Source organism: Danio aesculapii, chromosome 16 (genome assembly GCF_903798145.1).
Source record: "Danio aesculapii chromosome 16, fDanAes4.1, whole genome shotgun sequence".
Taxonomy (NCBI): Eukaryota; Metazoa; Chordata; class Actinopteri; order Cypriniformes; family Danionidae; genus Danio; species Danio aesculapii.
Window position 1 is genome coordinate 11,569,076 of NC_079450.1, and position 72,089 is coordinate 11,641,164.

The 72,089-nt window shown below is 35.2% G+C and overlaps 4 protein-coding genes across 4 annotated transcripts; all 4 read left to right on the forward strand.

Annotated features, from left to right (window-relative positions):
• Positions 1-22,442: 22,442 nt before the first annotated feature.
• Positions 22,443-29,112, forward strand: LOC130243189 (synapse differentiation-inducing gene protein 1-like). The gene is made up of 2 exons (XM_056475273.1): positions 22,443-22,867; positions 28,577-29,112. The coding sequence occupies exons 1-2, from the start codon at positions 22,547-22,549 to the stop codon at positions 28,742-28,744; spliced, it is 489 nt and encodes a 162-aa protein (XP_056331248.1). The 5' UTR covers positions 22,443-22,546; the 3' UTR covers positions 28,745-29,112.
• A 5,863-nt stretch (positions 29,113-34,975) lies between these two features.
• LOC130243181 (uncharacterized) lies at positions 34,976-39,785 on the forward strand. The gene is made up of 7 exons (XM_056475261.1): positions 34,976-35,130; positions 36,055-36,106; positions 36,317-36,384; positions 36,590-37,596; positions 37,740-37,898; positions 38,051-38,143; positions 39,387-39,785. Exons 3-7 carry the CDS (start codon positions 36,369-36,371, stop codon positions 39,711-39,713), a joined length of 1,602 nt encoding a protein of 533 aa, XP_056331236.1. The 5' UTR covers positions 34,976-35,130; positions 36,055-36,106; positions 36,317-36,368; the 3' UTR covers positions 39,714-39,785.
• Positions 39,786-42,826: 3,041 nt separating this feature from the next.
• LOC130243049 (uncharacterized) lies at positions 42,827-47,994 on the forward strand. The gene is made up of 3 exons (XM_056475085.1): positions 42,827-43,085; positions 43,558-43,618; positions 47,846-47,994. Exons 1-3 carry the CDS (start codon positions 42,855-42,857, stop codon positions 47,992-47,994), a joined length of 441 nt encoding a protein of 146 aa, XP_056331060.1. The 5' UTR covers positions 42,827-42,854.
• Positions 47,995-53,340: 5,346 nt separating this feature from the next.
• Positions 53,341-55,856, forward strand: si:ch73-343g19.4 (dispanin subfamily A member 2b-like). The gene is made up of 2 exons (XM_056475274.1): positions 53,341-53,693; positions 55,443-55,856. The coding sequence occupies exons 1-2, from the start codon at positions 53,397-53,399 to the stop codon at positions 55,632-55,634; spliced, it is 489 nt and encodes a 162-aa protein (XP_056331249.1). The 5' UTR covers positions 53,341-53,396; the 3' UTR covers positions 55,635-55,856.
• The last annotated feature ends 16,233 nt before the right edge of the window (positions 55,857-72,089 follow it).

Sequence of the window (72,089 nt, forward strand, 5' to 3'; positions counted from 1 at the left end):
TGCATGTTCTCCCCATATTGGCGTGGGGTTCCGGCTTCCCCCACAAGTCCAAAGACATGCGCTATAGGAGAATTGGGTAGGCTAAATTGTCCATAGTGTATGAGTGTGTATGTATATATGTATATATAATAAATTATTTAATAAATTGACATGCATATAAAAACAATAGTGCAAAATGGATATTTCTTACTGCAATGCTTCATTTTTGTTTGATGTAAACCATAAATGTATTTTTCATAAAGTAACAGTAGGACTTTTTGTAGTACATAACTCACATTCAAGCACATTCGAGGCAGCATATTAATGACCAATGTAATTAATTGTTAGTATTATTGTCATCATTAATATTTTATAATTATTAGACATTCAGTTTGGAATTATTGCACAAATATCAATAAGTCATCACAGCATTAGTTAGATGGTGGTGTTTGTTAGTCCTCCTGATCGATGTTGTTTTCAAATACAATAAGTCCCTTGATATACTATTTGCAGTGGTGCTCATTCATTTTTGGTGGGTGCTCCTAAATTTTTTCTGGTGCCCCTAAAATTTTTCTGGTGCTCCTAAATATTTGAAGTTGTGAGCACCGATGCTACCAAGTAAAAAAAGTTAATTTCGAGCCCTGACACACAGAATCGATCGGCACAGCTTAGCACGATTGTCTAACCGGGCTGAGAACAGTTTGTAATTGTGCCGCGCCATTTCAGGCTCAGTGGAGAAACAACTGTAACCCTACCGAACTGTTCTTAGAAGAGCAGCTGTTGACATTGATGGCATATACGACATTGATTAAAAACTATGGACCAAGGCCTATTGTGACACCTTCATTAATTCTTCTGCTTTACTTAAATATATGTTATCTGTAATATGTTATTCCGTTTGGAAAGATATTTACGCCACTACAGTTGCAGCTTTAAGTCGTGCTGGTATTAAATTTTTTCTCAAAGGTATTAAAAAAGGTAGTAAAAGGTATTAAATTCAACTTAAGAAGTTCTGTATATACCCTGTAAGTGTACTTTGGTTGTTCTGCAGTATAATATAGCTCCCCAGCAGAAGGGAAACTTCAGTGCTATGTGGAAAACTTCCACATACAGTAGCATTTCCATTCCCTCCCTCATAGAATGAGGGTTAAGTACAGCAACCATTACGTTTAGTTCAAAATGAGATCAGTCGTTCAGAAAACAGTAAGGGCAGTAAATGGAACTGGAAATACTGAATTTGTTCAGTTTCAAAAGGAATATAGAAAACCACATTATTTTACACTTATATAAATGTGTATATATACACAGTATACAATTTATACATAAGTTTATATATACAGTATATACAGTTAAAGTCATAAATATTAGCCCCCGTGAATTATTCACCTCCGTTTAGTTTTTTCACCAATTTCTGTTTAACGGAGAGAAGATTTGTTCAACACATTTCTAAACATAATGATTTTAATATCTCATCTCTAATAACTGATTTATTTTATCTTTGCCATGATGACAGTAAATAATATTTGACTAGATATTTTTCAAGACACTTCTATACAGCTTAAAGTGACATTTAAAGGCTTAACTAGGTTAATTAGGTTAACTAGGCAGGTTAGGGTAATTAGGCAAGTTATTGTTTGACGATGGTTTGTTCTGTAGACTATTGAAAAAAAAACTTAAAGGGGCTAATAATTTTGACCTTAAAATGGATTAAATTTTTTAACTGCTTTCCTTCTAGCCGAAATAAATAAAATAAGACTTTCTCCAGAAGAAAAAATATTATCAGACATACTGTGAAAATCCTTGGTCTGTTAAACATCATTTGTGAAATATTTAAAAAAGAAAGAAAAAATTTTTTTATGTTATTATTTTTATTTTAATTTTTAACTGTATGTACTGTACCTTTAATTTTACCTGCTTAAAGAAAACACTCTTTTTGAATGTTTTAAAACTCAAATACATGCGCAGAAGAAAACTTGTATATTTTTTCTAACTTTTGTTCTGTAGACTATCGGGAAAAAAAATGCTTAAAAAGGGGCTAATAATATTGACCTTAAAATGGTTTTTAAAAAATTAAAAGCTGCTTTTATTCTAGCTGAAATAAAACAAATAAGATTTTCTCCAGAAGAAAAAATATTATCAGACATACTGTGAAAAAAAAATCAAATGGGGGCTAATAATTCTGACTTCAACTGTATATAAGCACCTAACCTCAAAAAGTTATTTTACTAAGATATTATTTTATCACTAATTCCTTGTGTGTGCTGGCACAATAAATAAAGCTTTCTGATTCTGATTCTACTAATAAAACAAGTTTTGCGTCTGTAAACGTGGGAGCTAATGTAGATCAAAAGGGTGCAGGTGTTTCACCCCAAATTAACCTCAGAGCATTGTTTTTTTTCCCCCATGTTTCTTGTAAATGCGTCAACATTCTTTGGAAAGTCTTCAGTGCATCATGAAAAACCACAATACTGGACATTTTCACAACACTGAGACTCTCACAAGATTTATGTATTGAATTCATCATATATGACCATAGATTGCTGGTTCTGATTTAAAAGTGTGGTTTCTGCTTTCTGATTTATTCAGTGCACTGTAAAGTAGATAACACGAGAGACTGAAAGATTGGTTTTGATCATCAAACCTGATTATCAAACCTGATTTCGTTATTTTGAACGATTGTATTGATACGAAAATACAAGAAAATGAATTAGTGAATGTACAGTGCTCAGCATATACGAGTACACCCTTTATAAATTTCTTTTAGATTAATATGGAAGTTATACAATATTATATTTGTGCATATTAGTCAGCACTGAAGCCAAATCTGGAGCTTATCTAACAAAATAACTTACGATAACGGTCCAGATATTTGTACACCTAAATATATATGTTAGAGAAAAATATTAAATACAAGTTTAAAAGACACATGAAAATAACAAAAAATATAGAAAATTTTGTTCATATTTTGTAGGTTGTAAAAAAAAAAACCTGCCAATTTCTTTTTATTTAAATGTATTATCTTTTTAATAATAAGCTAAATATATTACCTATATTTACTGGGAAATGTATAAAATATTAATTTTCAATATGGGGTGTACCTGTATATGATGAGCACTGGACAATTTAGCCTACCCAATTCACCTGTACCCTATGTCTTTGGACTGTGGGGGAAACCAGAGCACCTGGAGGAAACCCACACAAACACAGGGAGAACATGCAAACTCCACACAGAAACGCCAACTGACCCAGCCGAGGCTCGAACCAGCAGCCTTCTTGCTTTGAGGCGACAGCACTACCTGCGTCACCACACAAAGAATTTATTGCACCATTTTGATTATAAATATAAATATTATGAGAATATTTGCAAAATAAATGTTGTGAAAATCAATTAAAAAAGAAATTAAATAAATAAACAAACAAACGAATAAACAAACAAACAAACAAATAAACGAACAAACAAACAAACAAACAAACAAACAAACAAACAAACACACACACACACACACACACACACACACATATATATATATACACATACATACATATACACATTTGAAGTCAGAATTATTAGCCCCATGAATTATTTGACCCCATTTATTTTTTTTTCCCCAATTTCTGTTTAACGGAGAGAAGATTTTTTTAACACATTTCTAAACATAATAGTTTTAATAACTCATTTCTAATAACTGATTTATTTTATCTTTGCCATGATAGAGTGCACAATATTTGACTAGATATTTATGAAGACACTTCTATACAACTTATAGAAACATTTAAAGGCTAAGCTAGGTTAATTAGGTTAACTAGGCAGGTTAGGGTAATTAGGAAAGTTATTGTATAACGATGGTTTGTTCTGTAGACTATTGGGGAAAAAAATTGCTTAAAAAGGGGCTAATAATATTGACCTTAAAATGTTTTTTAAAAAATTAAAAAAATGCTTTTATTCTAGCCGAAATAAAACAAATAAGACTTTCTCCAGAAGAAAAAATATTATCAGACATACTGTGAAAATTTCCTTGCTCTGTTAAGCATCATTTGGGATATATTTTTAAAAAAAAAGAGAAAAAAAAATCAAATGGGGGCTAATAATTCTGACTTCAACTGTATATAAGCACCTAACCTCAAAAAGTTATTTTACTAAGATATTATTTTATCACTAATTCCTTGTGTGTGCTGGCACAATAAATAAAGCTTTCTGATTCTGATTCTACTAATAAAACCAGTGTTGTGTCTGTAAACGTGGGAGCTAATTTAGATCAAAAGGGTGCAGGTGTTTCACCCCAAATTAACCTCAGAGCATTGGTTTTTTTTCCCCCATGTTTCTTGTAAATGCATCAACATTCTTTGGAAAGTCTTCAGTGCATCATGAAAAACCACAATACTGGACATTTTCACAACACTGAGACTCTCACAAGATTTATGTATTGAATTCATCATATATGACCATAGATTGCTGGTTCTGATTTAAAAGTGTGGTTTCTGCTTTCTGATTTATTCAGTGCACTGTACAGTAGATAATGCGAGAGACTGAAAGATTGGTTTTGATCATCAAACCTGATTTCGTTATTTTGAACGATTGTATTGATACGAAAATACAAAAAGAAAATGCATTAGTGAATGTACAGTGCTCAGCATATACGAGTACACCCTTCATAAATCTCTTTTAGATTAATATGGAAGTTATACAATATTATATTTGTGCATATTAGACAGCACTGAAGCCAAATCTGGAGCTTATCTAACAAAATAACTTACGATAACGGTCCAAATATTTGTACACCTAAATGTATATGTTAGAGAAAAATATTAAATACAATTTTAAAAGACACATGAAAATAACAAAAAATATAGACATTTTTGTTGATTTTTTGTAATTTGTAAAAAAAAAAAAACTGGCAATTTCTTTTTATTTAAATGTATTATCTTTCTACTTCTAAAGATGTTTGAAGATTAAACAATTATTGATCATAATATTTTAATAATAAGCTAAAAATATTACCTATATTTACTGGGAAATGTATAAAATATTAATTTTCAATATAGGGTGTACTTGTATATGATGAGCACTGAACAATTTAGCCTACCCAATTCACCTGAACTGCATGTCTTTGGACTGTGGGGGAAATCGGAGCACCTGGAGGAAACCCACACGAACACAGGGAGAACATGCAAACTCCACACAGCAACTTTCTTGCTTTGAGGTGACAGCACTACCTACTGCGTCACCACACAAAGAATTTATTGCACCATTTTGATTATAAACATAAATATTATGAGAATATATGCAAAATAAATGTTGTGAAAATCAATTTAAAAAGAAATTAATGAAATTAATGAAATAAATAAATAAATAAATATATATATATATATATATATATATATATATATATATATATATATATATATATATATATATATATATATATATATATATATATATATATATATATATATACACACACACACACAGTTGAAGTCAGAATTATTAGCCCCCTGAATTATTAGACCCCCTGTTTATTTTTTTCCCCAATTTCTGTTTAACGGAGAGAAGATTTTTTCAACACATTTCTAAACATAATAGTTTTAAAAACTCATTTCTAATATTTGATTTATTTAATCTTTGCCATGATGACAGTACACAATATTTTACTAGATATTTATGAAGACACTTCTATACAGCTTACAGAAACATTTAAAGGCTTAAATAGGTTAATCAGGTTAACTAGGCAGGTTAAGGTAATTAGGCAAGTTATTGTATAACGATGGTTTGTTCTGTAGACTATCGGGAAAAAAAATGCTTAAAGGGGCTAATAATATTGACCTTAAAATGGCTCTTAAAAAATTAAAAACTTCTTTTATTCTAGCCGAAATAAAACAGATAAGACTTTCTCCAAAAGAAAAAAATATTGTCAGACATACTGTGAAAATTCCTTTGCTCTGTTAAACATCATTTGGATCCATATATCCATTAAGGAAATTTTATATATTACGGAAAATGTTGATTTATACTTTTAGCATATTTTTACTTTTACATTTAGGAAAATATGAATGAAATAGTGTACTAAATATTAAATTAAGATTTAAGATTTAAAGATTATACCTAATCTGATGTATTATGAGTAGGGCCATACAGAATCTGTGGATATTTTTTGCCATTTCTGCTGAGAATTTTGTAAAAAAAAATGCAGAATGATTTTACAAGTATCATAACTAAAACCTTATATGAAATAAAAACACCACCTTTTTAACTTGTATTTAATGTTTACAATGCAAATCTAATTAGATCCACCACTTATTAAGCAAGTCTCTCATTTAGATCTACTAAAAGGCAGTTTAACTGAAAATATTACTTTACAAACTGTATTGTAAATAAATCATATGAACTTTGAATATTACTATTATTAAATCACAATAATATTAATGAAATTAATGTAAAAACTGAATAAATATAAATTTACACAAGTAAATACATAGACTTAATGATTGGCTAAAAAACTGTGGAAATCTGCAGATTTCTGTAGGTGCAGATTCCATGTGGGCCTAATTATGAGCAAAGTATGTTTTACAGTTTTTGTGTGTTTACATTTTTTACTTATTTACCTGTGAACACTTAAAAATATCCATAAGTGAACAGTTTTCCATATTTTGCTATTCATGTTTTATTAGGTATGTATGCTTTTGAATTGCATTACGGGACCTTGATTTCTCCTTCTACACTTGAAATTGATGTTTGCAAAAGTGACTTTTATAAACAGTTTTAATAGTTTGAAATCATACTTATTGCCTATGTTAGAATTGTAAATTTTAGTCCAGAAACAGTACTTTTTCTGTTATTTTAATTCTGTCTTTTTTTATATACAATATATTGCCTCCATCTACTAAAATATAAATGTCACTTTGATGAATTGCAGAATTGTATTCTCAACATTATAAGTCAACAAGGCAGAGATAAAGGTCCCATATAGCAATTCATAACTGTGAATAATCGAAAATAAATCTGTGAATCACTAAATATGGAACAGATTTTGGTAACACTTTAAAATAATGATCTATTAGTTAATGTTAGTTAATGCAATAACTAACATGAACAAACAATTAGTAATACATTTATTATATCTTTGTGAACGTTAGTTAATATTTTTTAAGTTAAATATGTTAACTGCATGCATTAACTAATGTTAACAAGCACAACTTTGTATTTTAATAATGCATTAGTAATGTTGAACTTAGTAAATGTTTAGTAAATGATTAGTAAATGCTTTCCAAAATCATTTATACTTAGTTAATGTTAGTAAATACATTAACATTTACTACTGGACCATTATTCTATAATGTTAGCTGTATTTTCTTATATATAGTATTATTATAAATAGTGTTCGGTCTAAAATACATCTAAAAAAAAAAAAAGCGAGAGACCCTGATTAAAAGTCAGGAAAATGTAAACAGCTCATAAATACATCAGATATGATCAAACTTTAGTCTCTGCACTTTTCACCTCAGAACCGAAAACGCAGACCTATTTCTATTTTCTCCATCCTTCTGAAATGACAGTATTTGGTGAAGCGAGTGATGCCGTTTCCATTTAAAACCCAACCCAAAACCAGTTCCTCCTTGACCTACATTACATTTCTCAATCCTAAGTGCGCAGCTAAGACATCAATACTCTTTTTTTTTTGGTGCATGCAGTAGATTGTGGTTTGTGGTTAAAGATCTCATTGTCTCACACCATGTTTTTTCCCCATTGTGGTTTGACTTGCCATTTTACCTTTCCTTTCACAGACTCGCAGAGCTAACGCCGCAGGACAGAGAGCAGAAGCAGTGAAAAACTCTCGCACAGCACTCATGTTAAATCACGTGGGTTTCGCTGTGGGCTTCGTCTTGACTGGACTCTATATACTCTACCGACTGTACCTAAAAAATGAGATGTAGCTCTATAGTGTCACTCCAAATGTTAAGACTTGTATTTTGTTCTGTGTCAATAAATTTCAGCATTGCCTAAACCCTTTGATATGCAAAATATTTTAAAATATTTTGGTAACACTTTAGAATGGTGGTAAATTAGTTCATGTTAATTATTTATTAACATTAACCAAGTATGATGTTGGGCAGCACGGTGGGTCAGTGATTAGCACTGTCGCCTCGCAGCAAGATGGTCGCTGGTTTGAGTCCTGACTGGGTCAGTTGGAATTTCTGTGTGGAGTTTGCATGTTCTCCCCGAGTTCACGAGAGTTTCCTCCGGGTGCTCCGGTTTCCCCTACAGTCCAAAGGCATGCGCTATAGGTGAATTGAATTAAGTAAATTGACCAGTAGTAAATGAATGTGTGTGAATGTGAGAGTGTATAGGTGTTTTCCAGTACTGTGTTGTGGCTGGAAGGGTATCCGCTACGTAAAACATATGCTGGAATAGTTGGTGGTTCATTCCACTGTGGCAACCCCTGATAAATAAGGGACTAAGTTGAAGGAAAATGAATGAATCATTTTGTAAAGCATTTCCTATAATTCAACATTTACTAATGTCTTTTCAAAATCCAAAGTTGTGCTTGGTAACATTAGTTCATGCACTGTGTAACCATGACCTAACATAAACTAATGTTATTTAACTTAAATAGCTTTAACCGACATTAACAAAGATGAATAAATACTGTAATATTTGCATTACTAATTATTTTCATGTTAGTATATGCATTAAGTAACATTAATTAATTATTATCATTATTTTAAAGTGTTACCGATACTTATTTATTTGCTTTATTTGTTTTAAATTGAAGGAAGCAATAAAAGTTTAAACTGGAAAAAATTTAATATTGCATTACTTTTTGCATATTTTTATTTAGCTTTTTTATTTAGCATATTGTAAAGGATTAAATAAATTGTAAAATAAACATACAAAAGTTGATTGAGACTTTATGATGGTTCATTAAAAATGACATTTTTCAATCAAATGTTTGTCTCATTTTCAGATTTTTCCCTCCAGATGACCAATAAAATACATCAAGCATACTATTCACATTACCATTATCACAATTTGCAGTTTACTTGTTAAAGACAATTCGTCACCTGGGATTATAAGGTTTGCGTATATCATATTTGCGTTCTGAATGATTTTGAGATATTGAGCTTCAAAGTTTTTGCATTCTATAGTAAACAGTATGTGTGTAACATTCTTAAATAAAAAGTCTTGAAATGTAAACTAAAAAAAAAAACATCCAATAATGTAAAACATTTGTAAATTAATAAAAATATGTCAATAACTCCATTTTGACAAAAATGTCAGATAGAACCTTATACAGTAATTCTAATGTGATGAATTGTTATGAATGCCATTTTCTAAAGTTTGCACTTTTAGACTTTCAATATGCAAATATAACCATTTGTGGGGCACTTATTGAAATACTTACTGGTACTGTATTAGTAAAACTGAGTTTTATAGGGGGTTAGTATAAAAATTTAGTAAATACAGCGGATCATACTATGGTGTAAACCAGAAGTCTCAACTCAAATTGTCAGGGGGCCATTTCAGTGACTGACAGTTCATATGAGGGCCGTTTTAACATTCAAGCACAATAAAAAAAGTGGAAACTTTGTTGATGCATCTTAGGACAACAGACATGATGCTTATATTTCAAGCATTACCTGTCACCAGTGATAATGCAAATCAGCAGGTGTATCCATATCTGTGGCTGTTGTGTGTGTGTGTATTGCCAAGCATTAGACACATACTCAGTCATTCTTGCACAAGAGTATGCAGTTAAAACTCCAGCTTTTTGTTTCTTGTTGGGGTAGTTTCAGTTGCTATGAATATACTACAAATAATAGGCATAATAATAATAATTATTATTATTAATATTATACTGTCCCAGCCAGTTGTATTGACCCAATAGCGTAAGAACAGCAGAAAGCAGTTTGGGTAACTTTAATGACTTTACCAGCAATTGTTCTTCTCAATATCGTTCTTTTTTTTTTGTTAAACAACAACAAAGAGGGAAAAATTATATGTACATTTTCACATTTACTTCAATTTTACTAATGTACATAGTTTTTATGCAAATCTTAATAAGCATATGAGGAAAATATATTAATTAGACCATTTGAATCGAATATTAGCAAAATGATCATATTTGTTAGACCACCAGCATAACGTGTAAGCAATGAAGAAGGGTTTGTACAACCAAATACAAGTGGTATAAAACTGATAATATTCAAACAACCCTTGACTATTTACGAATATAGAGCTTTAGTAAAAATATAGCACTTGCAGACATATATTTTAATGTTTAAATTAGCCACAGAAATAAAACGCATGTGTGATACTCTCAACCGTACACTGAGAGAAAATGAAAGTAAAACTAACCTGAATGCAGTACTATAAATCTCGACTAGGTAAGTGTCAAAACCACAAGCGGCTAGACGCGACTGCACAACAATGATAGTGGTTCAAAAAAATGTTTTAGCGGGCTGAATCGCGTCATATTTTTTATGTCAGTTGCGGGCCGACGAGTGGAGAAGGGCGGGCTGTAAATGGCCTGGGGGCGGGCAGTTTGAGACCGCTGGTGTAAAAATACATTTGAAGTCAGAATTATTAGCCCTCCTGAATTGTTGCAACACAGGCACATTGTGAATACCTCTGTATACATTTCTGGAGTGCACAAATTACATAGCCAGAGATATGTATGGCTGCATTTAATCTTTCAAACGGATGCTTGGGGGCAGTATGACACCACCAACAGCTTTTGTTTCTTGCAATACCGATTATCTCTGTGTGGACGGCTTTTCTGCTGTTACCAGTTTGCCCAGTGGCTCACCGCATACGTCCGCGGAGTTGAGAGAGAGAGCAGAGTTGACCACAATGACAAGGTTCGAGTCTGGCGAAGAACGACTCCAGAAAGCAGGTAAAACAAAAACAAAAAGTCAAAAAATAAAATAAACAAGTAAATAGCAGGGTGAGAACGTGGTAAAATCTGAAAATGTGGTAAAAATCAGGCGACTTTTCTTTTCCTGGATTGCTTTTGAAAACACTATCATTGGGTTTAGGAAGGAGGTGGGTGAGGGACTTTGTCAGTCAGTCAGTCAGTCAACAGCGGCCACTGGTGGATATACGCAAGAACAGCAGGTGCGAATGGCACTTGTGAGAGAAATTTGAGATCTGAAAAGCGTAAAAAGCGGCCTCTAGTGGATTCGCATAAACAAAAACTGCAAAAAAAATGTACCTCCTGGGATGAATTGTGTGCTCTCCAGAAATGTATACATGGGTACGTATCGATAATGAGCCTGGGTTGGATTTATTGTATATTTTTTCCACAATTTGTGTTCAACGGAGAGCAGATTTGTTCAACACATTTCTAAACATAATTGTTTAATAACTCATTTATAATAACTGATTTATTTGATCTTTTCTATGATGACAGTCAATAATATTTGACTAGATATTTTTCAAGATACTAGTAGTCAGCTTAAAAGACAATGTAAAGGCTAATAATTTTGTAAAAACTGTAGAATTGTTGAATTTAGAAAATTTTAATATAAAGTTGTACAAGGTTGTCCATTTGCATAAAACACAGATAACATCACCATATAAGGGCTTCCAATACTTCCAGCCTTTGAGAATTTTTAGCAAACAAATGCAGCTCTGTAGTGGGATGAACAACTAGATTATGATGATTTACCAAACTTTAATACAAACCCGGTTTACTGATCTCTCAGTAGCCTAATGTGCACCCAAACAGTGTTTTTAACCTGTATAACAAGCAGAGACAAATAGTTTATTAGTGAAATAAACAGAAGGCACAGGACAGAAGATTTCAGGGTCAGCCATTGATAGTTAACTTTTGCAGTTTTGCTGTATTCACATGATTGTTTTGGAAAATCCCATTTGAAGATGAGCTTCTTCTATTTAAAAAAATTACCTCATTCTTGCATCTGACTTGCACAATACGCCTCGTTGGATGATTCACAGCAATCCTGCCGTCAAACACACCAATAAATTCCACAATGACAACACATTTGATTCATACAGAGCAAATTATACAAAGACAGATAATTTACAAACATCTTATTGCACTGTAAAAAGTAATTAGCTGACTTCACTGAAATTATTAACCTGTTGCCTTAAATTTATTAAGTTAATGGACTGTGCATAATTATAGGAATTAAGTCAACATAACAGTTCAGTTCAATTCATCTTTATTTCTATAGCACTTTTATGAAGTAGATTGTGTCAAAGCAGCTTAACATAGTAGTTCTAGTAAATTAAAACAGTGTCAGTTCAGTTTTCAGAGATGAAGTTCAGTTTAGTTAAATTCAGTGTGGTTCAATTTTCACAGCTGAAAGTCCAAACACTGAAGAGCAAATCCATTGTGGCGCAGCTCAAGGAAAAAACTTTGAGAGAAACCAGGCCCAGTTTGGTATGACCATTTCTCCTCTGGCCAAACTTCATGTCCAGAGCTGCAGTCTAGGCGCTGGAGGCAAGAGAACACTGGACGTCCAATGTGGAAAAGCTGCATCTGTCACTGGGGTCTTTCAGGAATCAGTCTCACACTCTCCACTCCTCCATGACAGCCACAGCATCTGTTCAGGATACTGCCTGATCCAGGGTTATGGATACCACTAGAAGTCCGGGTTACAATAGGTTTGCTCACTTTTATTCATTCATTCATTTTCATCCGCTTTTCCGAGGCTGGGTAGCAGGGTTCCCCAGGGTTCCCTTTCCCCAAACAATTCCTCCAGCACCTTTGGTGGGATCCCGATGCGTGCCCTGGGTCTACTCCGAGGCCTCCTACCGGCAGGACATGCAGTGGCTCTACTCCCTGCTCCTCCCCGGTGACATAAGGGTGTGCTCTGCCAACCTTTGAAGAAAACTCATTTCAGCTGCTTGTATCCAAGATCTTGTCCTTTCGGTCATGACCCAAAGCTCATGACTGTAGGTGAGAGTAGGAACGTAGTTTGACCGGTAAATTGAGAGTTTTTGTTTTCGTGAATCCACCAGAGGCCGCTGTGTAAACTTTTGAGATCACAAACTTCTCTCGCGAGTGCCATTCGTGCCTGCTGTTCTCGCGTAAATCCACCAGAGGCTGCTGTTTGACTGACTGACTGACTGACTGACTGACTGAACGATCAACTGACCCACCCTCCTCCTTCCCTAAACCCAACCAATACTGTTTTAAAAAGCAGAGATTGACCCGCCCACCCACTTGCCTAAACCCAACCGACAGTTTTAAAAAGCAATCCAGAATAAGAAAAGCCCTTGCCTGATTTTTTACCATGTTTTTACCACATTCTCACCCTGTTATTTACTTGTTTATTTTAAACCCGTTCAAACCCTGTCATCGTGGTCAGCTCCTCTCTGCACCTCAAGTCCACCAACGTACATGGTGAGCTAACTGGACAAACTGGTAACAGCGGGAAAGCTGTTTATAAGGAGGTAAGTGGTCAGCTGGTAAGCACGAAAAGGAACGGCGTCATACCGCCCCGTAGCGTTCGTTTTAAAACTGAAATGCAGCCATTCATACTTGTGGCTATACAATTCATGATCTCCAGAAACGTATATAGGGCTACATTTTCAGAATAAACATCTGTTGGAAAAGTGGCTAATTTATAAAAACAAATGATTTCAAAAAGAAGATGTATCCCCAAACCCCACCCCTAAACCTACCCCTTACCCCTTCTTGGGGAATAAATGTACAAATTAATACAAAATAAATAAAAAAAAGTTACGAACTGCCTAGAGATTGTGTTGGTTCAATCATGTTATATTTGGTTCTTGTACACAAGGCTCTTTGTGTGAAAGGGTCGTTACCCTCAACACAGTGAAAGAAATAAAGCAGATATATCATCATCAAGTATTTTATCATTTTCAAATTCCCCACGCAAAGAAAAAGCAACAGCACACATAAGAAAAAGACAATGATGGGTGATCATTAATAAACTGAATGCTACATTAAAACTGCCCGCATGCTCGGTTATAATAGATTTTCATAATAATAATAACAGAATATGATTAACAATAACGTACAGACATTGAAATCTTAAAGGACTTTCAATAGGTAAACACCTTGCCACAACACTGAATAAATATAGCTTACTTCCTCTTAAAACAGGAAATGATGGGAAAACTAAAGTACAAAGGGGAACTTGTGAAAGCTTACTGAAGTCTCTGTTCAATACAATTGTGAAAATACAAGTCCTTTATTGAACTGAAATATATCAATCATTTATAGTATATAAATTAACATGATGTGTGTATATATATACAGTTGAAGTCAGAATTATTAGCCCCTCTTTTGAATTTATTTTTCTTTTTAAAATATTTCCCAAATTATGTTTAACAGAGCAAGGACATTTTCACAGTATGTCTGATAATAATTTTGTCTTCTGGAGAAAGTCTTATTTGTTTTATTTCAGCTAGAATAAAAGCAGTTTTTAATTTTTTAAAACCAATTTTAAGGTCAAAATTATTAGCGCCTTAAAGCTATATATATTTTTTAATAGTCTACAGAACAAACCATCATTATACAATAACTTGCCTAATTACCCTAACCTGGCTAGTTAACCTAATTAACCTTGTTAAGCCTTTAAATGTCACTTTAAGCTGTATAGAAGTGTCTTGAAAAATATCTAGTCAAATATTATTTACTGTCATCATGTCAAAGATAAAATAAATCAGTTATTAGAAATGAGTTATTAAAACTATTATGTTTAGAGATGTGTTGAAAAAATCTGCTCTCCGTTAAACAGAAATTGGGGAAAAAAATAAGCAGAGCGGCTAATAATTCAGGGGGGCTAATAATTCTGACTTCAACTGTATATATATCATGAATCGTGGATCAGAATTATCATGTCACCAATGACCTATAAATAGTTATAGTTCTCACTACCTTATGAAACTTCATTATGTAAGATTATGTTTAAGTCCACAACCTTTATGAGGAAGACTGACTTAACACACTCATCACTATATGACTTTTTTTTTTTTTGTTATATTATACCAATTATTGTTTAGGGTTATTTCAGTTAGTGATGGGAGGTTTAGGTCATTTTACTGACTTGGACCATTGAGTCTCTTTCATCAAGTCATTTTGTTAAATTCGTTCAATTGGCCAAAATAATATTAAAATGTTACAAGTTGCTTCCAAACACTTCTACAACTAGCCCAAACGTTGATCACACTACAAACAAGTCATAACTAGAATGCTACTATACAATGCTACTAAGAAAGAGAAAATAATCCTTCATTGTTTACCTGGTGTTTTATTTATAATTAGCTCAGCTCACCTCTTCTGGCATGTCTTCAAATTTAAGTTGTTCGTTCACCTGACACTCCCATATAACCTTAACCAATGTGCACAGTCTGAGCCGGAAACACCCATTATTAGTTCACCTTTTTGAGTCTTCGGGTTTTTGATTTGTTCGTTCTTCTTGTGACAGCATGTAAAGAGATGACCCAAAACCGAAGACTCGGGAGATGAACAGATATAATCTTTTTCCGGCTTTAAATGCATTTGATTGGCTTCTGTCTTTCATGTAATGAACGAACGACTCAAACTGAGGACTCAAGAAATGAACGGATCAAATCTTTTTCCGGCTTTAAATGTATATGATTGGCTTCTGTCTTTCAAGTGGTGAACGAATGACTCAAACCAAGGACTCGAGGGATGAACGGATAAAAAAAAATTTCCAGCTCTAACTGCATATGATTGGCTTCTGTCTTTTATGTGATGAATGAACAACTGAAACCCGATAGAGGACTCGAAAAAATGAACTAATCTTCTCTTCCACCTGCACAAATGTGTGCATGCGCCAATGAACAAATCAACTCATCATTCTCGAGTCACATAAAAGAACGACCCATCACTAATTTCTTATGGAACTGTAGAGCCAATGCTACAAAATTTCGTTCTGCGTATACATAAATGTAAATGACAATAAAGTCCTTACTTACTACTACTACTACACAATAGGAAGCTGGAGCTCTACACTATATGAGCATGACTGTTTTTCAAGGATGTAGGTTGAAGATTATAATGTTGTAAATAATGTTTTACTCTAAAAGTGCTGGCAGCCCCAGAGAGACATTTCTGAGAACCAAGAAAACTGCTTTTGGGGTGTTTTCGATCATTCATTTTTCTTCGGCTTAGTCCCCTTATTTATCAGGGGTCGCCACAGCAGAATGAACCGCCAACTTATCCAGCATATGTTTTACACATACCCTTCCAGCTGCAACCCAGTACTGGGAAACACCCAAACACACTCGTATTCCCAAACATACACTACGTTTATTCAATTCACCTACAGCACATATCTTTGGACTGTGGGGAAAATCGGAGCTCCCGGTGGGAACCTACGCCAACTCGGGGAGAACATGCAAACTTCACACAGAAATGCCAACTTACCCAGCCAGGGCTCGAACCAGTGACATTCTTGCTATGAGGTGACAGTGCTAAACACTGAGCCACCTCACCGCCCCTTGGGGTATATAATAGCTGCATTTTGTGTGTAAAATGAAAGTAAGGGTGCAGTATTGCTGACTGCTTATCTCCATATGAACATCTTTTACAGTAAAAATAAAAAATAAAACCCAAAATAAAGAGCAGTGTGATACTGTGATAGAAGCACGAAGCCCCGGTGGCTTTTCTTTTCTAGTTTGTTTTGAAAACACAATCGGTTGGGTTTTTGTAAGGGGGACAGGTGGGTCAATCGATATCAAGCTGATATATTATACACGATAAGCCGACTATGCTTTCTCAGGGACACACGCCAGATAGATGGTGAGATACAAAGAAATGTACACTGCGGCCTCTGGTGGATTTACGAGAAATAGCACGTATGAGAAAACATGCCCCAATAACGTATTTGAGATTGTCAAAAATGTACAGGGTGCCCTCTAGTGGATTTGTGAAAACAAAAACTGCAAGACGTAGTAGCTCAGGATACATATTTCTTCGTTCTGAAAAATGAATCCCTGGGCACATACAGTTGAAACCAGAAGTTTACATACACTGTATAAAACGGCACATAACCATTTTTTAAAAAGTCAGATGTTAATGTGACTAAACTTTTTCTCTTTTAGGTAAGTCAGGATTATCAAATTTGTTTCTGTTATGCTTAATAGCAGAATAATGAGAAAGATATTTTTTCAGAAATTGTTATAACTTTATTTGAAAGTTTCTGATTGGCTAATTGACAACATTTGAGTTTACTGGAGGCACAACTGTAGATTAGTATTTAAGGAAAATCTCAAACACACTGCTTCCTTTTGTGACAACATGGGAAAATCGTCAAGTCAGAAATCAACAAAAAAAAAAAAAAAACAGATTACAATTTGCTAAATTACACTGGGAAAAAGAATAACTTTTGGAGACATGTCATGTGGTCTGATGGAACTAAGATTGAACTGTTTGGCCATAATGACCAGTGTTACATTTGGAGGACGAAGGGGAAAGCTTACAAGCCTAGAGTCACCATCCCAACTGTGAAGTATGGGGGCAGCAGCATCATGTTGTGGGGCTGTTTTGCTGCAGGAGGGACTGGTCCACTTCACAGCATAGATGGCATCATGAAAGAACATTATGTAGAAATACTGAATCTCAAGACATCAGCCAGGAAAATAAATCTTGGCCACAAATGTGTCTTCCAAACAGAAAATGACCCTAAGCATACTGCCAAATTAGTTAAAATGTGCTTTAAGGACAACAGAGTGAAAAAGCCCTGATCTCAATCCTATAGAAAATTTGTGTGCAGAGTTTAAAAAGCTTGTGCGAGCAAGACAGCCAACAAAACTTCCTCAGTTACACCAATTCTGTCAGGAGGAATGAGAAAAAATTCCTTCAAACTATTGTGAGAAACTTGTGGAAGGATACCCAAAACATTTGACCAAAGTTATAGTTTAAAAGCAAAGCTAAAAAAACACCAAACTTTTGACTGTCTAGAAATTAAGAAATTCTCAAAAAAATTCTCTCATTATACTGGCATTTAGCAAATGTAAACCATTTAGGTAATCCTAACGCACCTAAAATAGTAAACATTATCAAAAAAAATTATTATGTTCCTTTTTTTAGAGTATATGTAAACTTCTGGTTTCAACTGTATTTCCAATGAGCCTGGTCTGATAAACTATTGGTTACTTTAAAAGTGGGTAAATCTGTTGCCTTAAAAGCAACAAATTGGCTTTACTTTAAATAAGTGAGTAATTTGTAACTGTTAAGTTGACTTGTGCGGTTTATTTATAAACTAATTCGGAGAGGATTACAAGCTTATGATTGATCACAGCTGGTCCCGTATCAGCTACACATATCACGCCAATCAGATGAATCCTAACTCACTATAAATAACCAAAGTTTTCCACTTAAGTCATCTTTGTCCTAGTCCTTCCATGGGCTCGAGGATATTCTGAGCTCAGGGCTCTCTCTCGGGACAGCATGCCAAACACGATTTATTATCAATCGTCAGCTAAGTGTGAACTCTTGAAAACTTTTAGAATTATGCACATAGTTCATTATTTTAAAGTCTGGATGAACCGGAGGCTGTGGCATGGTTGTTTTTCTTCTTCGTATTGAGACTCAGTTCTTAGAGAAATGGAACATTAAATGAGAAAACAGTAGATGTGGCTTGTTTTTTTCTACTGCGAGCTAATTGGATGTACTAAAGTAGATATTTCATTCACGGGAGAGTTATTACAACCTAACACCCACCATTTTGATTTGTTGTCTTGAGAGAAAACTGACAGAGTGCTAAGTGCTGACCAAAAAGAGGGGTTTGGTTAAGTGTTAACCATGCCAAATTCCTCAGACAGATGTAATCTGAGAATTAAACTGAAAACAGGAAGTGCCTTTTTTTTAGATTTGAATCTTAGATTACAAGGGCAACATGTTTTTTTTTTCTAAATGTCATCCACAGATAAACTGTTCACCACAAAATTAGTAGTATGAGCTAACAAAATCAATATGTATAATTTTGATTTCATGTATACTTTAATAATTAAAAGGCAACAGGTGTACTCACTTTGAGCAAAATCAAAAAGTATTCACTTTTAATAAAACTGATTTAGGATGTTTTCAGACCCGCCTTATTTAGTTCAGTTGAAACGCACTCCAGTTTGTTTTCCCTCTTGGTGCAGTTTGTTTGGACAGGTGTGAATGTAGCAATCGTACTCAAGTGCGGACCAAAAAAAGTACAGAGACCTCTTTGAAGAGGTGGTCTCGGTACGACTTCAAACAAACCCTGGAGCATTTCAATTGTGGTGAGAATATGATCCAAACTAGAACAAACCCAACTGCAAAAAGTACTGCGCCTTTTTGACTGATCCAGCTGCCGTAGTCCAATTCGCTGTACATTATAGGATGGAGGAAAAATATGTGTTGACAGTGCTTTAACAACAATTTTAAACAGAGAGAGAGAGAGTGGTGGGGGGGAAGATTACCTGATGGATCATTAATAACATTTCCAAAGATGACTATGTCACAGTTTAGCTAAATTCATTCACACCTCCTCCTGAAGTGACTTGCGATGCGCCTTCGCCATTTTCAATGCAATAAAACATTGTTTTGCAGCCACAGCCGCGCTTAATTCTCGAAATGTATAGTTTAAGGTAATGTATAGTCACTTTATAGTCTAAAGTGATGTATATAAATTATATAGTATACTATGACCAGGGATACAATCAGCCAGCGCAGTCGTCCCTCCATAGTGAAAAAGCGCCATTTTGTGTCTGCCGGTTTGTTTACTTGCGGGAGATCCATTAGCATTTTCCCACACATTAATTCTGACCAATCGAAAAGCAGTTTAGGAAACGCGTTTAATAACATCTGGCCAATGAGAGATGTGTGTTTTGTCACATGAGGTTCTTTTCAACTGGTTCAGACCAAAGCAATCAGTGTGGTATGAAAAGGACCCAAAAACAGCAGAAAAATGCTCCAATGTATCATTTGTTGCCCTTGGTCGGGAACCGAACCACAAATGTGAAAGCACCCTTAGTCACTTTAAGCAAAGTCAACTAATCACTTTAAAAGCAACTTCTTAGATAAAGTCAACAAAATCTTCACGCGCAACTGATTTACTCAAGCTTTTAAGTAAAGTCAACTAATCGCTTTTTTACAGTATGTGAAGTACCACCATTTCAGCTAAAGCAAAAACTTCAATAATATCATACTGAATAATACAAACATGTCACCTACATTGTTAATGGCCTGAGGTAAGTAAATTAGCAACTCTATATATCCCGACTTGCATATACATCTCTTTAAGTGCTATAGGTTGTTTTCAATCACTTGGTTCTAGTAACGAACGGAATTCAGATGGAGGGCAGGAAGTAAAAAAACAAAATAGGAGACATAGGGAAAGTCTGTATTTTTGCAATTTATACCATATTTCAAAGGAGATATAAATAGAAATTAAGCACTTATGTTGGGCATGATCCTTGTATCATGAAGAGGGTTGAGTTTTCCACTAAACTAAAATAAACTAAAATATTTGCCTGTCATCGATGCTGTACATGCTGTATGATTACGTTACATTAAAAATATTATAGAAAATACTATAGTGTTTGGAAGCATACTATAGATAATTACTTTAATTAAACTGTCGTAGTAATTATATTGTTACTGTGGTACAACACAACTTTTGTAATAAACAAATAATTCAATAGGCTTCAGTTTTCTACGCTATAATCACAACACACCACAGTTTAACATTACAGAATTTATTACAGTTTATCAGTTTACTATGCTACAGTAATCTGTAGCATTCATTAACAAAGTTGTACACATTATAGACTTTACTATGGGGTTTAAAAACATGATTATTATAAGTTACTATAGTTTTTCCCCATACAGATATCCTCCAGACATCACGAAATAACAGATGAAAGCATTCAAAAGCGTGGACGCATAGTCTACATTATTATTTTTTTATTCTTGTAAGGGGAAAAAGTGCTCCACAATAATAACCGTCTAATTTTGTCGCAATCAAGGGTTGCATTTCATTTTTTCTGTCGATGAACTTACCATCAACAAACATTCACCGCTGCTGCGCATCTCGATGTTCATGTTATGGATATTTATTTATGTCAGTCACCAGCGATCTAGCCCATGCAGATCGCTGGAGAACTATTAATCTGCCGGTATATGAACTACAATATCTAGTCATGCAACACACACACCAAACACACCTGCACCAAGTCACCATTGATTAGACTCACACTGAAGCTTCTCATGGACTGATTACTGGACTATTTATACAGCACACAAACACACAGAAGTTGCTGAGTCTTGTTATACTGTTAGTGAACATTGCGATGCATTTTCCTTGCCTTGCCTTTCGTGTTTGAACCTAGCTTTGTTTTGTTTGTTTATTCATATCTGCTGCCTTCCTTTTTGATCATCTGCCTGTTAACTGACCACGACTCTGGTTTGCCTGTGTACATCTGACTGCCCGTGTTGAATGTTGCTTGCCTGACCATGTTAATAAACCTGTGTTTGGATCCATACTCCCTTGTCAGCGTCCACTTCACATTACAGTTTCACTGCTGCGATTACATGGCAGAGTATGTTATTTATATTCTCCTGGATTTTCTAAAAATGTGGTAGTGTTTGGATCTCATTTTTATATAACACATTAACATATTTATACACATAGCTAGGCCTGTATATAATTTTTTTTGGTGCTGTCAAACGAATTATTGCGTTCAAAAAAGTTTGTACACATGGATGTATTGAAAAAAATTTCATACAAGCCGCCTTTTCTTCCATTTTTCAGCCAGTTTCTTGAACTTTATCCCCTTTATGAGTAAAATCATTTGAAGTTCTATAAAAGCTGTTTAACATTTCTTATTTTGGCCCATTTAAACAACATAAAACAGACACATTTTGATGTTCTGATAGTGATTCCTATGTAGAAGAACCACTTCCTGCCTTCCATCTGAATTTCGAGCGTCCTCAATGATGTCAAGTAAAAACAACCTACTGTTGCTCAATAAATGGTAAACCTACATTTCACTTTAAAGTCATATGATCTCTTTATTGACATGATTGACTAATTGTATCTTGTTAAACAGCCGTAACAGGTCAAACTGGTTAAAAACAACACTCATTACTCAGATAGCTTAAGTCATAGGCACAACTAGATTCAAAATAAACTAAAATAAAAGCCTAGTTTTAACTATACTCATCCAAACACCACAAACTCTGTTGATTTACTTTTATTATTAACTTTAATTCAGTAAATACAAACTAAAACGTGTTTAATGAGTTTTGATTTCTTTTTTATGTATTTTTAAATCATAATTATATATAAATGGATTAAATGTCCTACTAAGAAGGACTTTGTTGCTCTTATTAAGCCACATTCTGCAAGAGCTGTAAATAATATACACAATATTACAAGCTGAATCCACATTCTGCAGTCAAAACTTGTGTTGCTGTGTGCAAAAGGAACCTGAATCGGTCACGCCTCCTTGTCACATAAGCATCCACGTGACAGCAAAGTGACAAAGTCCGTGACTGACTGACACAGACTCCTCCATCAGTGCGTGTCTGCCATTTCTCTAAAACCCACAGAAAACAAGTTTACCAGCACAACCATGGATCCTCAAGAAAACTGGAACACATCAGAAAAAGCCAAACTGCTTCAGCCTGGACCTCCACCGTACCCGGATCATTCAACATACCCTCCTCCGGGCAGCTTTCAGAGCACTTCTGGGTATCCAGCCCAGCAGTTTGGAGCTCCAGGACCATATCAAGGACCATATCCAGGCCATCAGGCGGTCACTGTACAGCCTGCGATTTATGTGACGACCACTCCACTGGCTTATCCTCTGCCAGATTACCTGGGCTACTCCATTTTCACCATGCTGTGCTGCTGCTTTCCTCTGGGTATTGCTGCTCTGATTTACTCCATCAATGTAAGTATTTGTAAAATAAGAGATCAGGTACTGGAAGTTTATTATCTGTGTGTCCTAATTTATATGAGGAACCAAGACAAGTGCTTCACTGCAACAAAAAAATATGAGTTTATTTCTTGTTTCTAATCCAAACGTCTAAAAATTCTTAAATCAGTAAGTATTTTCCAGACATGAAGAAAATGTTTTCAGAAATTGAGTCAAGATTAAGTGAGATTTTCCAAAAAACAAGCTGTAAGTAAAATAAATGTACTTAAAACTGGTCTTATTTTGTATATTGGCAGATCATTTAGCTTCTTTTGGGGAAAAAATTGCTTAATTTTGATTAAACATTTCTGAAAGCAATACAATATTTTACAATATTTTTGGATGTTTAGGTCAGAACAAGACAAAATCTCTAAGTAAGTACCTCTAATTAGGTAGTTTAGCAAATGTTACTGTCACTGGAGACTAATATTTTGTTTAAAAGGCTTGACTGTGGAAATTAAAAACTCTAAAAGTTGTTGGAACAGAGGTCAAGACCCATAATCTAGTTCAAATATGAAATGTATTTATGAATAAAAGGGAAAAAAGTGTCCATGAATCACAAGCTACAGGCTGTTTCTGTTATAAAATCACACAACACAACAGAAATTTCCTCATTTAGCCATCAAGATAAACAACACTCAATAGTAATGCAGGATACAGGCCCTTCTCATACACCCAGCGCAATAAGACGCAAGACGTGTTTGGCGTGATTTATTGCTATTTTCAGACCAGCACTTGCACCACATTCTTAAAATAGCAAATCCATTTGTGCCACTTTGTGGGCTCATGCGTGTGCTAGTCTAGAAAGGAGGTGTGTTAATGCGCATTTGTTGGCGTATTGCTATTTTGAAGAACTAAAATAGACCACACCCTTGACCAACTATAAAAGCAGATCTAAAGTACAGGGCAGTATTAGTTTTCCACCTATGTGGGTTCAAACCCTTACACATGGCTTAATATACACAGGATGTACAGCAATACAGAAATATCTGTACAAATGAAAAGAATTAAAGGGTTAAAATGTTACAAAAATAATTATTTTCTACATAAATATAAAAACCACTGCCTTCATGCCTTCTTCACCTCGGGGGGTCAGTTTATTCAAGACAATTTGCATTTGTATACTGTTATTATTATTAGCAGTATTATTTATTAAATGCATATTTATATTTATTTTAATAAAAGCAAGTTTAGATTTGTCCACCTGTCGGGTTTTGCATCACCATATGGGGCATAAGAACAGGACGTGTATTTGGATATATTTTTTGATCACACTTCATTATTACTGTATAGTTATTCATTGACTGGAAGCTAAAACTGAATATAAAAATTGTTTTGAAACAAATCTTTGCACTTAAACTAAACTGAATATGTAGGTTAATGGATGTCTTCAGTGGAGTGTGAAATTAAAGTAAAGAGAAAGTAAAGAGGCTGAATGGAGGCTCATTCTTTATCCTCACACTGCAGATGGTCTCTTTAACTGCTTTCTTGCTAGAGAAGCTTTCGGTTTTTCCACTTACAAAGTTCACCATGTAAATAGCAAATGCGCAATAGCGCGACACAACTGACTCTTAAAGGGAATGGGAGATGCTAATTGGTTTTAGGGTTGGGCCGAAAGACGATGCCATCGTCCATCGCCGATGGCCAATATACAACACGATGCTGAGCCGGCATCGCCGATACTCCGCCCCGCCCTCGTCGCAAACCCGTTCGTGAAAAATACACACTCAGGCCCCATTTGCACTAATACGTCTTAGTGTTAAAATGGCATTTTAGAACGAAAATGATCCACACCGTGTTTTACCTACCATTTTTGAACAGCCCTCTGTCCGCTGAAAACGCACATCACGTGACCACACACACACACACAGACACAAGTGGTGCTCACTGCAGAGCCACACACACACACAGCCATGCGCTCCTCTGAGCTCCAGAGACAGAGAGCAGGGCACGTCTTTATCAAGGTTGTACTGCTGGATTGCGTCTCACTACAGTTGTTAAACATGATATTCAGACATCCCAAGTCCGGGAGTCTGAATCCGGGTGTGTCTATGTATTTGCGGGACTCATAATGGCCGCAAACGAGTGATAATCTCCCGGAAATCGCACGCCTCCCTCCTGGTCCTCAAATAAGTCACGCACCCTTCTCACCCCCGGATCCCTCCTCACTCATCAGACACGTCGCGCGCAGTCTATCAAGCCCTGCGCGTTAAGACTTTGCGCCTAGATCGTTACAATAGAGCCCAAAATGTATTTACATATAGTATTTATTTGTTGTTATTGTTGCTTGCATTTATAATTTTTCCATATATATATATATATATATATATATATATATATATATATATATATATATATATATATATATATATATATATATATATATATATATATATATATTTTTTTTTTTTTTTTTTTTTTTTTTTTTCCCAAATATAATAATGTATTTACATATATGATTCATTTGTTGTTAATGTTGCTTGCATTTATATTGCTTCTAATTTCTGTTTCTTAAATTATATACTCAAAAAAATACATTTGTTATTTGTTCAAACAACTTATTTAAAATGAGCTAAAACAACACAATTCTTGAGGTTTTAAGGGGGGACAACTTAATTGTTTTATCTTCAATCCACTTAAATGTGTAAAAACTAATAATCTAACTTAATTCCTTCATGTTGTCTCAACCGAAATCGATTGTGTGAAACCCAGTATTTTTTACAGATCAACCAATACAAACTACTAATAAAAGTTTGTTCCACTGGAGAGTTACACTTTCCATAAAATTGCTGACCGCTGACACCAATAACACTAAAGGTTGTCGAAAGAGAGATCAAGGTCCATAATAAAATTCAAAACGAAGGAAATTCCCCTCATGTAACTTCCTCAAAGCAAATGCAAACAAATATGGTTCCAAAAATGATAAGATAGGCAACAGTTACTAAATAACGTCTTAATTGCACCATTGCTTTGTGCACATCTGTGAATTTCTGTATTATCTGACATCAATAAAGGAACTTCTGTTATTCTGTAGTATAATATAGTTCACCATAGATACAAACACAAAATGAGATTAGTGGTTCAGAAAAAAGGAAGTGCAATAAGTAATAACTGGAAACACTGAATTTAAAGAACACAGATGATCATGAAACTTTAAACTTCCTCTTCGTTTACAGTTTCACTTAAAAAGCAACAGCAATTTCACAGTAGCATGTGTGTTGTTATACAAGTACCATTAGCATGAGTTTAATGATTTCCACATCTGATCTGATTCACGAGCAATCATGTGAATCCCTGGTTTAGCGTAAACACAGGTCACATGTATTGCTACAATGTGACTATTTTGTTACAATGTGACTATTTTAAAGTCTGCGTAAAATGAAAGTTCGATCAGACTTTTATTCAGGTTTATTGTATATTATTATAAAAAGCCCTGTTAGCATCAGTTTCACTGGTTTAGCTTAAAAACAGTTCACATGTAATGTAACAATGTGACTATTTTAATGTCTGCATTAAATGGAAGTTGCTTAGACTTATTTCAGTATATTGCGTATTGTTATAAAAAGTACCGTTAGCATGAGTTTAATGATTTCCACAGCTGATCTGATTCATGAGCAATCATGTGGATCACCGGTTTAGCGTAAACACAAGTCACATATAGTGTTACAATGTGACTTTTAAAGTCCATGTTAAACAAAACTTGCTATGACTTTTATTTTCAATATATTGATGTACTTCCAACTGAGAAGGGACTTTTCACATTTCCAGGTTTCTCAGTAGCGAAGGTCATCATAGTTTGGTAAACTTAAAGTGCAGTGAATGGGAGAGTACAAAAAATTATAATTTTATGATCCTTTTTGCTGAAATAATAAAAGAAAAACACCACGATGACGTTATCAAGACTTTCAGAAAACGAAAAAAAAAAGATGTGCGAGACTGATGTCGGCAGCCAGAAGAGAGAACAACGTTAAATTTACTATCTTGCCCCCATAGACGCTAAATTACAAACACCTTGCATAGGTGGTAATTCATTTTTGTGTAATTTGATACAAATGTTCAAACAATTGTTTTTTAATCAAAATATTTAAAACTTTCAAGGAGTTAAGGTGCTGATGACCAATAAACGCGCCATAACAGTCTAGTGGAAAGAGTCCATATTCCAAGGTTATATATCCAAAGTTTGGCCGGCAGCTATCTCTCTGTAACTCTCACATGGTTGCCCATTGAAGCTAAGCAGGTCTGTACCTGGTCAGTACCAGGATGGGAGACCACATGGGAAAACTAGGTTGCTACTGGACAGGGGTGTTGCTAGACATAAAGCTCTACTGGGGCACAGCACCCCCTAAAAAAAAAAAAAAAAAAAAAAAATTATACATATATATATATATATATATATATATATATATATATATATATATATATATATATATATATATATATATATGTGTGTGTGTGTGTGTGTGTGTGTGTGTGTGTGTATAATAAAACAAATATATATAATTATAAATAAATAACGATACTATTGTAAAAATTATACATTTTTTTATTCTAAATAAATAACAGAAATTAATCGTAAATAAAACTGGAAAACAATCTAATGTCACAATTGGAGTGATGCTAAGATAATTTAAGAAATCTTTTGCATGAACATTAATTTCATTAGAATGAAATTCTATAGACAGTTCAATAGAATACGAGAATTAGGTTTATTAAGTCTTACCTCTCTGACTTCATACCTCCTTTCTGCTTCATACCAAAAAAAAATCTATCAGGAGCTATGCGGTAAATAAAATCACCATCATATTACTTAAAGCTTGCTTTGTCGACTTGCAAAACTCACTGCATGCCAACACCTCCTCATAAAAGACACGTCAGCGTCAAGCAGGATCGGTGCGTGATTTTTACTGGGGCACGTGTAAAAGCGACGCCCCTGCTGCCGGAAGTGTTGTTAGTGAGACCAGCAGGGGGAGCTCAATCTTTGGTCTGTGTGGGTCCTAACGTATAGTGATAGGGACTCTATACTGCTCAGTGAGCGCTATCTTTCGGATGAGACATTAAACCGAGGTCCTGACACTCTGGGGTCATTAAAAATCCTTCAAAAAAAGTAGGGGTTTAACCACCAGTAGCCAAATTTGCCCACTGGCCTGTCCATAATGGCCTCCTAACCATCTCAATATCATAATTGGCTTCATCACTCCATCATCTCCTCTCCACCAATTAGCTGTTGTGCGGTCTGGCGCAATATGGCTCCCTTTGCGTCATCCAGATGGATGCTGCCCACTGGTGGTGGATGAAGAGATTCCCAATGTGTAAAATCACTTTGAGTGTCCAGAAAAGTGCTATATAAAATGTAAGGACTTATTATTATATTAAGTAGGGGGCGGGTCTTTCTTTGTGTGCAACACTCCCTCATAGCAAATTAATGACAAAAAGGGCGTGGTTAAAAATGTCAAAAAAGTCGTCAAACTGTCGTCAACAGATGGACCAACATTGCAAACACAGAAGCAGATGTTCAGACTTTGACTGAAGATTACCAAAATAAACACTTTATTTCAGTGGATTAACTTGCTCATATTTAATTTTCTCCTAAAGAAAAACAATGTGTGCTAGCAAATAAACAATGTAAATTTGAATTTGACTCAGACTTCATGTATGTTCAAGCACGTTTCATGTTTATTTTCACAGACTCGCAACGCCAACATGTCTGGACAACAGCAATTAGCAGAGAGCAACTCCAAAATGGCGCGCACTCTTAACCACACGGCTCTTGGCATCGGCTTGGCCTTGCTTGTGTTTTATATTATCTACGTCGCTGTGGTGGTTACCAACACCCAGCATTCAACAGATCCATAATTGTCAAAGAAAGCATGGCTGGACAACAGGAATTTGAAGAAAAAATACATCATGTAATGCCACAGGAAATTTTTTATAATCACATTTTGATGTTTCTTTAGACCTTGAACTATTGTGCAACTTCCTCTGTAGGAAATGATTATAGCTGATCTGTCTTACTCATCGTTGAAAGATTAAGTAACTAACACATGATTTAAAAGTTGATTATCTAATGTTTCAAGAAATGCAAACTCTTTACTCTAATAGTTGATTATACAATGTTTCAAAAACTGTGACTTTCATAGAAAAGGTATTGTTGGTTGCTTTTCTTTTCCTGTCTATTGATTCATTTTATATTTAATTAAAATGTTTTAGAAAAACTCAAATAATGTATGCTTTTTATTTAATACACCTCGTTTTACTTGATACACAACACGATGACTTAAATTTTTAGTTAAATCAATTGAGCTTTCCAAGTCATCTAAATTTACATTAATCAAATAGACTTAAACATTAAGTTAAACTTTGTAGAACTTTAGAACAAAAAATTGGTGAAACCTGATTAACATACAAATAACAAATATATATTTTTATAAATTTATTTATTTTAGTTTATTTATTTATTTGCAGTGCAGAATACAAAATGACTAGTGGTGTTATTCATTCACTTATTTTCCTTCGGCTTAGTCCCTTTATTCATCAGGGGTCACCACAGCGGAATGAACCGCCAACTAATCCAGCATATGTTTTACACAGCGGACGCCCTTCCAGCTGCAACCCAGTTCTGAGAAACACTCATACACTCTCAGATGCACACAAATACACTACGGCCTATTAAGTTTATTCAATTTACCTATAGCGCAAGTCTTTGGACTGTGGGGGAAACCGGAGCACCCTGAGAAAACCCACACAAACACAGGGAGAACATGCAAACTCGGAAACACCAACTGGCCCAGCTGGGACTCGAACCAGCGATTTTCTTGCTGTGAGGCGACAGTGCTAACCACTGAGCCACCGTGCACCTTAGTGGTGATATAAGTTTAAATATCAGTTCAGTTGTACACTTTACTTATGAAAATAGTACCAAACCAATTAAAAAACTGTAACAGTGAAGAAACTAAACAGTAAAAAAAACAATTCTGTGGAAAATAATGTGATCAAAATTAGAAAGCAGCAATGATTGTGACAATTAATATTGTACACTCGCTCAGACGTTCAAATGAATCATATGAAATCTTACGAATTGAAGAGTGAATCAAATACAAATATTACAACTATGTGATTCAATTGTGGAACTTTAATACTTTGGTTACAGTTTAATTTATTGATCAAACATTGTACTTATATTGTAAGAATGTTTTTTTAAATACAGCGGTACGAACTGTAGCTTGCAGAATGACTAAAAAATATCAGTATATAATGGTGAAAAACTCTACATTTCTAGTCAACCATCCTTCTGCAATCTTACACCAAAAAGTGAAATAAGGGCAGCATTAATAGCTAAAAATATGGGAGAGCGTTGATATTATGTGTTGTATTGCAATATGGAGCAATTAATTGTTGAGAAAGAAATTCGCAAAATACTTGAAAATGATTTAAATGACAATAATTCTCTATGGACACAATTGAATTAGTTACAAAATAACTGTATAAAATGATAAAACCTGTAATGATAAAAACAATATATTAATTTTACCCAGCTTAAATGTAAAATAAAGTGACCTGAGAAAGAGAGAGGGAGAGACAAAGGACAGAGAGTAGGCCCCAAAGACAGCCTGATAGCAGTAGAGGCAGAGAAGTTAAATGCCAGAGAAGGATAGGAGCAGAGCAGGAAAAGGCCAGACCAGGAAAAGAGAAAGAGCAAAGTTTACCACCTATTTTAGATATTTCTTGACCATGTGACCAAAGCTCAAATACTGAGACAAATAAACTGACCAATCAACATGTGACAACATTGTAAAACTCCCAAAGTCCACACATATATTAACCAGATCTTGATCTTCTGCCTTTGGAATCTGTATCGACCTCCTTGGTGGAAAAAGACATGTTTTGCCAAATAAACAAATGCATATGATAATTTGCCGTCCTACAATATTATGAAAACAGACTAAGGAATGTAAGGGTGCTTTCACATCTGTGGTTTGGTTCATTTGGTCCAGAACAAGGGCAATAGATGATACATTGTGTCATTTATCTGTTGTTTTTGGGTCCTTTTCACACCACACTGATTGCTTTGGTCTGAACCAGTTGAAAAGAACCAAAATGACAAAATCCACATCATTCATTGGCCAGATGTTATTGAACGTATTCCCTAAACTGCTTTTCGATTGGTCAGAATTAACATGCGGGAAAATGCCAACGGATCTCCCGCAAGTAAATAAACCGGCAGACACAAAATGTTGCTTTTGACTATGGATGGACAACTGCGCTGGCTGGTTGTATCCCTGCTCATAGTATACTATAAAGTTTGTATACATCACTTTTAAAAAACTATACATTTCCAGAATGAAGCACGGCTACAGCTGGAAAGCATTGCAAACGGTGAAGGCGCATCGCAAGTCACTTGAGGAGGAGGCTTGAATTAATTTAGCTAAACTGTGACATGGTCATCTTCCGCAAATATTACCAACGATACATCAGGTAATGTTTTTCCCTCTTTCTCTCTGTTTAAAATTGTTGGCAAAGCGCTGTCAATAAATATTTTTCCTCCACATAATGCACAGTGCATCGGACTACAGCAGCTGGATTAGTCCAAAAGGCGCAGTACTTTTCTGCGGTTGGGTCTGCTCTAGTTCGGATAATTTTTTCACCACAAACAAACCGCTCCAATTAAATAATGTTCAACTTCATTTGTTTGTTTAAATTCAGCCCATGTAAATTTTTTGTGACCAGTTACCTTAAAAAAAATAGCTGAAAAAAATCCAATGAATCATTTATTTCAGTGCCGGGATCACAAAACAATTATCTTGATTTCATAATCGCCTGAATAAATCAGTTTCAAGTTTAAACATGATTTTGCACAACTTGTCAGTGTACTAAATGAATCTGCATAGTACATGATGTTTCATCCTATTAGTATCTGGTTGCAAACTCTCAGACACATGCACTTAATAAACATAGTGACGTCATTGGGAGGGCATGGTTAGGGATGGAGATATTTTTACATTAAAAGCATGCGCTTCTTAAATAAAAAAATCTTTGTTGACTACCTGCATGAAAGTGCATGAAAATTGCCTTTAATTAAAGGTGCACTAGGGGATTGTCTTCAGAATTTTTTTGTTGTGCTGGTTGAAAGTCTCTTTACAGTCCAATAGTAATGATTAAAGTAAATGATCTTAATGTGTTTATATGTATTTTTATATTCTGGGTAAGGCATAAAACTAAAAAAATGTTCATCCAATTAAATATTATCTCCCATAATTACGATAAGTAGCCCAAACTGTCAACAAATGTAGATTTGGACTTCTGCGCATCTCTGTTCACACATATCCGCCACTAGCACATGCACGCCTGCATGAGCACCGCACGTTCATGACACGTGCACACGAGACAGTCACAGTCGTGCTAAAATCAAATGCTGAATTGAAACTTTTTAAAATCCTGATTCAATGTTGGAGTTACTTTTGCACGCAGGAGAAAGAACGACACTATGGCTGAAGTATTACTGTTAGATAGGTAATGTTCTGTTTTAAAACTATTTCAGTCCCCCAAAGCTAAAGATTGTGTTGTGTATGAATAGGTTATATACACAGAAGTGTTGTTCAGCCACAGAAATCTTCTGGTGAAAGATTATTGACTATTTTCATTTTCATAAGGAACCTTTTACAGCATCGATAATGTTGATTTTTATTTAGTTTCACAACAAAATATCAGTAAATAGCGCTATTCCCCTAGTTCGCTTTACTGAGGTGAAGTTGCTTTTATATTCACATTGGTTCATTTTTGAACAATGACAGGCTACTCTGAATATTCACTCTGAAATAACATGTAAGTGTGGCTTAGTAATAAGCGCAAATCCTGCAGGCTGCTGGCCAAACACTAACTATATTTCTAACTGGTGAATGACATGAACTTGTGGTTTGTCTGCTGTCGTGTCGCGGTGCGCACGTTCACGATTTCAGGAGGGATTTGTTTGTTTGCTTGCTTTATTTATAGAGCACATTTAAAACAACAAATGTTGACCAAAGTGCTTTACAAAAAGACCAGCATACAAAATCTATACTTGTATATGAAAATAAGCAGAATATACAGTATAACACAGGTTAAAATTAATTATTTGCAATCAAAAAGCAAGAGACAGAAGATGATTTTTTTAGATGAGACGTAAAAGCACTAAGGAAAGAACACAACCTAATATGTAAAGGCAGACCATTTCACAGACAGGGGTCTGTGGCAGAAAAAGCCCTGTCACCTCTTGATTTCAACCGTGTCTTGGGGACAACTGGCTGAAACTTGTTTTCTAACCTGATTGGCCTCAATAAAGTGTGCCTGTGAAGAAGCTCACTGATGTAAATAGGAGCCAGACCATTCATGGGTGGCTTTGAAACATAGTTCTTCCCCGACATCCAAAGATAATATGCTAAGTGGTTAGCATTTTGGCAGACCACCTACTGCACCTTTAAGGGCCAATGGCTTAATTGAACATCTCCAAGAGTAGTTTGAAGATGACATGAAGACCAAAGTAACCCTTTCATTCAAAGTGAGAGAAGTAGGTCATTTCAAGACTGCGGTTTCTATTTCATTTATACAGTCACTAACTCATTCAAGTCCTCCAAAAAAAACTAGTCGTCCACAAAAGGAAAATGCATAAGAGCACAGGATAATGCAGATACTCTCAATAAGAAATTAGATCAACACTGCAGCTTCAGTTACATGTGGATCAGCTCTGAGCTGGGTTAAGATCTTTGATAGCAGTGTCTCAATGTTTAAGAGAAATTAGACAAAGAGTTTTTACCGACTAAACCTACACCAACAGAAAGAATCGAAGTGAGGTTTATTTCTAAACTAATTTAGAGAGGATCACATGCTTATGATTGAACATGTGGGTCCCGCAATAGCAATTACATGATACACCAATCAGATGAATTTGAATACGTATAAATAGCCAGATTTTCTTACCTTAGCTATCTTTGTCTTAAAGAATTCCACCCATCCACCACTACTCCCTCCCCTTTTAACTAAATACTGGAGAGATCGAGTCCTAGCTGAGCTCCGACTCCCCTCTCACCTGATGAAATGGGAGGGAGCCCCGGGGTCTTCTGAGATAAAGGCTCTCTCCTGGGACAACATGCCAAACTCACTCTTACTTATCAATCATCAGCTAACTGTGAACTCTTGAAAAAAATCAATAGATGCATCTTTTTCTTGGGACATTTTGTTACAGATTTGTGATTTTAATACCAATGCAGAGTGACACTCAAACTTTTACAGGCAGATCCTGCTGTCTGAAAACTGTGGTTTGAGGTTATGAGTCAGAATTTCCAGAGATGTGTTTTTGCAGAAGGTAAGTAGGCCGATGTTAAGAATGAGATGTTTTTAAAAAGAGAGAAGTAGACTATATTTCACATTTACCATGAATCCCAGTACCTCAGAATACCAATCTTAAAGTCTATTACAGTAAGTCAACTTAAAGTCTCTAGTTTTCAGAATTTTCTGAATGTGTTAATCAATTAACAAGTAAGCTTTGAAACAATAACACAATTTGCTAAATATTCAATGATTTTTATGACATCACTCTGCATTATGTCCAATCAAATTTGATCTAGAATCTGAAGAGTTCATGGTAGTGCTGTGGTCTGCTCTGGTCCTGCAACACAATAGCATAAAGCAGATCATATCCTCAAGTTGACACAAAACATATCAGATTTAGAATTCTACAATGACAAAAATCACATTTTGAATTCTACAAAGCATGCTGTATGTTAAAGTTCAGGAGTGATGACCTGTTAGAGAATAGTCATGTCCTGTGAGAGACAATGTAAAAGTAAGTGCCTCTACACTACACTGTAAAAGCAAACATGGTATTTAATTAAAAATAGTAAATTGACCTTAATCAGTTTTTATCAACCTGCTATTAACACTCACTTTTAGTAAGTTACTAGTACTTTGAGGTTGAAAAATCTTACCAGCTCAGTCTACTTGAGCTGGATTAATTTAGAAAAAGTAAGTTTATGACACTGTGGGCATGCGCAGATCAATCAATCATACCCAACCAATCAAGCTGCTTCTTAAGGCGGGTCTTAGCGTGGCGGGATTCGAAATTTTGCAAACGATATGTCACATCTTGCCCGCAACTGACCGACCAGATGAAGCTGGATATCATTGAGCTGGACCTAAACATCGCTTCAACGGCACTTGTGATTTATCGTCAGCATAACAGCGATTCTTGTGCTTGGCACACTCATTTGGTGAGTAAATATTTTAATTTACCCTTGCGCAGATCGTTTTGTTTCTGTAAGTCAGCGCCAGTGTTTTGTGCCTGCTAGTAATGATGTGTGTAGTAATGTCGGCTAACGCTAGCTAACTATATTATGGACATAACGTGGCTATATTTTGATGAAACTTGGTCAATACTTTATTTTTTCAATCCATAACTTCCTCGGTATTGAAAATAGGTAACTTTCAATACTTTTGTCACGTTAAAATTGAGGAAAAACTTTAGTGTAACGTTAGCAGTAACGTTAACGGTCGCTCGCGCCCACCTGCCATGCCAGTAACATTTGTCATCGAGTACTGACTAGCAGCTAGCATGATGATGACAGACTGATCCCGGCGGTTTGGGAGTTTCCTGAGTTTTATAACTGTTGTTTGTAAGCTCAGGCAGAACATCAGATCAAGTCTGGATGTATCATTTTATTTTAAGATAGTCTGTAAAGACTATGCTAATTTTAGCTACCAACAATAACAGTCTGTGCTTATCAAAAACAGGATTACCACTGTGTGTCGACATATGATTGGGGATATCACCACAGTCAACTAACTTAATGTTATTTTATTTAACACTTCACACTTTATAGTCAATATTCGTAGCTGTGCTGTTTCCATGTTTACCATAGTACCCACTACCCAGATCAGTCTTGGTACGTTACAGACAAGAGTGTTTACCTGTCTGAAAAGATCTTTTCACTCAGTTTATCATAGTCTGCTATGATAGGGAACATATTTGCTGGCATACTTTACTGGCTTACATTATTCTTTAAAGTCATCTTGTACATAATATGTTCATTTTAATACTGGGAGCTGTCATTGTGGGTTACAGGCCTATGTTACAGTTTTCACATGTACTTGGTTGTGCTAAATTGTTGTATTTTTATTTAACTGTTCCCTTCCAGGCACAAGCAGATGGTGATCAATCCACACATTCCATAATCCCAGCAATAAAAGGTATTTTCAACTAATAACTGTATTATTATTATTATTGCATGCTAAAGTAAAAGTTATGCTTACATCAGAGCAATTGTATTACAACAAAAGCTAAGAAAATCTTGTGTTGGAATTATTTCATTATAGTATATTTCATCATACAGAATATTTTGTGCATATTTTGAATTTCAAATATTTGATGTAATTAGTATTTCTGGACGGTCTCTATAGATACTGTGGGTTCGATTTATAGTCCATCATACCCAGGACTACAGTTCCCTTGATGTCTAACCACATAAGTGAGTCATTTACCATTTACTTTTTGTACTGCTGTGTTCACTTGTCTTAAAGAAGTTCATTGATTAAAAGCTTGATAATTAGATTTTTGCAAGGATTTAGTTTTTCCTATAGCTCTGGTATTTCAAATCTGATACTGCATTTTAGTGTTTTTGTCTTTTTATGTTGCTAGGCTTGATGCTAAAATTATCTTTTCTTTCTATTCAGATTTTCAAACAGTTATCAAAATGGACCAGAGGTTGTTACTGAGAGTCATCATCGCTGAAGATGATATAAGGAAGTTGACTTTAAATAAGAGACCACAGTCCATTGAAGAATTCAAAGTGCAACTGGTGGATAAACTGTTACTGCAGTATGACTTTAAACTGCAGTATGAAGATCAAGACTTCAATAATGCCCTCTGCAATTTGACTGAAATAACTGATTTACCTGAAAGAGCTACAGTCAAAATCATCCCTCTTGTGACTCTCCATTTAACAGCATTGTCATCACCCACCACAACATCAGACACTGAGGGCAGCACAGCAGACACTGAGATCCTTTCGCCTGTAGGAGCATCACCATCGCTAAGACAACAGTGGCCAGAGTTCTTTGACATACCCAATTTCTCAGTAGATGTTGAGTATAGGCTCAGACAGGCAGATCTTGCCTATATGAAAGATGAAACACATATGACTCTACCACGAGATATGAAGCATGACATACTAGAAAAGCTTGCTGAGACGATGTACAGTTTCAAGGCTTACCCTGACGATGATGACTTCAGCAGTGTTGCAAAAGCACTGATTAGCAAACACCCCTGCCTCACTGAGCCTGGACTACACAGATGGTATGGCTGGAAAAATAGCCTTGAATTTAAGATGGCCAATTATCGCACAAAGCTTCGAAAAGCTGGATGTGAGGATGTAGCAATCAATGGAGGCAAAAGAAGTAAAGGCAACCCAGAGGGAGAATCCTCAAGCAAGAATATCAAGCGGCCAAGAAGAGGTGAAGCAAACTACCTGCCTAACTTACCTGAAGGACATGATGAAACAAGTCTAGAAAATGCCAGAATGGTTCTAGTGGAAGAAATGAAGAAAAAACAACCAAATGGCACTCTCATTTCACAAATGATGGACCAATCATTCCCACTACGCAGACAAGAAATTGTAAAAAAGGTGCCTGCTGTACAGAACATGGTTGAACGATGGCCAGCACTCTTCATAGAGAGACAGGTAAGCAATTTTTGTTCTCAACCAATAAAATAATGCAAATTAAAAATAAATTCAAGGTGTGTGACTAGAAATCCAAACACTTGTTGGAATGTTAATCCCTCTGCCACCTTTCCATTCCTACCCACTCCTCTCTACTTTTTCAGGTGTTTGCTGAGTTTAATAGAATCGCCAGTAAGAATCTTGAGGGAGACTTCTTTGAGGCTCTGGACCAGTATGCCCCACGTTACATTGAACTTTTCAAAACAAAAAAGGGAACTATTGGCCAGAAACTCAGGGAGCTGATGCAGCACATGAGCTGGATGGTAAGTAGGTTTATTTTGCTTTTGATCTGTGTGATAGTTCATCAATCAAGTTCTAAATAAGACCATCCAGACCAACCTATTTTATTTCCTATCTGCTTGTGCCTTGCAAATTACTCTATTAACTGGTCTTTTCTCTCTCTGTGTATCATTAGACACCAGACGTCACAGTACTTCGCTCTGTTGTCCTCAAAGGCATTCCCATTTTACTCGGTGATGACTCCAGTGAATTCTACAAGACCTGCTCTGTAAGTACTTGCACATAAGAAAAAGTTTGGTCTTGTAGAACACTTAGAATTGAAGACCAGGAGACTTGGTTCTTTCTTTATTGAGAACACAAGCTGCTGCAGTTAAGTCTGATCAAGGCACAAGGTTAAATATATCATATAATATTATTGACAAGTATACATTTCCATTACCAACACTTAGTGTCAGATAACTTAAAGACATTGCTATTGCCACAGTTTCTATGACTGCTCCACTGATTTCTTGTTGCAAATTTTACACACACACCCACCAACCTAGAGGTGGACACACCCACACACCACACACACACACACAAACTTACTGACACGCTCACACACACTCACACATTCAAAAAGACTCACACACACAGATTCAAACACAGACACACACTCACACACACTCAAACACAAACTCAGATACACACACATACACTCAAACACAGGCTCACACACACTCACACAATCAAAAAGACTCACACACAGATTCAAACACAGACTCAGACACACACACACACACACACACACACTTTACCAAAATAAGAGGAATTAAAATGAAAACTAAAATTTACAATTTTAATTTGAGTTGTCACTATTATTGCGTGAGCGTTAATAAAGAGCTTTTGTAAAACTATTTGTAGTTTCTTTTTCACGTTTGGCTTTTCATTTTAATATTGGCTGTCTTGCCTCGAGACTAGTGAAAATGAAATGTGAAATCACCAATTGCATTTTATTTTTCAATTTGACAGGGAAGATGCACTGTCACCATGAGAATGAAATCATTTCATTTCATTCTCAATTTTGTCACACATTTTGCATACAGTTTTCTGTAATGAAATCGTTAATCTGGTTTTAATTTTCATTTTAGTCATTTAATTTCTTTAAATTTGGCAGAAAATGTCTTCCATAGATTCTTAAACATTCTTAAATTTGTAATCCTACAGTCTGCATGAACATAAAACTATACCTGCGTTAACATAGATGTAATTCAATATACAATATACATTTTGTACAGTGATTGATGTATTTTGTAGGTTGAAAAGTCAGTGTCACTCTTTGAGAATGTATAGACCTTTTTGTATCTCCATAGCTTTAGTTTACCCATAACAAATATATTTTGTTTGCTTTATTGTAACGATCCAGTGTGAAAACATATTTAAAACCATATTCTCTGATAACATTACAACACTAAAAAAAGAATGTTTTAGAATAGCATAAATTGCAATGCTGAAGAATGTGTGTCTTTTAGGATACAGAGAGAGACGAGGCCCTAGAATGCATCACTGTTGGTGTGCTGACAGTTGTCAGTGAAGATGGTCCTCACGAGGGTCAAAGCTCAGTGGACCTCCAGCCCATCTCCACTGCCATCATTCTGGAGGGAGGTATTGTCATGGATCATATTAAAAACTTGCCTCAGGCAGTTTGTCTTTTGTTTGGTCTTACATATGCATTGCATTTGGATTACCCAAAATGCATGGCAAATACACTCAACTTCATTCAGACTGTGATGCTTGGACTGGGAAAGAAAAACCTCCCACCAAAACTGTTAACTCTGAAGAACAGTCTTCTGGGTTAGAACAGTAAAGAGCTGCCGGCTGTCAGATAGCACTTTGTAAGCTTTGCAGCCATTAATGTTCTCTTATCAGAGAAATTTGATGCTTTCATGGAACTGTTCTTGCTTATTTACGTTCTCAATGAAAAAAAAAAGAATATTCCATTAAAGTCTACCATGTTATGCAGGTATGCTAATGGTGGAAATAGTGCCACATTGTGTTGCAATGAGTTGTTAGTTGTTATTAGATGATAATGTCAGAAAATAACCTAGCAAGGTTATCCTGTTTACATTTGTGTTTTGGGAAAACTTTTCATGATGTTTTTATTTGTGTTGGTTTAATCATTGGACTGCTCACTTTGGGACACAAAAGTATTTGTTGTACTTTTGGTTTTGATCAGAAATGCACTGATTTTGCATGCACTGAAGTTGTCCTGTAGCTAGCTGTTTAATATTGGGAGACTGTTACATGCATACAATTAGGTCACAGAAATGTTTTTATTTTATTTTTTATATATTTTTCCTTGTCATTTTATACAGTTAAATCAAACCACAACTTTGTTGTTTAGCTGCTGTTTTGTACTTGAATGTGCATTGAATAAATTTTGTAATGGAGCTGAATCAAACCAGTGAGTGTTCTTTTAAATTATATTTTTGTGTTGTGTCTGCCTTTATCACATAGTAACAGCAAAAATAGATAAATGGGGAAGAGAAAATGCCACATGTTGGACCCAAACCTGGGCAGCTGCAACAAGGACCCATTAAAGGAAATTGGTTTCTTTAATTTAAGTGAACTTGAAAAATGAGTGAGCAGAACTGAAAGTGTTAAGTTGTAGGTATTTAGTAATTCTAAGTGGGGTTAAATTTATATCAAGCAATCCTCACAAAATGAAAAAATTAAGTTAACACTAAGCATGGCTATTAAGTTACATGAACATAAAAAAACTGTGTTAGTGGTACTACTTGATTTAGTACTGCACACTTAAAAAAAACAAGCTTTTCTAACTCACTAATCTTAAGTTTACTTTGCTTAATTTTTTTGAGGCAACGAGTTTGCATACTTTTTTTAAGTAAGGTCAACTAATTACATTTTACAGTGTACACGGCTGTAATCATTCATTCATTCATTTTCTTTTCAGCTAAGTCCCTTTATTAATCTGGGGTCACCACAGTGGAATGAACTGCCAACTTATCCAGTATGTGTTTTACACAGTGGATGCCCTCCCAGCTGCAACCCATCACTGGGAAACACCCACACACACACATACTCAATTCACCTATAACACGTCTTTGGACTTGTGGGGGAAACTGGAGCACCTAGAGGAAACCCACGTGTACACGCAAACTCCACACAGAAATGTCAACTGACCCAGCCGAGGCTCGAACCAGCGACCTTCTTGCTGTGAGGCGATGTCACAATCATTGCTGCTTTTTAATAATGCTCACATTATATTCCACAAAATATATGCCTAGATACAGTATGTGCCTGGCTTCTACACTGTTAAATTAGCATGGCATTGCCACTACTAAAATGTCTTCATTCTTCAAATTTTGAACAATGAAGCATACAAAAAATGTTTTTAAAAAAAGTATTTAAATTGTTTTGTAATATATATATATGTATATATATATATATATGTATATATATATATATATATATATATATATATATATATATATATATATATATATATATATATAAATAATTGTGTTGATCTCTAATTTAGATCTGTATATACAGTATATGCCTTAAAGTGCGTGGGCCCTTAGAATCGTCCTAACTAATAAATGTTTAAAGTAGGCACTATCCTTATAAATAAACTGCATAGTTGCAATCTAAAGTACATTCTTGCCTGAATAAAAGCCTCAAAAGTACATTTTTCAATTCAGTTCAATTCACCTTTATTTGTATAGCGCTTTTACAATGTAGATTGTGTCAAAGCAGCTTCACATAAAATATCATAGTAAATAGGAACAGTGTAATTCAGTTTTTTGTGTTATAGTTCAGTTCAGTTTAGCTCAGTTCAGTGTGGTTTAATAATCACTACTGAGAGTTCAAACACTGAAGAGCAAATCCATGGATGCGCAGCTCTACCGATCCCAAACCATGCAAGCTAGTGGTGACAGCGGAGAGGAAAAAAAAAAACTTCACCAGTTGGCGAAAGTGAAAAAATAAATAAATAAATAAATAAAAAACCTCGAGAGAAGCCAGACTCAGTTGGGCACGACCATTTTAATTTCTCCGCTGGCCAAACGTCTTGTGCAGAGCTGCAGTCTCAGTGGTGAAGGCTGGAAGCTGGCCTCAGCAAATACTTGTCTGTCCCTGGAGCGTCACAGGAATCAGTCTCATGTTCTCAACTCCTCCATGACCACCACAGCAGCTGCTCAAGATACGACCTGGTCCAGGATATGGAAACTATGGGATCATCTCGTCACTGGTCTTAGTTCGAATCAAAGACTCTGCACAGTCTGAGGGCCTCAGGATGAGTATCCCCAAGTGGAAATGGAGAATAAAGAGAATAATTAGCGTAGCTGCTGTTCATTGTGTATAAACAAGATGCAGAAATCTGTGTGGAGCACATTCATGTATCATATAGCTAAGTGATGCATTAAGTTATGCTTTACTAAAATGATAAGTCTTTAATCTAGTTTTAAATTGGAAGAGTGTGTCTGAGCCTCAGACGTTATCAACATATTATGTAACATAATATTATATCATGTTGTCCAACAGCAGCATAATTTGTCAAACTGTAGTGAGTTGTTGAGTCCATCTTTAGTCCTAGTAATGCACAAGGGTAAAGAGGCTGTATGAGAACAGACAGCACTGTTATGTATGTGTGTGTGTGAATGTGTGTGTGTGTGTGTGTGTGTGTGTGTGTGTGTGTGTGTGTATGTGTGTATATATATATATATATATATATATATATATATATATATATATATATATATATATATATATATATATATATATATATATATATATATATATATATATATATTTCATCTCACATTGGCAGATGTGAGAACACAAGATGTGGTTTTCCAGTCACATGGTGCAACAGAAAGTGTGGTCTTATCATGCCACCATATAACTATGAATCCCTTCACAAACAAGAAAGTAAAGCAATACATCGTCTCAATACGAAGTAAGTCACAATCAGAAGAATGGATCACAGGCAGAATCAACCCGAGACTGTTGTGATGTTGCCGCCTCAGCATCCATCCTATCCAGGCCAGACGGTCACACAGGGTCCCTATGCTCAAGGGCAACATCCAGGACAACTGATTGTCTCTGTACAACCTACATTGTTTCCAGAATACCTGCGTTGTTCCATCTTTACCATGATTTGCTGCTGCAGTCCCCTGGGCATGGCAGCGGTGGTATTTTCCATCCTTGTAAGTATTACTTCATAAACTTTACTTTTTATTTGTGAACTATGTATTCATTTTATTTAGTTTTTTAATAAACTTAAAATTATGTGAAATAGCCAAAGTAGGTCCATGCTAAAATGATCAACAATTCTTTTTTGGTCTAAATCAGGGGTGTCATACTTAGTTCCAAAAGGGCCACAGTTCTGCCCAGTTTAGCCTTAACCCTATTTAAACACAATCAAACTAAATCAGTAATTGAGAAACCTACAGGTAAGAGTGTTGAAGCAGAGTTGGAACCAAACTCCAGTTTGAATTCCCTGGTTTAGACTTTATGAATTACATGCTACAGATGAATAATTATATATTTAGATGCATTTTAAATTGATTGGAATTACTAACAATGAATAAAATATACGAAATGCTTAGAAATCTGATGGCATGTTGGTGTGACTTGGTATTAGTAGTTAAACAGTAAGTTCAACTGTTCTTTTTACAGACTCGGTATGCAAACTATGCAGGACAGAAGGAACTAGCAGAGAAGAACTCCAAAACAGCAAGCATCCTGAATCATGTTGCCGTTTTTTTTGGCATCTTTATTATAATATTGGTTATTGCCTTCATATTTCTTGTTAAATTCTTTTTTGCATATATATACAAATACACCTAGATATTACCTGTGAATTGTCGTCAAGGCTGGCTTCAGATAACGACTGATTTTTGTCATTTAGGTAAATGTTAATGTGTTTACAGTCACTCAGTTAAAATTAATGCGTTAAGGCTGGACATATAAAACTATAAAAGCTCTGACTGACAGATTGCATTTATCATGAGTAAAACAACTTTCTTTTTTTATTACTGAATTGCATTTTAGGTGATAAAACCATTTCCAATATCACTGTAAAAAAAAAAATTGACAACTTAAAATTGTAAGGCAACTTGCTGCAGAGCTTTGAGTTGACTCAACTTAAATCGAGTCAAGTGAAGTACCTGGGTTGAAATTTTAGTCAACTCAAAATAGCTCTGCAGCAAGTTGCCTTATATTTTGAGTTGAGTCCTTTAATGCATTTTGTTGCATTTAAGTTACATTGCATCTACAGTACATGCCAACTAATTCTCGTTGGATTATAAGTAGGCTGTTAGGTTGGGGTTAGGGTTGACATGTACTTGCAACGTTTCTTATAGTCAGTTAAATGTCTGTTGAAGGAGCAGTATCAGCAGATATTAAGCAGACGGTCTACTAATACTCCGAAGTAATTGGCATGTTGTTGCAATGCAAATTTGAGTCAACATGCAGATTTTGTAGGGACCATCAAAATAAAGTCTTACCAACTTTTTTTACAGTGATGTTTTAAAAATCTTTCCAATATATTTTCTGTTCTCTTTATTTAAGTTTTGTTTATATATTTTGCTTTTTCTTATGTGCACCTGTGCTATTTTTCTTTCATTTTCAATTTTTTTTTCATGTTTGCAAATACTCCCAACAAATAAATAAATATGTAAACACTGTAAAAAATGTGTTTTTTCAACTTTAAAAAGTAAGTGTTCGTGCTGCCTTAAAATTTTAAGCTTACTTTACAGGTTAAAGTTGATAGGACTTGACAATACAAGTCTAATGGACGTGGTCTAAGTTTAGTTAACTTAAAGGGGTGGTCCACTACGATGTCATATTTTTAACTTTAGTTGATGTGTAATGCAGCCGTGTCGACATCTCTGAATGTAAGACGCTCAAAGTTCAATGCAAAAGGAGACATTGGTATTAACAGAGTTAGTTTAGCAAAACCTACAGAAAATTAAGTTTGGGGACTACAAAAAAATACATCCGGGTTAGTGAGATCACAAACGCTTCATGTTACGTGCATTTACCATGCATGCAGACCCTGTGCAGTGAAGGGGCGTGGCCAGAGGTGCTGTGATTCCTATAGCAGATAAAGCTAAAATGCCATCCAAACGCTGCTATTTCCACAGAGCTTCTTCTGTTTCTGTATTTGGGCTTCCAAAGGACACGACACAAAGAGAGAAGTGCTTACAGTTTAATTTAAATTGTGTTCCAGATAATTATAAAAATATATAGCTCTAGCATTTGACAAAGAAGAACTTTCAGAATCTCTCCTAGTTCATAGCTGGATTCAGCTAAAAACTCCTCCAACCGACGAAGCTGAGGGTTTTGAGCCACAACCTGTAAGTGTTTTTATATGTTAAAATTTATCTATTACATGCACAGTTTCTATCCTTAATGGTATGTTGTAGTGAGAATGTAAACAAGGATGTAAACAACGGGAAATGCGGTTTGTCACCGCCAACAATTTAGCTACAGATTCATATCAGTCAAACCACTGAAAACACAATCTTCACCAGCGCTGCAGTGTCTCTCTATGCGTCCGCTTTCCCTGTATTATACATCTCAAATAACAAACTCGCAAAATATATGTGAACGCTTCATATTGCTTACGTAACGCTTCTCTTCCCGATGACACAAATAACTCAGGTGGACACAGAGAACTCCGTTCTGCGTTGTTAGTTCTGTAACAGAAATATATGTCCTCTGGCAACAGTATGCATTTAAACATGCATCGCCTCTCTGCATTCAGCAACCATTTCTGCTGTGTTGCCACATAAAGTCATTTTAACAAAACATTTATAAACAAAAGTTCAACATATCTGTAACAGAAATATATATATATATATATATATATATATATATATATATATATATATATATATATATATATATATATATATATATATATATATATATATATATATATATATATATATATATATATATATATATATATATACATACATATATATATATATATATATATATATATATACACTTTGGCAACAGTATGCATTTAAACATGCATCTAAAAAACAAACTAAAAGGAAGAATTCACCCCTGCTTATATAAATGTCATCATTCCAGCTACACATATCATGAGCAAATTAAACCACAGAAATTTGGTCAAACCACTGCAATCACTCCATACATTTGATACCAAACATCACTTAATGTTCATATTAGGGTTGTATGGGATACTAACGTGTTAAAATACAGAATTTATCACATTTCGCTGGAGCTCATTTTACCTACCGCCTCTCTGCATTCAGCAACCAATTCTGCTGTAGGCGGGGCTTTGCAGGTAAAAGGTGAAAGAACCAATTACACACTGTTGCCACAAGAGGTCTCCCAACAACCACAAAATAAACAAAATAACACTTTTTGGTGAAAGACAATTAAACATTATTTTAACCCTGTTATACTTAAACATGCTTATTCCAAAAATATGTGAAGGACACTTGTCAGATTTTATTTTAGAGAGCAGGTGTGAGGTTCAGCTGTGTGGTCTGCATTTTCTGTCTGATTCGGCAAACAGCTACTCTGACTGACTGTTTACAGAGCGCAAAAGTACTTTTCCTGGTGACGTGGCGCTGATCCGCGAATCACAGCACATTATGTTAGCTAACCAATCAGAGCCTCTTGAAGGCGGGCCTTTCAGAGGAACTAGGAAATATGACAATCGTTTTCATGTTAGCTGAGTAGCTGTATATAATCAAAGTAAGATGTAGGAAATAATAACGTGATTTTTTTAGAAGTGAAGCATGAGCACACATTGCTTTGCATCTATTAAACACAACAAAGCCTTATACACACTGTGGGCCACCCCTTTAAATATATAAATCAGTAATTTAGAATTATGTTGATAGGATGTTGATGTTAGAATTGTGTTGATAGGACTTTTTCATAATTGTGTAATGGACATTAAAAGTGTAATGGATATGGTTTAAGTTTAGTGAACTTAAATATTAAAGTTGTCTTAACTCATGTTAAAGTCGAGAGGATAAAACACCCAGACACTCTCACATTCACCCACGGCCAATTTTGTTTATTTAATTTACCTATACCACATGTCTTTGGGCTGTGGGGGAAACTGGAGCACCCAGGAGAAATTCACACCAACACGGGGAGAACATGCAAACTCCACACAGAAATGCCAAGTAGCCCAGCCTCAAACGAGCAACCTTCTTGCTGTGAAGCGACTGAGCCAACGTCCCACTAACCACTGAGCCAACATGCCTCCCAGTGGCATAGTGCAAAATGCATGGGCCCCCCCACAGAATTGACAACCGGGTGGGGGTTACTAGCATTTAACGCTTTAAGATCGCCTGGACCAGCAATCAGAAGAAAGGATTCGACTTAATAGAGCAAAAAAATAAGTAGAATATGTGTTAGTATACCTTATCAATTACACAGTTTAAAAGAGAATAAACCAGCCACTGAAAATGTGATAAATTGTCCGTGATAATGATTTCACTCAGATATCTAAAATTTGCAGTAGGTTCAGAACTAACACAAATATACATACAACAAGTAATTTGAATAGTAAAACCACAAAAAAAAGAAGATGTCAAAAGTAAAATGAAAAGTTCAGAAAAAAATAGTTAAATTCAAACTCAAAGTCCCAGTGTTCTGTTCGGGCTCAGATACCAAAAAATCTGGGCTCTTAAGGCCGTCACACACCTGATGCGCCACTCAGCGCCGCGCAGATGACAGTTGAAAGTATCGCACACCAGACGCGCACATTCACATGGTATTTTAATCAAAACTATTCAGATGGCGCTCTGTGGCGCGGCAGAAATACAAACAGTGTACAGAGTCACAGCTGGGCGCCACGGACAGCCACCGACTTGCAGCGCGGTGTGTGTTCCCTGATAGAAATCTATGTTTAGGATTCTGAAATGTATGGCACTGCGTGGTGCTTCTGGTGTGTGATCCCCTTTAGGGTGCTTTCACACTAGCCCTTTTGGTCTGCACCTGTGTTTGTTTGACGTCAAAGCTAGTATGAACGTGTTCTCTGAACTCGGGTGCACACCCGTGAACCATACCCGAGTCCGCCTGAAAGAGGTGGTCTGGGGTACGGTTCACTTCTAGTAGGAATGCAATCAGAAAAAATAACAGTAGAGAACCGCCAACTGAACCACAAACTATCGTTTTCATATTGTTTATTCCTGTGTGTGTGTGTGTGTGTATCACGTACTGTACCTTAGTGACAAGCGGCACTGAGCCAGGGCAAACACAGTGATAATGTCTGCTTGTCTCCTCCAAAAACAGCTTCTGCAGACACCGTGTGATATTCTATGTGTAAACATGGGACCGCGTGTAAACCGCGTGTAAACATTTAGAATATTTTTGCGGCAGACAGACACAAGTCGCTTTCTGTATGTCCAAAACCAAAAGATACAGTAAAAGCAGAACGACCGCAATGTGCATTCGTCTCTTCATTTTGGCGCTTTGCTGCTCGATGACAAGCGTACAGGGGGCAAAGAGCTTAGAATGACCAAGAGGCGACACTCAATAGAACGTTCCATTTCAGCAACAGCCCCGGATTTCACCACTTTGGAGTGAAAGCGGTTGGCTGTCCATTGGATCTTATTGCTGTCGCGATGGCAAGCAGCTGCTTTGTTTTTTATTTATTTAAAAAGTGCATTAAAGCTGAGATGCAACCTGAAAGACAGCAATACAACACTTACTATCACAATCATCAGCACTTTTAATAGTTTATTTTACAGACTTAGAATATGCTGTTCAATTGGTATTTATTCCAAAATGGCCGTGCTATCTAGTGGCTGTTTTCCAAATCGCACTAGAGTGTCACTTCTTGGTGATTCTATTCTCTGTGACAGGGTTCAGAAGAAAAAAAAAACACTGAACACAAACCAACTGAGAAGGTGGTAAGGGGGGACAATTGAACTTGGGTACAGTCCAGGTAACTGAACCAAGTGTGAAAGCATACTTAATGCCCAGTTCAGTTCCAGAAGACGAAGAAAAAAATTGAGATATAAAAAATATATGTATGTTTGAAAATCCAGATAGCAAAACTTATATAAAATATAAATCAAAAATTGGTTTGATCCTACCAGATTTGATGACTGATCCCTCTTTGTCTCTATCACCACACAAAGTGCCAGTGCAAACCGGACAGAAGGCTCAGCATGGACAGTTTTCGAAGTCTCTTCAAAGTGGAAAAAGAAAACCAACCAAAAAAAAAAAAACGGCCTTGAAACAACAAAGCCAAATTAGGCATCAGTTTCAGTTGTCTGAATAAATGATCTCAAATTTAAAATAAACTGTCTGTCTAAATTATTTACACATACACAGAAACACACAGGGGCGTAGCAACCGGGGGGGACGGGGGGATACGTCCCCCTCACTTTTAGAGGCAAACCATTTAGAAACAGGTGATTGGTAATTATATGAATTATAGTAATTAGAATTATAGTATGATCTCATACAGCTGTCCCCCCTCCGCTACTCCTCTGAAAACACACACGCTAAATCACCATGTGCTCGTACAATAAATTGCAGTCTACTGTATGTACAGCGTTAGCAAAGCTGGCATCCATACACATTTCACACGAGGAATTATTTTCAACCATAAAACAGAACACATCACAAACCTTTAAATAATTATATACACAAACATTTCACACTCGTTGCTTCACTTCTCAGAGTTAGAGCTTTTAAACTATTAAATATATTTTCTTCTGAATGCTTTTTATTACAATTCACAGTATTTGACTTCAAAACAATAAAATACATCTTTCGTAAAGAATCAGCACTTACCAAGTAGAAGTGTAATGTTAGACGAGAATGAAAGGGAGGGAAAAGGAAAAAACAGCTTTCTGGGGGAATAAATGTTAAGTCTAATACATTCGTCAGGTCTCCTTTCAGTTTTGTCAGTTGTTGGGTCTCAAAATGTCAAGTATTACTGTTAATGTCTCACAGTATAAAACTAATATCAAGCTAACTTGTTAATAATCACTAGATTATTAAGCCGTGTACGTGTACTAAACTCGCACTTTCTAGTTTAAATGGTTTAAATTCAATCGCATTCTGTCGGCCTGTGTGCACATTCAACAGGGGCGGAGCTATCCTCGACCGTTCAGGTTAAAAGTCTCTCAGAAGATTATTATTTTTCTAATTATTTATTTATTTGCAGAGCAATCGTTCTTTAAATTTCTATTTCTTGCTAAATATAATTTTAAAATCAATAAGATAAATTAATTAACCACTTATGTAAGATAGATTATTGATCTTGGTTATATTAGCTTAAATTACAGTTTTTCTCAGTCGCTTTGGTGCATTTCTCATAACGCTATTTACATTTGCACAACAGTTAATGCATTTCTCAAAACAGTCATTTGTGCACATCATAGTAGCAGTTTCTCATTCCTTCCAACAAATTGCAAATGCTTTTGGACATGCATCAAAAATAGCAGCCCATTAATAGCTGTGAATATTTATAAGAACTGGTATAATAAAAATAAATTTAATTGTGGTACTGTATTTTTTACTGGGACCTTTTCAAAAGATGTATTAAGAATTCAACTTTGAGGTTTAATGTGTAACAGTTTGTTCAGACAGGAAATAGTTATCAGGATGTGCATCACTGGTAGAGACCAGTGGTGTAGTCCTAAAAAAAAAAGGTGGTGTACTATTACACTCGACCCAGATTTTAATTGAAAGTAGGCAAAGAAACAACGGAAGTCAATGTTTCTTTGATCCATACACACACACACACACACACATATATATATATATATATATATATATATATATATATATATATATATATATATATATATATATATATATATATATATATACATATATATATATATATATATATATATTTTTTTTTTTTTTTTTTTTTATTATTATTATTATTATTTTTTTTTTACATCAGTTACCTGTAAATATTAACTTCCACAATGAAAGGAAAAACAAATACTATGTCAATGTTGTTAATGTAAATCAATGGTTACAGGTTTCCAGCTTTCTTCAAAATATCTTGTTTTGTGTTCAATAGAAGAAAAAGGACAAACAAGTAAAGGTTGAGTAAATGACGACATTTTTCATTTTTTTGGGAAAACTACCTATTTAAAAAGAAAAAAAAAATTAACAAATTTGTTTGTTTTAAAGAGAGATGCTAATAGTCTAATCCTATTTAATGTTTCATGTTTAGCTAATAGTGCCCATTATTTAAGTTAACTCAATAGGGCCTGTGCATACATGGAAAGACACGTTTTTAACTTACTTTCTTTACTGGCTTATTACTTTACATTTAATAGGTTCCTTTAAACGTCAATCAGCCATTATTTTTGATTGTCACATTCGTGCATGCTTGTTTTAAACCAAACTATTAGAAGTCTATAAGATATTAGATACTATAACTATTAGATACCCTTTTAAATCGCATATTGTTACATGATTTATGTGTAGTCTTTGCCTCATCGTTTTTAGTGTTATATATAGTGTCGTTCCCTGTAGCGGTATGATTAAGACAAATAATTAAAATAATACACTAAAATTAGGAAAGTTTAATCAGAAAAATAAGTGAGTATACCAAGGGTATATGCACGTATTGATCCTCAGAAGTGGTAATACCCTAACAGCTCGTGGAAAAAAGTAAGCATACTGAGTATACGTGCGTATAGCAAGGACTACACCACTGGTAGAGACGTGATTAACCTAAGACCTGAATCTTAAAACAAGGATGAAAGAGTACAGGCTCAAATACAATCACAGAGAGGTACCTTTTTCACTTTTTGAGCATTTTAAGTAATAATATGTGCACTTTTTGCATTTTAAGTAATAATGTGTTTCACTTTTTGAGCATTTTAAGTAATAATATGTGCACTTTAGGTACTAACATGTGCTTTGAAGGTGCCATTGTGGACCCTTTTGGTAGAAAAGGTACTGCCCCAGGGCCCCCTTTACACCTTTATTTCTGAGAGTGATCTCATCCTAAGCAGATAATTTTCCAGTACACCAGCCATATTTAACCAGGGGTAAAGAGTAAATTCACAAAGTTCATTATTAATGGAATTATTCAATCACAAAACATTAGACAACAGTTTCTGTGTCTGTGTTTATAAATTTATATTATTATTTTTATTATATCAAGCTTTTTATGAATATACATTTACAGTATACTGTACTAACTGAACGTCTAAACCAGGGGTCACCAAACTTGTTCCTAGAGGGCAGGTGTCCTGCAGATTTTAGCTCCAACCCTAATCAAACATACCTGAACAAGCTAAGCAAGGTCTTAGGTATGCTTGAAATACCCAGGCAGGTGTGTTGAGGCAAGTTGGAGCTAAACCCTGCAGGGGTGGTCCCTGGTCTAAACAGTGTCTGTTTAACTGTGGTTTGAGGTTATGAGTCTGATGTTCTGAACTTTCTGCTGAAGGTAGTGGGCTAATGTGAGTCATTTCAAAACAGAGGGTGGTAGATTGTGTTTCACCCTTACTTTTGTTACAAACCCCAATTTATAACGCTCATCTAGGAAGAGGTCAGCAACATAAAAAGGACACACAAGTCAAAAAGTACCATTCTATCCAAAAATAAAGTGGCAACAAAAATATAGATAATTAATTTAACAATATTAACTCAATTACACAAACAGACATAAAAAACATAGATCAACAAAGAATTGAATAAACAGCAACAACACCAGAGCTCCTCAACAGCGGCTGCATATGACGCACACAGAATTCTCAGACCCTCATCAAGACAAGAAGATACATAGAGATTCTCAGCAGGTCAAACTCTCATTAGAGCAAAGATCAGGAGAATCAGTCAGACATGCGCTGGAAAACAAAGAGTCACACAAACGCACACTCAGCTTCCGCTTATAAAGCCGACAATCCTGATTAGCAGCAGGTGAAAGGCGGAGTTAGCCTCATAGAAAAGAAACATCAATTAATATCAAAAACTCCAAAACAACAACAACAATAATAATAATAATAATAATAATAATAATAATAATAATAATAATAATAAATACTAAACCGTGACACTTTACATGTGGTTTGTCAAGCCCACTCACCTGTGTGACACATTTCATAAATGCACAATGGGATTTTTTTTAGAGATATGGAGTGATTGTAAGAAAGTCTTAAAATAAATAAATGAATAAATATGATTATTAATTAGGCCTAATTATTTTCATAGTGTTTCTTGGGGTAGTGGCTAGCTAGTAGTTAGTAAACTGCAAAGTTGTTGAAGCAGTTTATGCATAGCATTCAATGAATCTACTAAAAAAATACAGCAATGCTTTCCTTACTGTTGCTAGCCCTCATCATTTTAATGCCACCCCCTTACCACCACATTAATTTTTTCCAAAGATCCGCCTCTGCATGGTATAAGCCTAGTTATGTTCTTGCAACTCCTCCTCTATAACTATAATTCACTTCAAAAAAGCTACGTTCAGCTACAGGCGCAGACTTATAAGAGACCAGAGCACAGCAAAGAAAATCTCAATCAGAAGAATGGATCGCAGTCAGAATCCACCTGAGAAGTCTGTGATGTTGCAGCCTCAGCCTCCACCTGCATACCAGGACAATCCTGCTGCATATCCTCCATACTATCCAGGCCAGTCGTTCCCGCAGGGCCCCTATGCTCAAGGGTCACATCCAGGACAAGCGGTGGTCTCTGTACAGCCAACGGTTTTTGTGACCGCTGCTCCACTGGTCAATCCACTGCCAGATTACCTGAGTTACTCCATCTTCACTACGCTTTGCTGCTGTTTACCTCTGGGCATCGCAGCACTGATATTTTCCATCTCTGTAAGTACTACTTTATCTGCTTTCCATTCATTTTTGAACTATTTCATTTAGGATCATTAACAATCTCATATTTTATTTGTCACATACACAGTACGATATGCGATGAATTGTAAGTCGCTTTGGATAAATGCGTCTGCTAAATGACTAAATGTAAATGTGAATGTAATATAAATATAAATTATCATTTAACATTATATTATTATATATATTATCAATAAGAATTTAATTTATGGAGTAAAATATATAAAAACAAAAGACAATTTTAGATATAGAAAAATTTAGATATAAAAAAAACACGGAATATAAATTAATTACACCCTTAGATATGAAGAATATAGCTCAAGAAAATATTAAATATTGAAAAATATATAATAAAACATACAACTGCACTAAAGTGTTTGTAGAACATCTCTACAAAAAGAAGAGTTAAAATGTCTTTCCATTTCATCACCTTAGAATTATAAGCAAATATTAAATGACAACTTATTTACGTTATGGGATGTTTTTTATAAGTTGTTTACATTTAGACATGTTATTTAAAAAAAAAAAAAGCAAATGTTACACACACACTGTTTGCTCTGGAATTCAAAAACTTTGAAACACAATATCTCAATTATTCAGAACACAGATAGAACCTTATAATTTCAAGACGAAGATCTATTGTTTATCAGTATAAAATATCAAAAATCTAGTATATAAGGGAAAGTAGTCAAACATGGTCACATGCAAAAATAAAAATTTATTTGTACTGTGTGAGTCTTAATAAACTATTTTGTATATATTAAATGTCTGAAGTGTACAGTGTGTTCTTTAATAGACAAAATTAAAATTTCATCATTCTGCATTGTAGTTTGGAGAATAATAAACATTCATTATACTAAAACTACTGTAATGTACAGTTGAAGTCGGAATTATTAGCCCCATTTCATTTTTTCCCTAATTTGTGTTTAACGGAGAGAATATTTTTTCAACACATTTCTAAACATAATAATTTTAATAACTCATTTCTAATAACTGATTTATTTGATCAGTTCAGCAAATTTAGTACTTAAGTAGACTATACTTAAAATGTTTAGTTCATCAAACTTAGTACTTAAGTAGACTATACTTAAATTGTTTAGTTCATCAAACTTAGTACTTAAGTAGACTATACTAAAATTGTTCAGTTCATCAAACTTAGTACTTAAGTAGACTATACCTAAATTGTTCATTTACCAAAATGAATACTTAAGTAGACTATACTTAAATTGTTCAGTTCATCAAACTTAGTACTTAAGTAGACTTTACTTAAATTGTTCAGTTCATCAAACTTAGTACTTAAGTAGACTATACTTAAATTGTTCAGTTCATCAAACTTAATACTTAAGTAGACTACACTAAAATTGTTCAATTCATCAAACTTAGTACTTAAGTAGACTATACTTAAATTGTTCATATCACCAAACTTAGTAAGTAGACTATACTTAAACTGCTCAGTTTACCAAACGTAGTACTAAGTTTGGTGAACTGAACAATTTAAGTATAATCTACAAAACCGGCAAGTTAAATAAACTTAAATATGCAAGTTTTGGGAGACTCCATTACTCAATTAAATTGAGGCAACAAGTTTACTCAATTAATTTAGTTCAGTCAACTAATTGGGGTTTTCAGTGTCGTGTTTGCTCTCTGATTTGAAATCTCCTCTGCTTTTGAGACATTTAGAATGAGAACAAAAGTGGTTAACAGTAAGTTTCACAATTGTTTTTCCAGACTCGAAACGCCAACCAAAATGGACAGCGTGAATTGGCAGAGAAGAACTCTGAAAAAGCACGCACCCTGAATCATGTTGCAGTTGGTCTTGGCATCGTTTGTTTAGTATTGGTTATTACCATTCAAGTTGTTATGGTCAAAAATGCATATAACCACAACTATAAATATGATATCTATAAATACCAGAAATGAGCTGCTGTCATGGCTGGGTTTGATTCTCTTCATTTAAATGCTATTTTGTCTACAGTCACCCAGTTAAAAGGAATGCTTTAAGGCTAGACATTTAGAGCAATAATAGCTTTGCATGGTCAATCATGAATAAAATAATTATTTTAATATTACTGTACTGCTTTTTACCCCAATATGCTTTCTGTTCTCTTTATTTCAAAGTTTTGTTTAAACCTTTTGCTTTTGTACACGTCTTATTTTTAACTTACATTTTTGTCATGTGTGTATTGCCATCAAAACTCTCAATAAATACATAAATATACATTTGATTTTATTGGGCTATCTACTATTTGTGTAAAATGTTACCCATAAAGCAGTTTGTGTCACACAAATATCATCAGATTTGAAAACTACAATGACTAAATGAACAGCAGTATGTTAGGGTGTCATTTCTAATAGAATGAATGCTGCCCACAGTTGAGGACTGTATTTACAGTAGGACATTGTCATAAGGCTATGAAGTCTCTTAACTTGAATAAGTGTTCAGACGTGAAATAAACTGGGGAGTTATTTCTTGGATCTTTGGTGCTCCATATAGCTATAAAAATCTAATGGTAACACTTTACAATAACAGTACATGAATATTGATGTATTAATACGTAAACTAAAGATTGCTTTATTATAAATTAATGATGAGTTAAGACGTGCGCTAATCATGAACTAGCTTTAACTACAACATAATTCCCAAGAGTTCATGTGTGAATAACGGTTACCTTAATTACTTGTTAGTACATGTTGTTAATTAAAGTATTAGTTTACATTTAAGTTTGTAAATGTAACCAACATGAACTCATGAGCTGTTAATGTATATAAACAAGACCGAGACAAGACCACGAGAATTGTCAGGCACCTAAACAATAAACTTTCTAATCTGAGAAGAAGATCAGCTAGGAAACCAGTTGTTCAAGTTGTCTCGATCATGCATCCCTTTACCTTCTCCACCAGAGCAGTTCCACACAGAATGTCTAAGTTTTTAATATGGTGTGTGTTGTGGCTCTATATTCATGTTTGGTGTCATTTTACATGTCTCTGTGTGATTGGTAAAGTGGTCCTAATTTCACTAATTTTCCTTATATCACTTAATTTGGGTTTTGACTTTGATACGATCTTTGCCAGACGCTCCACTACAGGGAAAATGGTCTTCACGTCAACTCATGACCAGGCAAGAGTCTTGGCTTTTATTGTCTTTAATTTATGGAGATTTGAGTGTTTAAGGGAAATGTGCAGAAGGGTCTGTGGCATTCTGTAGCCAGGATACCCCGTTGCAGTATATAAGTCTCTGAGCTCAGGACTTATATGCTGCAATGTATTTCTATATGGTCAGGTAATAATCTCTAACTCTGAAATTTATATTTGAGTAATTGATGTTGTACAATCTTGATTGGCTTATTTTGTTTAATTATGTGAATTGGACAGTCTGATCTCACGAGAAAACGTAAGTATTTTACGTTTTGTCAGTTTAGTGGCTAATTCGTACGAGTTCAGTCGTACGAAATTGTACGATTTTAAAAAGGAGGCGTGGCACCTAACCCCACCCCTAAACCCAACCGTCATTGGGGGATCAGCAAATCGTACGAAAATGTACGAATTAGATCATACGAATTCATACGTATTAGCCACTAAATCAAAAAGTTACGAATTTCCATGAGATTGTGATGGAATTGAAATGGAATATATTTGCCTGACAAATAAATGTAAAATTCTTGTTTAACAAATATCTCCTGAAATCATTTAAATCTAGTAGATTGTTTAGGCTTATATTTTCACAGCCTACGACCAGGATTAGTCATACATTCAGGCTCAATGGATGGAGCATAGGCACAACATTGGAGACATGTTGATTTCTGACAATCACTGACTTAGTATGGTATAATCTAGGGGCTAAATCAAACTTTCTTTAAGTATGTGCAAGCATGGGGCAGCCTATTATTACTTAAAGGGGTGGTCAACTACGATATCATATTTGAAACTTTAGTTGATGTGTAATGTAGCTGTGTGAACATATGCAGCATCTCTGAATGTAAGGCGCTCAAAGTTCAATGCAAAGGGAGACCTTGGTTTTTACAGAGTTAGCTTAGCAAAGCCAACAAATGAACGAATTTTGGGGACTACAAAAAAATACTTCCGGGCCAGTGAGATCACTAACGTACTTTTACCGTGCACACACACTGTGCAGCTAAGGGGCGTGGCCAGAGGCGCTGTAATGTTACAGCATAGAGAGAGAGCTAAAATCCAAACGCTGCTATTTCCACAGGGCTTCTTCTGTTTCAGTATTTGAAAAATGACACGACACAAAGATATAAGTGCTTACAGTTCAATATTAATTATGCTCCAGAGAATTATAAAATACATAGCAAGCATGATTTGACAAAACACAGCTTCCAGAATCTCTCCCAGTTCAGTGCTGGATCCGGTAAAAATCTCCTCAAAGAAGAAGCAGCTCCAACAAGCAGAAGCTGTGAACTCTGAGCCACGACCTGCAAGTGTTTTTATTTGTTAAAATTGATTATGACATGCACAGTGTCTAGCGTTAACGGTATGCTGTAAAAAAGATGTAAACAAAGGGAAATGCTGTTTGGCACCGCTAACGATTTAGCTACAAATTCATATTTATCAGTCAAACTACTCAAAAGATATGTGAACGATTCATGTTACTTACACATGTATATTCCGGATATATGTGAAAGACGTCGTGTAACGCGTTGAGTTAAAAAAATACAGGAGAGCTCGCCTAATTCATGTAGCAGCAGAAAAATCAATCAAGGCTCACACAGGTCGCATCCCACATCTTGTGCTTTATTCTTCTGTCAACAGTGTCAATGTATATTACAGAACAGTAACTTCATCCGAGCATCAGAGAAAATAAAAATAAACATTGTTCCAGCACACATTCGCTTCTCGTGTTACACGTGTCTACAGACAGTTCACACACATACACAATGGCGATCTCTCTCAAAGGAGCCGCACCCCATTTTCACTCCTACAGACACTTGTCAGATGTTATTTTAGAGAGCTGGCATGAGGTTGACTGACTGTTTACACAAGCACCCGCGTGCTTGTGCGGTTGTGACATGGGGCCGATCCGCGAATCGCAGCACATTATGAAAGATGACCAATCAGAGTCACTTGAGGGCGGGCCTTTCAGAGGAACTAGGAAATATGGTCGTTTTCATGTTAGCTGAGTAGCTGTATAAAATCAAAGTGAGATTTATGAAAAAATAACGTGATTTCCTTCAAGTGAAACATGAGCACACATTGCGTTGCATCTTATAAACACAACCAAGTCTTAAATTACATTCTGGACCACCCCTTTAAAAGAAATGAGCTTATCATCTATCTAAGAATCAGAACTGGCGAGGATCTGTCCGTGAGCAGATGCAACTGGCCAGCTTACTGACTCAAGCGACTTCGGATAAACGATGAACTATTAACTGAAAATAAGGATTTATTAGGTTAATCAATCTAAATTAGACCTAATCACATGAGATAATCATCTTGAATGAGATAAAGCTAATTTTAAATTATTATAAATTGGAGTCACTCGCCTAATCAACCTATTAAGCCTTCAAATGTCACTTTAAGCTGAATACTAGTATCTTATAAAAAATAAATGAAGAGTTCAGATGCAAAAACCTCTAAGTGCCGTCTGAAATTTCCACAGAAAATAAGCCTTTTTCTCAGACTCCTATGTTTATGTTGAGTTATTTCATTTTAAAGATATTTAAAAGCAGTGTATTCTTTGCCATATGAACTTGAAATTATTGAACCCACACACAGGAACCTGATAAAAAGGCTCAGTTTTGAAGAAAATTTCCAACAGCTTTCAGAGGTTTTTAACAGCTTCAAATATTGTCATCATGGCAAAGATAAATGAAATCGGTTATTAAAGATGAGTTATTAAAACTATTAAGTTTAGAAATGTGTTGAAAAAACCTCTCTGTTAAACAGAGAATGGGGAAAAATATACAGGGGGCTAATAATTCAGGATGGCTAATTATTCTTCAACTGTACATGTGTGACGGGGTATTTTTTTTATATGGGACTTTTATTTTGACGGGGCACCAGTTTTTCCTGTGTGTTCGCGGGCAACACAGAAGTGTATGAGAAGGAGATGAGAGAGCGCGAGAGAGACGTGAGACGCAATTGTTCAGTTTTTTAGTATGTTCTGAAGTGCAGTGATAAACAGAGACTTTTGAAAAGAGATTTTTGCATCAGGAGAGCGCTAATACTACCGTGAGAGGCTGAAGACGGCGGATAGCGGATGTTCGGCTGATAGTGCTATCGGATGGAGAACGGTGTGTGAGCTGAGATCACGAGGGTTTCTGAGCCGTGAGTTTTGTTCTGAACACCATTGTTTTGTGTCATCTGAACTGTGTGCATTTTTTTTTTTGAGTCCTGTTGCCTTCCAGAGCTGCTGATAAAACATAGTTTGTAGCCAAAGACATTATTTTCTCTCCCCACGTTGGTTAAGTGCACTCGTTCGTGGGCGAGGGCATTTGTATGAACTGTATGTGAACGTCACACACCGTTCCTGATTTATTTTTGGATTTTTCAATTTTTTGATGTTTTTTGAAGTGACTGACATGCGTTTCTGCTTGAGTTTTGCCCTGGGAAGCATTTCTTTTTAAGACCTGGGCTGTGCTTGATGTGAAAAAGCTACGCTATTTTTCTTTTTACACCACCAGTGTTTTCTAAAAAGTATAATTACCCTGCCAACCCGACGACATCTTCTTGCAGTCCTGCCTAAGTTGTTTATTGAAGTCATCACAAGTCATCGCAAGTCATCGCAAGTCATCTCAAGTCATCTCAAGTCATCACATCATATTCATCGTTGCTTCGGGCTGGTACCAACTTCTTTGCTTACACACACACACACACAAAAACTTTTACTGTTTCACTGATACATATATACACTGCATTGAACTGAGTTGTATTGCTTTGAGGACTGAATCACATGAGTTGTTCATAAGATACTTTTGTGAATCAATTGAGTGAATCGTTTGGGATTTAAAGAGTTTATCTGAACTGAGTCAGGTTATTTCAAGGTTTAGTTAAACTGAGTCAAAGGTTCTATTAGAGCTCATTCAGAGTGAATCATTTGAGTTGAACATAAAGAGTCATTCATATAGTACAGAGGTTTAGATCATTCAGAGTGATTTGTGAAATTAATTTGCGTGTTTTGGTATTGAAACTAATTAATTTAGGAAGATTGTCTGGTGAGTTAAACCGGGATTTAACATTACATGTGTGAACATCTGTCATCTTTTTTTTTTGTATTGCATTCTTTATTTAAATATACATTATCCATTTAGAAAATTCCTAACAAAGTAACAAATAAATTAATAATTAATTGATTTTATGGTCATCATTCATTTGTTCTACTTACCTTGGAGTAGGGGCGTCTCACCCACACTGTTAGGTTTAGGGGAGTGGGAATGTGAATTACTTCTTTCACCTCGCTTAAAATACTTCGGGTTGGCCACCATACTGACACTTACTTACCTGAAGCCCACTTTTCTAATTCCTGTAGTTTTCAACATAACTGTGTGGGCCAAATAAATACACAAATATAGTGCACATTGAGACTAAAAGCACCGGAAGTGGGGACTGAGATCCTTTCACTTCTAGGTCTTCCAGGGTCACACACAATAATTCTCCCCTACAGGGCGGGACTTATAGCCCGTTACACATGGATTTTAAAGTCGAACAAAGTCTTGGGAACACATTGTGAGAGACGTGTGGTGCTGCAATAACTAATAGCATATTTTGTCTGGCAGAACCATCATATAACCCTAAAAGACTAAAACAAACATGATTAGCAGACCAAGGCTTCCCACACTGGCCTAAAAGTGAATTCAGTTTGTTCATTATTCATTACTTCTTCATAGAATAACAGACAGACAACAGTTTCTGCATCTGTTAGCTTATCTTGAGGAACTATATACTTCTCTGTACTAACTGAACAGTAAAATAATTCAGTCCCATACTGTAAATGATGACAATTATTAAAGAGGAAAAATCTGAAGCTATTTGTAACATGGAGGCTGAGGCTGTGTTAGAATCCACGTGCAGAAGTTTATTTAAAGGGTTAGGCAGAGACATCAACTAGTAAACAAGCAGAGAGTCAGCAACATAAAAGCAGTCCAATCCAAACAACAAACACAGGGGCAAATCCAGACGACGTAGTATAAGAGCTGGCAGAAGTTCAGTAACACAACAATCAGTCCAAAACAGATCAAAAGGGTAAAGACAGAGAACGTACGTGAACAAGGCAGGCAGGGTCATACACAGAATAGCAGTCATGAAAGTCACTTGGAACAGCGCTTGATAAGGCAGATAAACTGGCCATACTTCGCAAAGAAGCATGCCCTGAGCACTCACTGAAATACAGCACAAACAGGAAGTAGCCGCAGAGGGAGCCGAGCTGAGTCAGTAGTCGGGCGAGGGCTCCCTCTGCTGGCGTGGCGTTACACTATTTAAAAAAATTATTATCTGTAGTTATTCATAACCAAGACAGACATTATAAAATATTGAAAGGGTAGGTTTTCCGCTCCAGGATGGAGTATCACTTGTAATTTCTCATGTCTTTATGATTTATGACAAATTTTCCTTCAGCTTAGTCCCTTTATTCATTAGAGGTCGACACAGCGGAATGAACCGCCAAATTATCCAGCATATGTTTATGCAGCGGATGCCCTTTCAGCTGCAACCCAGTACTGGGAAACATCCATACACACTCATTCACACATATACACTACGGCTACAGCCAATTTAGTTTATTTAATTCACCTATAGCGCATGTCTTTGGACTGTGGAGTAAACCGAAGCACCCAGAGGAAACCCAAGCAAACATGCCATGTTCAGTTGTAACTCATGCTTAAGCAGAAGTAAAGCTAGGTCAAATAGCTGATGTAATATGGTAACAGGTGGAAAGATTAAAATAAAAATATGCTCACAAGCTCTGACTGACTGAAACTGCAAGATCTGCAGTTATGATACTACGGAAACACTGTAAACTTCTTGTCACTCCTTCTCTATAACTTCTGAATCGGTTCACAACCTCTCTACATTCACTTCTCTGGCATCAAAGCAACAGAGCACAGCAAAGAAAACCACAATCAGAGGAATGGATCGCGGGCAGAGAGCATCTGAGGCTGTTGTGATGTTGCAGCCTCAGCATCCACCTAAATATTATCCATCCAGCTCAGGCCAGTCAGTCCAGCAGGGCCCCTACAATCAAGGGCCACATCCAGAACAAGCGGTTGTCTCGGTGCAGACTGCAGGTTTTGTGCCCGCCGCACCACTGCCGGATCACTTGTGTTACTCCATCTTCACCATGCTTTGCTGCTGCTGCAGTCCTCTGGGCATCGCAGCGCTGGTATTTTCCCTCTCTGTAAGTATTAGTTCATCTTTTTTATTTTAGTTCTGAACTATTTATTTAATAGCTACTGTGTGTAGGCATAATTAATAGATATTTTACATGAATACTGTACTCTTTGCATTGCTGGACTGTTTAGTTTAAGTTCATATACTTTTGTTTAAGAATTATTCATTTCAATTTTATGTAAGCAAAGAGATTTGAGAATTCAGATGTTGAATTCTGTACTTAAGTATTATTTATGAGCATTTGTATTTTACTCAATTAAATTTAAAGTACTAATTTTACTTTTAATTCTGAATAAACAAACATTTAAACAAATTTTGTTTAAACTTAAAAAAAACTTAACTATTTACATTTGTACATTTATTTTCTTGCATGGACATTAAATATGGTAAGCGGACAGCATGTGTGCTTGACATGCAAAAACTACTGATGTCAAAAGTAATTCCAAACCCTTCAAACCCGAATTATGTTCAAAGTTTCTGAAAAATGTAAAAGTATGATCTCACAATTCTTGAGGCTCCTATAAATGAGCCCAAATTCTAATAACAAAAATTTAACACCCTTAAACTATATATATTTATGTCCATTTTAATAGACATCAGGTCAGTTTCCCGAACATCATACTAACATAAAATACAAAAAAAACAGATAAACATACAATTGTTGGTTTAATCTTGGAATTTATTTTCAAATAAGATTAAAGATTAAAGACATTTTACTTTAATTTTGATGTTTTTGTTGTATAGATTGCATCTTGTTTAAAACAAACTTCATCTTCATCTTCCTTATCACTCCACATAATGTCCACATCTGAGCTTTTCCATGTGCTAGATGCTCATGAATTTCAAGATCTGTATATCCTGCATATGAAATTGTTCCAGCAATGAATTTGTACATCGATATAGTTATTTTATATTAAAAAGTTCAATCAGCATTTCTGGAAATGTAATTTCAGTAACAGATTTTGAATCCAGTGTACGTCCTAATGGACATACATATTTAAAAAAAATCCTGATCTAAATCTTGCAATGTTGCAAAAGATTTTAAACTTTAATTAATAAGTGCAATTCCTTTTTTTTTACATACAATCTATGAAATATTGTCAAACACATCAATAAATCTGAATAAAAACATTGTAAATGTGGCTTGTGTCTGTGTCCGGAGTGAAGTGATGCCATGCTGCTTTTCAGTGTAGTGGACTTTTTTCAAATTACAGCATCAATGCTGAGCCTTACCGCCATTTGAAAGGATGACAATCGACCACTCTCATGGACTGCAGGCTTTAAATTAGATTAAATGGTCAGGAACCACCAAAAACATCAGCTGACATGTCATGTCCATTGTAATAGACACAGAGTCCGAAGGGGTTAAGGTAGCTGAAGAGGATTGCTGTAATCTGGCTATTGTGTTTCACATTTATATATATATATATATATATATACAAATACAGTTGAAGTCAGAAACATTAGCCCCCTTGAATTATTAGCCCCCTGTTTATTGTTTTCCCCAATTTCTCCTTAATGGAGAGAACACATTTCTAAACATAATAGTTTTAATAACTCTTTTCTAATAACTGATTTATTTTATCTTTGCCATGATGACAGTAAATAATATTTGACTAGATATTATTCAACACACTTCTTTACAGTTTAAACAGGGGGGGGGGGGGTCTAATTATATATATATATATATATATATACATACAAGCTGTAGTTTTTCACTTTTAACTGTCATGATCCACTACACGGAAATAAGTGTCCAAATTTATGACTTACTGTAAGAAACTGTCAGTTGACACCGTTTACAAGTTGATAGTGTTGCCCTAAAAATGCATCACCTTACATTTTTTGAAGCAATAATTATGGGTTTAAACAAAAAAATTAACCTGATTAAAAATTAAACATCAAAAACTCCACTGAGAAAGACATTGTAGCATCTGCTCTGTATTCAAGATGAAAATGCAGTTAACATAATGTTTCACAATTGTTTTTGCAGACTCGAAATGCCAGCGGTGCTGGACACAGAGAATTAGCTGTGAAGAACTCCAAAACGGCACGCACCCTGAATAATACCGCCTGTTGTCTTGGCATTGTTTTGATTGTATTTATTGTTGTCTTTCAGTTACTGTTACTTGAAAAAGTAAAAAACCTACATTATTTGAAAAACTAATCCCAAAACTGAGTTGATGTCATACACTGTAAAGAAAATATGCATAAATGAACAGCTGTTTGTATTTTGTGATTCATGTTTTATTTTCATGTTTATATTTATGCTTTGAATTGCATCATGGGAGCTTTTAACCATAAAAAGTGACTTTTATGAACATTTTCAATAGTTTAAAGTGATATATCAGCCTGATCTCACGACAAAACGTATTTTACGTTTTGTCAGTTTAGTGGCTAATTCGTACGAATTTGTACGAGTTCAGTCGTTCGAAATTGTAAGATTTTAAAAAGGAGGCGTGGCACCTAACCCCACCCCTAAACCCAATGGTCATTGGGGGATGAGCAAATCGTACTAAATTGTACGAATTAGATCGTACGGATTCGAACGAATTAGCCACTAAATCAAAAAGTTACGAATTGCTGTGAGATTGTGTTGGATATATTGTCCGGGTTGGTGCAATGCAACAAAAACCTTGTAATAAACTGCCATTACATTTTCTCTTATTTTACAGAATTACTTCTCTATATATCATTTTGATACATGATATTATTTCAAACTACTGAAATGTCAATAAAGTCACTTTATTAAACTGTAGAGTTGAATTTTCAACATCAGAAGTGGCCAATCAGTGATCAACATCCCATAATATAAATCACAACCTTAAATAAATAGAAAACAAAATCGGAAACTGTTAATAAACAGATATTTTTTACAGTGTACGTTTGACTGCAGTTTACGGGTAAATTGAACAATATGGGCAGTATGATGCAAGGCTGTTGAATTTTTTATGTTGTCTGAGCTTTTTACCTTTACTGACCATATATTGTGTTGCATCATTGTCTGTTCCTGTGTTCCTGTTCATTGTGTGTTTGTTTGTCATTTAGTGTATTTTTTGTGCTTAGAGAGCTAAATGTGAACATTACATTTGAACATTACATTCAAATTTAGATCAAAAACACAAGTTATTTAATCAGAAAAAGCTTCAAATAAAGAAGAACTAAACCTGACATTTGTTAAGAAATTGGAACATTACTTAGCTAAAACAAACTTAAATAGGGCAAAAGTAAAAGGAGTTAGAGATAATACTAAACCCTTTCACACAGTAATATCGGTAAATATCCGGAAAAATTCTGGAACGACTTTACCGGTAAATTAAAATAAAAGGTGTTCACACAGGTACAGATGTACCGGAGTATTCCGGAAATGAGCATTCACACATCCATTCCAAAATACCGGTAAACCCTGACTTATTTAACCAGAAATTATCTATAAATGTCTGCGCTTATATTTGTAAACATAGAAGGGGTCGGCCTTTTCTTGAGGGTTTTTACTTTTATTTAAAGCTTTAGCATTCATGCAGCTGTTTTGTGAGACATCTAAAGGCAGAAACTACATTACAAATTATGTTGATGGATAAGTTTTGTGAACAACTTATATGTAAACATATAACATATAACAAGATGTAGATAATACCGGCTCCTTCACGTGCACACGAGTCAAGCAACTGAAGCAGAGCTTGAAGGTAAACAAACAGCGGTTTATCATAAGCATTTTATCGATAATCTTTTCCACAGTTGGCATTAAGGAACATAGAAATGTTATCTGACTAGCATCTAGCAGCTAAATGTGTCTGGAAAAATCAAATGCTTTTATTTTCATAAACCACGCCGATGTGAATGTGTCTGAATGTTCCGATTGGCTAAAGTTCTAAAGTTCAGCACGTTCTAGATGTGAACACGCTCTTTCCAGCAATCTTCCTTCTGCATTCACACAGCGCAGCATTCCAGCAAATTACTGGTAATGTTACAACTTCTCTTTCTGGAAAATTTCCGGAACGAATTTTTGGGTATTTTCAAAAAGGGCCTGTTCACACATACAGACCTTTTTTCTGAAAATTGTCGGTAATTTTCTGGAAAGGTCTGTATGTGTGAACGGGGCTAATGAAATAAAGAAATATGTTTATAATTAGCAAGGGAGAGTTATTAAGGCATTCATCTCTTTGGCATTATATATTGAGGGAAACATTGTTTTCATGATATCTGTAATTGAAATTTACCTGTGTTGTCTGTCTTGTTTAATTCTGTATATGACTTGTGTTACTCTATCTTTACCGTGTTTTGCGTTGCCCGAGAGCATCGCAACACAGGTGAATTAATTCTTTGTCAGTATTATTTCTTGTACTTAATTTATGTATATGTATATATATATATATACAGTATATCTTTTTTTAAACCATGCAGTATGTAACACAGCTCTAAAATAATGAAAAATGAGCTGACTCAGAGTTGTTTTAAATATTTGCCCTTATTTAGAATATTTAGCCACTTACTGTCTCAGTCTTTCCATATAATCTCCACTGATTTAAACTATATGAATAACAGTAATTTTTGAACTATACATATTTTACCCAATGTTTATTTTTTGCCATTTAATGTCCTCATTAAATCAATATTGTTAAACTTGGCCTACTTTGTTAACTGACATTGCTACTTTTGATATGAATAAATCATTTGTGCAAGTTTAAAAACAATTATGTTGTGTATTTGTAGTTCCATTTACCTTAGTGCTGGAGAAACACAAGCAACCTGAAAGGTACAAATATGAACATTACAAGTCAAGTCTTGAGGCTAAAGTATATACATATTTAGATTTAGTTTACGTTGGTACATTATTGATTATGTCACATGTACATTATGTGCCTTACAGATGTGGGGAAGAAGGTTAGCTGCAAAAAGCAACGCTATACACTGCAATGATTTCAGAATCATTACCTTTATTAAAAGAACACCATCAAACAATTTGCTTACGGTTCCCTCATGTGGCCAATACGCACAATTGTCTGTTACCAGTGTTTTGAAGAGACACTGCTTGCTGCAGAGCCACTTGAGCTCCAGCGAGGGGGAGCTAGAGCTCCAACTCCTCCACCTATATGCTGTATTAATGCGTACACCCACCCCTCCCCTAACCCCAACCCCAAGTGACATCACTAGTAGAAGAAGTGCAAGGAAGGAGGAGCTGGAGCTCAGCTCTTCCCAAGTGGCTCTGCAGTGAGCACCACTTGGTTTTGATTGCTGTGGCTGTACAAACTTCCTCGTCGGCAAACCAACAGAGTAGGGTGAAGCTGCAGGCCAGGAGACCCAACTGCACGGGCTCACACCATTGGCTCACACCAGCACTTTCAGACCCATCGTTTTCTCAGACATTGCCTCCTGCCAGGTTCACTTGTTCAGGGCCACAAATATCCAGCTTTCAGGCACACACAATCCAGCACACACGATCTGGTGCTCAACCCTGATCCTGGAGATCGACCTTCCTGCAAAGTTCAGCTCCAACTAGCCCACTTATAGCACTTGATAATTACAGGCAGGTGTGTTTGATATGGGTTGCAACTGAAATCTGCAGGAAGGTCGATCTCCAGGAACAGGGTTGGTCACACCATTAGGCAAACCATATATGGTTGCGATGGATGTTAATGTTATGAACGTCTTCTCTCATATGTCTTTAAATGTAATAAAAATATTTCTACATGTAATAAATTTATAAAACTATATTAATATTGTACTCAAGCGATTTAATAGTATTTATTTGCTTAATTTTCTAATAACTTTTTTATTAATGATTTCCCACATTAATCACTATAGTACAATAAAGTACTGGTAATTAGTTGTAACTATAGTTGCAACAAATTTAGCATCACAAACAAATTAACTGTTAATAATTAATAAAAAAAAATTATATATATATATATATAATTTTTAATAAGTTAAGATTATTAGTTTAAAACTATATTAAATATTGTTTAAATGATTAACTAGTAACTATAATGTGATACATTATTGTTTGCTTTTTATATTTTACAACAAAGCGAATTTAACCAAGTATGAAAATATTAAGATCCTGAATTTTATTACACCTAATCCTACCATTTTATGGTATACTTTGTGTATGCAGACACGTGAATAAAGTTATAAGTGTTTAACCAATTATTTTTATTTACATAATTTGACTTCAGAAACTGCAGAGATGTTAAAATGATTGTTACGAATTACGATATAATAATGATATAATGGCTGAAATGGGAAACCATATTTGTGAAATTCAATAGGTGGCGATAATGCTCCTAGAATTTAATTAGTTATGAAAATTTTGCGTAGTGTTTTGACAAAATAGGCTTTAATTTCAAAATTGTGCTCAATCAATCAATGAAGAATATATTTGTATTTAATTAATGTTTGAGATGTACATGTTGCTTATTTGACAAAATACATTCTTTCTGCTAATAATAATAATAATAATAATACTGCATTTTCGAAATAAACAATATTTATTAGTATATATCAGTATTTATTGGTATAATTACTATTTAATACTTTTTAATAAAACTATTAAAACATATACTACAAATAATATAAAAATCTAATATAAAGATGTAACACTATTTTAGTAGTTATTATATAAAACTAATAAATAGCATATGCTACTTTCCTGTGATGCATGATTCATTGATGAATAATTCATTCATTCATTCATTTTCTTTCCGGCTTAGTACCTTTATTAATCTGGGGATGCCCTTCCAGCTGCAACCCATCACTGGGAAACCCAAACACACACGAACATGGGAAAACATGCAAACTCCACACAGAAACGTCAACTGACCCAGCCAAGGCTCGAACCAGCGACCAACTACCAACTGCGCCACTGCGTCGCCACACATTGATGAATGAAATTAACTATATTAACAAAATTAACATCAATTGTATGTTTAAAAATGTAGAAACCTATTGGCATATTTAATCAATAAAACCAAATAATTGCTGATGGCTTGTGTTGTGTAAATATAGATAATACACACTTTTTTTAACACAGAAATCTAATCCTCGAACTGTACCGTGGAGTTTGCTTTCTCATTTGAAATTCAGGACGTGAACAGAAGTTGGTAACAGTAAGTTACACAATTGTTTTTACAGACTCAAAATGGCAACAAAAAATGGACAGCAGGAATTGGCAAAGAAGAACTCCACAATAGCGCTCATCCTGAATCATATCGCAGCTGGTTCTGGCATCGTTATTTTAATATTGGCTGTTATAGTTTTTGTTGTGGCATTGAAACAAACTTCAGCTTAAGATGGCCTTGGCTGACACTTAAAATAAGCCTATTGAGCCTTTTTTTTTCTTCATTTCGTCAATTGGTGAAGTTTTTTTTCCTCACCACCGTCACCACTGGCTTGCTTGGCTCGGGACTTGGTGAATTTGCTCTTCAGTGTTTGAACTTTTATTTAGACCACACTGAACTGAACTAAACTGAACTTCAACTCTAAAACTGGACTTTACTAGAACTATGTTAAGCTGTTTTGACACAATCCACATTGTAAAAAGCGCTATACAAATAAGCTTGAATTTAATTGAATTAGAACATTGGGCTTTTAGTTCTAAATAAAAAAAATACATTAGGTACATTTATGTTTATTTGCTTTTCTACAACATACATCATATCCACTCCCTTCACTGTATACAATCTGAACAGTAAAACAATCCTGTTGTCCACAACTATCTCTAGGGTTTACAGAGAATGGTCAGAGAAAGAGAAAATATCCAGTGAGCGGCAGTTCTGTGGGTGAAAATGCCTTGTTGATGCCAGAGGTCAGAGGAGAATGGCCAGACAGGTTCCAACTGATAGAAAGACAACAGTAACTCAAATAACCACTCGTTACAACTAAGGCATGCAGAAGTCAAAAAATTACCGACAACAATTACTCTGTAAACTTGTTGGTAAACTTACTTCTCCTTCTCTGTAATCGTTTCACATTCACTGGCATTCAAAGCACAGAGCACAGCAATAAAACCACAATCAGAAGAATGGATCGCAGACAGCAAGCATCTGATACAATTGTGCTGTTGCAGCCTCAGCCTCCACCTGTATATTACCCACCCAGTACAGGCCAGTCAATCCAGCAGGGCCTCAACAATCAAGAGCCACTTACAGGACAAGCAGTTGTTACAGTGCAGACTGCAGGCTTTGTGCCTGCCGCACCAGTGCCGGATTACTTGTGTTACTCCATCTTTAACCTGATTTGCTGCTACTTCTGCAGTCCTATAAGCATTGCAGCGCTGGTATTTTCTCTCTTTGTAAGTATAAGTTTATTTTATTTCCTAACTATTCATGTAATTGTCACATAAGTGGAGTTAAAAGAGATTTTACTCGAATACTGAACTGTACTCAATGCCGCAGGAATGTTTTGTCCTTCTAAGTGTCAGTTATACTTTTTGACACTGATAAAACTTTTAATTAAAATATTATGTAAGCATACTTAGAAGATATTCTACACTGTAAAAAAGTTGTGTTTTTCATTTATTTACAGTTGTGAATTGCATTAGGGGATGTCAATCTCTGCTCTGTCCACTGTTCAACTCTACAGTATAACCAAGTGACTTTTAACATTTAAGTGGTTTGAAATAATATAATGTATAAGAAATAATATAGAAAGAAATAATTACAAGGTTTCGATAGCATAATCTATCAAATCAACTCAATATATCACTTTAAACTATTAAAATGTTCATAAAAATTCAAGGTAAAAGGTTAAAAGTTGTTGGAAGAAAGATCAAGATCCCGTAATGCACATCAAAAGCATAAATAAATAAAAATATGAATCGCAAAATATGGAAAACTGCTAATATAAAGATATATTTTTATAGTGTGATTTTACTCCTCTGGATGTTAATCCTATACCTTCTAACCTTAATAACCACCAAAGTATAAGTGAAGTATACAATGAAAATGGATGTCCAGATTTATGACTTACAGAAATAAACATTACGGTTACTAAAGTAAGCCTTCGTTCCCCGAGGCGGGGAACGGAAATGCTATG

What these genes read in the sequence shown, in the direction of transcription:
- LOC130243189 (XM_056475273.1), top strand. Translation starts at nt 22,547, where the DNA reads ATGGATCCTCAAGAAAACTGGAACACATCAGAAAAAGCCAAACTGCTT. An exon ending in CTCTGATTTACTCCATCAAT is followed by an intron (nt 22,868 to 28,576) that starts GTAAGTATTTGT and finishes TTATTTTCACAG; the next exon opens with ACTCGCAACGCCAACATGTC.
- LOC130243181 (XM_056475261.1), top strand. An exon ending in CACTCTTCATAGAGAGACAG is followed by an intron (nt 37,597 to 37,739) that starts GTAAGCAATTTT and finishes CTACTTTTTCAG; the next exon opens with GTGTTTGCTGAGTTTAATAG. An exon ending in TGCAGCACATGAGCTGGATG is followed by an intron (nt 37,899 to 38,050) that starts GTAAGTAGGTTT and finishes GTGTATCATTAG; the next exon opens with ACACCAGACGTCACAGTACT.
- LOC130243049 (XM_056475085.1), top strand. Translation starts at nt 42,855, where the DNA reads ATGGATCACAGGCAGAATCAACCCGAGACTGTTGTGATGTTGCCGCCT. An exon ending in CGGTGGTATTTTCCATCCTT is followed by an intron (nt 43,086 to 43,557) that starts GTAAGTATTACT and finishes TTCTTTTTACAG; the next exon opens with ACTCGGTATGCAAACTATGC. An exon ending in GAAGAACTCCAAAACAGCAA is followed by an intron (nt 43,619 to 47,845) that starts GCATCCTGAATC and finishes GATCCCCTTTAG; the next exon opens with GGTGCTTTCACACTAGCCCT.
- si:ch73-343g19.4 (XM_056475274.1), top strand. Translation starts at nt 53,397, where the DNA reads ATGGATCGCAGTCAGAATCCACCTGAGAAGTCTGTGATGTTGCAGCCT. An exon ending in CACTGATATTTTCCATCTCT is followed by an intron (nt 53,694 to 55,442) that starts GTAAGTACTACT and finishes TTGTTTTTCCAG; the next exon opens with ACTCGAAACGCCAACCAAAA.